Source organism: Megascapheus bottae, chromosome 9 (genome assembly GCF_031878675.1).
Source record: "Megascapheus bottae isolate mThoBot1 chromosome 9, mThoBot2.hap1, whole genome shotgun sequence".
NCBI classification, from domain to species: Eukaryota; Metazoa; Chordata; class Mammalia; order Rodentia; family Geomyidae; genus Megascapheus; species Megascapheus bottae.
Window position 1 is genome coordinate 51,167,394 of NC_143517.1, and position 60,948 is coordinate 51,228,341.

General features: G+C 38.7%; 1 long non-coding RNA gene across 1 annotated transcript; it reads right to left on the reverse strand.

Moving 5' to 3' along the window:
* Positions 1-35,998: 35,998 nt before the first annotated feature.
* On the reverse strand, positions 35,999-40,489 carry LOC150059163 (uncharacterized). Its single transcript, XR_016536601.1, has 3 exons — positions 40,253-40,489; positions 36,133-36,225; positions 35,999-36,037 (listed from the first exon to the last, which is right to left on the reverse strand). It is a non-coding gene; the product is annotated as an uncharacterized LOC150059163 (long non-coding RNA).
* Between the last annotated feature and the right edge of the window lie 20,459 nt (positions 40,490-60,948).

Sequence of the window (60,948 nt, forward strand, 5' to 3'; positions counted from 1 at the left end):
CTTTTGAATTAGACAGGTTCATTCCTCTTCTTGCTGAGCATTAGGTCTGATATCTGACTGTGGATGTGCCAGACTCCTACAGGAGCAAGAAGTCAGGTTGTTACAACTAAGCAGGAGGTGGGGGAGAGAAAAGAGCAGAGAGCAAGTTGACATACATGTAGATGAGTCAGCCTTTCGAGGTCCCACTCCTCTGGGATGCTCTCCTATAGCTGCTAGTTTTGTCTTATTTTTGCTGCTTGTTTTGTCGTTGAAAACATATTGTCATTTTATTGGTGAATGAACCTATGCCTACAACACATTTACTTGACAAGTTTACAGCCAGTGAAACATGAGACTGGTGACTACACAAGGAGGGATTAAAATGTACAGGTATGTTTAAGGCTGCACAGAAAAACCTCACCGCATGTCCTCCTTGTTCTGAAGGTAGATATTTAAGACAGAATGAAAGAGCAGTATTTCTTTTTTCTCCATTTATTCTGAAGTTCTATAGTTTATTGTTGCAACAAGAGCCTTCTGCACACTTAGCAAGAATTTCAAAAGATCTATGTCCCTAATCCATGTTATGTAAGACTCTTTCCAGCTTGTTTTCAAGCAGGATAAAGCTAATAAAATTGAGGACCAACACTGAGGTTTAATATCTGATAGAGTGGTTAAGAAAGTTTATATCCGACTTCTGATGCTTATAAGCTATGTGACCTTGGGTAAGTCCCTTCACATTTCTTGGCTGGAGGAGAGAACTGGAAGCGATATACTTTTACATGTTATTTATTTTAATGAGCTCCTCTTAGTGTATGATTCTTAGCTCACCAAGGGAGCAATTTAGGCCAGTATTATTTAATAGGAATATGACATGGGACACATGATTCTAAGAGGGTTGCTTTGGGTAGCTTCATATTTTTACAATTCATCAAGGTAATAGCAATTAAAATAGTAATTATATAAAATTACTATTTTGAGGGAAACTAACTCTAAAGTCTATATCCAAATGCAAAAAAATCAATATTAAAGAAGAACCAAGTTGTGGGGCTTACATACAATTATTTATCAGAATTTATTATACAATAGTAAGACAGTGGTCCTGGTGCATAGATAGAAAAACTAATGAGCACAAGCAGAGTTCAGAAATAATCCCACACACATACACTACTCAGTTTATGGCAGAAGGAACACTGGATAAAGATGATCTTTTTTTTTTTTTAATAAAGGTGACAAGTGGAAATATACTAGCTACCTCTTAGTGGAACCTTAGAAGAGATAAGACGACACTGGCAGGAGAAAGGCTCTGGAGGCACCCGAAGAATCAGGATGGGCTTTACAGTTTAGAACAGTTTGGAACTCTCCTTGAGACGGAGGACCACACAGCAAGAGCCACCGATAAGGCCATGGAGATGCTGCCTTGAAACCTGGGCATGGAAAGTTCAGCACAGTGGAACCTGGCCACTGGATAGCATTTGGGAGCGAGGTGCGGGGTGGGGGTGGGGGGGCTGACACCTAGTGGGTGAGGCCAGGGGTGAGGAGGATAAGGACTGGGCTGCACAGGCTGGAGGGTGATGGGATAGAGCTGAGAAGTCCTGCCATGGGCTCAGGACTTGGTGAGAAGCAGCAGCTGGGCTCTGGCTTGGTCTTGGGCGCCCAGAAGGTGTCTGGCTGAATGGGAAAGCCCCAGGAGGGCCTCCAGCGTCCAGGCCCAGCTCTGACCTCATTCTTCCCAGGGCCTCAGCAGATGGCCAGCTTCCCTCCATCGGGCCACAAGCCTGCGCCTCACCGGTCAAGTCTAAGGGCGCCAGGGCCACAAACGGCTGGCTTTGTCATCTGCTATGGCACACCCAGCAGATGCCAAAGGCAGACGCGCGAGGCTCCCTCTTCCTGGAGAGGGGAGGAGGGGTTGCTGGCAGTGTTGGTGTCCCTTTGCCAGTTCTCATTGGCTCTTTCTTTGGGGCTGGAAGGGCAAGACATTTCTCTTTGCTTTGCTCCCCCCGACCAGGGAGATGACACAGGGAATGCTTAGTAAGTGGAGTTCTCAGAGCACGTTTTTCTCTCCTCTGCAGAAGCTAGATCTAAACGACAGGACAGGATAAATTAGACAGGACTCCAGGCATTCACACACAGCAAGACCGAAGGAGGAGAATCCTAGGGGAGGAACACAAAGGCAAGGCCCCTGAAGTGCCTTTATCGAAACAAACTCCAGGGAATGCAGTTTCCCATCCCCCTTTGTTGTTGTTGTTTTCTTTTTGTCTTGGGGGAGGGGTAAGGGATAGGGGAAGGACGCAAAATGGCAGGACTAAGAGGAAGCAGCAGTCCTCACTGGATGTGGAAAATGAACTCTACAACTTGTGGGCGGAGGGGGGGGGGAGGGAAGAGTGGTGTGGGAGGAGGGAGAGTGAGGGAAGGGGTGATATTGTCCAGAAAGAAATGCACTCTTTACCTGACTTAGGTAACTGTAACCCCTCCGCACATCATCTTTCTAATAAAAAAAAATTGTAAAAAATTGGAAATAAAATAAATATTAATCCCAGATAAATAGTTGCTCAGAATGTGAAAGTTAAAAAGTAAATGTGAATATAAGATAATTTTCATGATCTTAAAATAGGTAAAGATTTAAAATCAGGTCCCAAAAAACACTATTTATAAAGAGAGAGACTACCAGTTTGGTTTAATTAGAGTACCTTGAAACATTTGTCTTTAAGTTTCTGGCTATACTTTATGATCCTGTGAAAACACAAACATGCCCTGCACTTGTAATTATCTAACGATGTGATCAGTAAGTCTGCACTCATGCTCCAATAACCAATATTAGTTAAATAACAAATGACTTGATTAGGCCAACATTATATTTTCAATAAATCATCTTACCTCTTCTAAAGACAATGACTTTTATGTAAGGTTGCTTGCTGTTCTTACGGCATGCAAAAAAGAATAGGATTATTTTTCTTTATTCACTGTTCCCTTGATATTTATTTGCCTTCTGATTTTCTCCAAATTCAAAATGCATTGTCATTGTAACAAGAAAGAAAAGGCTTTAGTGCAAAAAAAAAAAAATCTTGAACTCTTCCTGCATATAGTCAAGTGGACCTTTCAGAAGCTAGATTATTGAGATGCCCAGTGAAGATAAAGGCTTCAAAGTCTGTAGCACTTGCATCTAGGAAGTCATAGATTTTTTCTAAATGTAAAATAATTTTGAGAAATAATATTTTAACATAGTTTTACTAGTGCAAGTTTAATTTTTTTTTACAGTGTCAGCTAATCCTTTGATCTGTGGCAAGTCAAGAACCTGGATTTTAATATACTCTGAATTAAGTTCCTTTTGCGAATTGTATGTCTTCCACAAAGGCTTCCATGATTCTTCTGTGAGCTTCCACTGCACCAAATCTGTACCTTTCTTATGGCTATTTCATTGGTTGCCTTGCAATGTAATCTTTACTGCTCATGTACAATCCTTCTGCTAGAGCGATCAAGACACGTGGGCATGTGGTTCAATCCCACAACCTCCATGTGTCTATAAGCACACGCAGAGAGCATTGAGCAATTGTGGAAAGGTCAAGCAACTGGGAGGCTCTTTTTATCTGGGATGGCTTATTTGATTACTACACTAAGGAGCAATCCATGGTCCCTAAATTCCCTTTCCTCCCTTGTACATACCTGACCATCATTATTATGCTCAGTTATCGAAACAAATGATTTTTACCTTTCTACGAAAGCCCAAAGAAATGAGATGTTTATTTTGGTCATTAGATTAGTCAGAAAACCAAAATGTCAGAGACATGGTAGTACATATGGAATTCTAAAAAATAAGTTCAGAGGTGACTAGCTACGAAGTTGTGTCTTTTAGTAATGTGTGCCTCATGAGACATTATCTCCATAAGTTTGTAATGTATTCAGTTGAAAAAAGGGAAAGGGGAAATTAGGTTTGAGGAATGCTTGGTTAAGGAAAATTAGTTTTCTCTTCTGGAATGTAGAATTTGAATGCCTTGTGAATCTCCTAATGGAAAATGGTAGTAAGCAACATTTTCAAATTTCCTTTTGGAATTATAAAAGTAGATGTTTCAGTGACTCAGTTGACTAATGTTTTCTGGGCTACACATTGGAAGGACCATGTCCTTTGTATACCAGAATGATGTAAAACATATTTTGAGTGAATGAAAGAATGAAGGATGAGTGAACCATTAGTGAGCTAGGGTAAATGCACTCGCTTCTTTTTCTAGCCAGTCAAAGCCAAAGAGAAGAAATAGCAGAAGTCCAAATACCAATGCTTCAATCCTTACCCTCTTGACCAAATTCTTTACTCCAGGGGTGACTGATGGAATGTCTCTAGGGCAGAACATCTTGCTACTTTTTCTCAGAGCCCATATATCTCAAGCTTTCATTTCTAGCCTTCTAATAAGACTTTACTATCAATCAGTACCTGCCAGAACATCTGTGGCCCTGCAGCCAGTCATCTTTCAGGGAAAGATGCTTCCTTACAGAGTGCCTGATGGATGATCTTAGGAGAAGACAGTGGGCACAAACGGCCTCCAGATGAAGGTTCTAGAGATAGCACCTGGTATGTGCTGCCTTGGGGCTTTTAGAGCATTCTCTAGGCATGAGCTCACAAGAATGTCTCCTTTCTCATTGTCACGACCCATTTGTTTATAGCAAGCAGCTGTGCTTAGGAGCTCTGAAGGCAAGGCAGGAGGAAGATGCAGGAGGCAGGCAAGGAGCTGTGTGTCCCCTCCACAGCAGAGAACAAAGTGTTCAGTCAGTGAATCCTGTGGATTGCAATCTCCTGGCTGACTCTTGTGGGTTTCAGTTATAATTAACTTCCATATATTTTTTTATTGAGATTAGTGACTTGTCAGCAATTTCGGAACTTAGTACTAAACACGGAATGCAATAATGCTATTTATCATCTCTATGGGCACATTTTGGAGTGATGGATAAAAACAAGTCAAGAGCGCCCACACAGTTCTGAGCAACTTCCATTTATTTTTATGCTTTTAAGAAAGTATAGAGCAAGATTTTTTTTTTGTCTTCTGTTGCTCAGCAGAAACAGCAAAGAGGAATGCTTAATGGAAAGCAAGTATGCCTGTAAGGAATTCTTGTATGTGAGTTTTTAGATCAATGCTCAAATAAATCCCACGCTCCTAGAAACTGACCTTCCTCTTGCTGTATGTGGTAGCCTAGCTCACAGGGCAGAACTGTGTCTATTAACCTCCTTTCACTTTGCAATGATACACTGCGGTGGACAGAGCTCAATGATTGGATGCAGTATCCATAGTTTTGGTCTGGATCCTTTTAAATGTGCAGTCTTAGACAAGTCAATTTATCTCTTGGATTTGTGGTTTTCCTATCTGGAGAATCCAAGGAATGGAGAGGGGAAATGGTTAAGACATGTGCAGGTGTTGTACACCTGCGACCTTCAGGCCCTCTGCTATGCATGCTCCATATTTTATCGTGTTGAATCCTCTACAAACACATGAAGTGGGACAGGTGTTCCCATTTCAAACTTAGGAGCTGAGGACTTAGAGAGATTATGTCACTGGTCCTGAGGGCACAGAGCTAGTGAAGCAGTGAGACTTTGGTGTATGCTCAGGTGTTGCTGTCTCCTCGCCTGAGAGCCATGGGGCAAGAACGTGAAGGAAGAAAAAAAAGCTCGAAAGCTCATAGTACCTTCAAAATCTCCTTGTTAATGTGAGGCACTACCTGAGCAACGTTCAGAGTGGCTACTAGGACCTAGAGGAAGGTCTGAGAATAAAAATGCAGGGTTTTCCTTAACTGGTAGTACTGTCCATACTATCATCGCTTGTACTTGGCTGAATATAGGAAGAAAAATGAAACGTTGCTTAAAAACTCCATCTAGCCGCTCACACACCATTTCCCCTCACCTTCCCTGATTCTCACAGGGTTAAATCAGCTTGTTTTTATTGCAGTACATACAATTTTTTTAGTTTCTCAAATATGAAGTGGAAAATAGATCATTTCAATTTCTTTTTTCAAATTTAATTTTATTGTGAATGTGAGTTACATAATAAAATAATGAGTAAATTTCTTCTTTTAAAATTTTTTTATTGTAATTAGTAAAAGGGTTACATGATATTTGCCAGATAAAAGGTGCATTAATTCACATACATTGATACCCTTTCACATGTCTTGGTACCCATTTCCCTCCCCCCCACACCCCCCACCCATCTTGGTTTTCCCCCCTTGAGTAAATTTCTTGTAGAACAGTGTTACCCCCATCTAGCAAATCAAGCCCTTTTCTTCCTCAAAGGATTTGCATTTGCTGTTCTCTCTGCCTACGAGGATGCGACAATAAATAATGCTATCAAGTATTGAAACTTTTGTCTAATAAAAGACATTGTTAAGGATCAGCAGAGATAACCTCAACTTATAAAAAGAAATCAGGACTAGATTTAATATTTCCTCTAACAGATTGTTTCTTAGTGAGCACATAATAGTATTATTTTATCCAATGTAATCTTTGGTGAAGAAGTAAATGTTGGATACAGCCACAACAAAGGATAAACTGTAGGAGAAAAGAGAAAAAAAAGAGTAAAGAAATAACTTTACATAGTAAATTAAAAACAAAAGCAAGGATAAATCTCTTATTTCTTTATCCGAAGTTCATTTCGCTTATGCTAATCCTATACCGACATATGTATGCACATAGCTTTTGAGCTATTATACTCCTCTCCAAAGAGAATCCTAGATGCATACTAATTGTTACAAATGAAGGAAACCATGGAGCCTATGCTCCTTTGGGTATGGCTTACTGCACTTAATATTATATACACATTTATTTGTCTATTTGAATTAGGGAAAGGAAGGGGAAAAACAAGATGATGAGACAAAGGATAAAGGACGAAACAGTATAATAAGACAATATGTTGGAAATGAACTTTACAATTTGGGAGGGGGGAGAAGGAAAGTGGGAGAAAAACATGGAAAGGGATAACAATGTTCAAGAAGTAATGTACTCACTACCTTAATGTATCTGTATCACTACCAGAATGTATCTGTAACCCCTCTATATACCACCCCGATAATTAAAAAAAGAAGTAAATGTTGGTATGGAAATGTGCTCATATAAGGAGAAATTGTAAAGCAAGCCCAGCAAAGGGTGAAACAATAATTTCCAATGTTTTCTAAATTGAGATGGCCTTTTGGCCTGTGGTACCTACCACACTTGCCCATTTGAAAATTTTTATTGTAAAGATGATATACAGAGGGGTTTCATTTACTCACGTAAGGTAATGAGTACAGTGTTATCCCCTCCCTCATTTTCTTTCATCTCCTCTCCTCCACCCCCCACAAGCTGTAAAGTTCATTTCCACAGTGTCTGGTGAGTATCACTATTGCATTGATTCATCCTTTGTGCCAACATTTTTGAGAGTCCCCTTCCCCTCCCCACATCAGATACACTTATGTCCAAGACAAAGTGTACAGAAAACAAAACAGTGACAGTACAGAATTAAGCAACGTGGGGTAATGGGAGGGAGGAAGAAATAAAAAAGAAATAACAATGAACAGTAGCAAACTTGCCCATTTTTATATGCTGGTTGCCGGGCTTACTAGGACAATGCTGTCTTTCTTCCTGTTATCCATGGATAATGCCGTTCCAATGACTCCCTTATATTAATTGTTGTGCACTTTCTCGTTGGCAAGAGGATGGACAATTTACAGACTTAAAAAGTTCTTAATAGTGGTATGTGTTTGTGGAGTATAGTGTGTTAATTTGGCACAGGCGTACAACCTATAAACTAAGTCCAGTTAACATTGCTATCTCCATAACATCTTCTGAAAATGATTTTTTTGTAGATGGTGCTGGGGACTGAACTCAGGGCCTTGAGCTTTACAGGTTAAGCCATGCCACCAATTCTATTGGATTTGGTTTGTCTTTGGAATGGAGTCTCCTTCTTTTGCCTGGGCTAGCTTGGGATGGTGATTCTCCCACCTGTAGGTAGCTGTCATCACGGGTTGTCACGACAATGGTTTTGATAGACAAAAAGGTCTTACAATTTTTCCCTGGGTTGACTTGGAACTATGACCCTCTTAACTCTACCTCCCAAGTAGGTGGGATTATTTTTCCACCATACCTGGCCCTAAAAATAATCTTGCATGAAACATATAATAGTTGTTCTTATTTATGGAGGATGATTTAGCATTTCTACATATGCTCAGAATGTGTAATGATCTGATCAAGGTCATGTTTCCATTTTCCTATCAGGACTTGGTGTTTGATATCCAGGTTCCTGCAAGTGCCCTAAGAAATTCTGCACTATTTGGGTAACCTATTCACCTTCCAGGTGTGGGGTTTTAGTGCATTTTTTTGAAAAGAGAATTACAGTGTGATCAAAAATTCAGTTTCAGAGTCAAACCTTCAAGATTGGAACATCAGAGCAGATCTCTAAATCTGAAAGACAACCTCAGAAACTACTTGTTCAAGTAATTTTGACTTGCTGTGAAAACTAAAATGAAAGCTTTTGAACTTGCCAGCCCCTAATCCTAACTCCCCCATAGCACTCAGGGGCTATGATAATGGATCAATAGTTCTACATCTCTCCGGCTCACAAGGATGGCTGATGAAGCTGGGATTCTCACACAAACAGCTAATGTGATGGAAAGAGAATTATAAACAAGTGAATTATTAGAATTCAACAGAAAATCAATTTTGAAACACTGTTTTTCTTCTGTACCAAGTTTTCTTGTTTGCAAGGAGTCACCTATCACTGCAAACAAATTCAAAATAATCAAGTCCAATGTCAGAGTATTTGATAGAGAAGAAAAATTTGCCCTTTGAGCAGACATTTAAAAACCAATTATTAGAGGGGAAAAGTGATGATTATTTTTTCAAATAGAAACTTTAAAGTACTAAAGTTGCTAAGTTTGTTTCTAAGCTAGAGAACCCGTGTCTCGTTTGTTAAGTTTGATAAAAATGTCATTTTTTAATAAGGGCTGATTAGAGACATTTTCAGAGTACAGGAAATTCTCTGCAGATTATAGCCCAAAAAAGCCTAGAAATAGTAGTAGGGAGAATGAAGTAGTGATTCAGAATTGCTTGTTTGTTTATCAGAGGAAATGTGGTTACTTCCCAATAAATTGCTGGTGGTTTTAGAAATTTTCAGATGCTGTGAAATTGGAGCTGTATATTGCCATTATGGTTGCTGTTCTCGATTTTGTAACACAATGACAAACAACTTTTCTTTTTTTTTTTCTGTGTTTGTGTTACCTTTAACTGATGGTACAAAGGGATTTCAATTAACACGTCAGTTTGTGAGTTCATTGTGTCACGATCATTCTTCACTATCCTGCCGAAGCCTACCCATCCCCTCAATTTTTCTGGTTTCATAGGATATGAAGATATTATGACTTCATTCTCCCCCACCTATTTCTCCTTTCATTTGTCTACTTCCTCCCCGTCACATGTCATGGGAAACATGCCTTAAAGGTAGTAAATAAGCTAACTCTTAATTTAGAAGAGTAGTACCCATTGGATATATTTTTACATAAACTGTGTCATTTCTTAAGGGAAGTTGGTATATGCAGGGGCGAATTCAAATAGCATAGCTTCTTTGAACAACTAACTTAGAGTCTAACAAAACAACTACCAGGAAGCCGGTACTTTATGTATGCATACATAACATTTATGTTAGTTCTCATCTTTTTCTCTGCATGTATTTTATAATATTGCTAGAGATCTTACAGTCCTTTGTGAGGATTTTTTGAGTGAAGTCCAATATCTGAGCTAGACCTCCTTGGCCCATTTCTCTCTGTTGTATTAAAAATGTATATATATATATATATATAACTTCTTGGCCGCAATTGTTAAACATGATAGTTTTTCAAGAAATAATTTTAAGCTATGTCAGAAATGTTCATTTTTCTAAATTTCAATTCTCCTTAGAAGAGAGGTCAATCAAGGTAGACTTAGCTCTGGCTGAGCTACACGGATACTCAAGAATGTAAATGTTTGAAAACTTAACACGGGCTTGAATAGCAAGCACTCCTATAAAGTACTTGAAATGATGTTCATCAAAAAGAGTACAGGAGCAGCTTGAATTTACTCCCCCCTTTTAAAGGATATTTATAAGAAATTCAGAGGAGTAAAATCACAATTACATGTTTCCTCAACAAGAATACTTACTGGAAAATTCTCAAGAGAAGCAATATATTTAAGAATCTACAAAGAGTAAGAAACTATAGGCTTTTGTTTTTCTCCCAAACTTAGTAGCAAATATTCACCCTTCCTTAGGATTTTGGTGATGAAGATTATGAGGTTCAAGTGGAGAAAACTTTCATTAGAGAAAACTGAGATAGTACTGTCTAGAGTTTTCCCCAGGTTCCTAATAGTTTGAGTCCATAAAGCCTCTTATCAGGATTAATACTCACATTTATACTTGTCATATGTTTGACACTGTGTTAATAAATACACACTAAGTGTATTTTGTGCATTTAATCCTCTCAAAATCACATGAGGAAAATATTACTATGAAGACCCCTTAAAGCTAAGAAGACTGCTGCTTAGAGATAAATAATGATCACCCAGTGCAGTTCAGCTACCAAGATTATATGTTGGTATGCATGTGCTAGGATTTTCTGGGATTCCTATCAATTCAAAAGCTCAAAAGAATTATATTGTTAGTCAACGTGATGTTGACTAAATCACATATTCTTACATATGCTTAATGTTGACACTAAGCCAGCCTGACGTCCCAGAACGCTCTACTTCTTATCCATGCTGGAAGGACTCCTTCGGTTTTGAATGATATGACCAAAATTTTATTTATAGTATCACCTGTTTGCACTCATCATCACACCTGTATTATACCTGCCTACATTTAAGGGTATCTTAATGGTTCCCTGGAACTATGCACTTCCAAGTCTTAGATTATAACAGCCTAAGATCATCATCTTTAGTGAAAGTATGCGTTCCAGATAATTATGATCTAGTGGAGTCTTCATGTGTGTTTGTTTTTTCTTTCAGCATCTTAGGCATGATAAACCTCTTCGCCCATCTATCACAACCTCCTAACACTTTGCACACAGCGTTCTTAGCATTTGTGGCACTCTTTGCCTGGTTTCTTGCTTACCATCTGTTTTCCTGCCAGATTAGGAGTTCTCTGATAACAGAGATTGTGTTGTATATTCAGTGTACACTGCTCGACACATGGCAGTCAACGAATGCAATTTTACCAATGAATAGGAAATTTGATATCAAGAAACACTTTGTGAAGATGGGGGGAGAAATTGCAATTTGCTTTACTGTTCAACTTTTAAAAGCCAGTTGAATCATTTGATCGTAACTGTCTCTTACATTCACTGAAGACTTCCCCAAACATTTCAGCCTCTGCCCATCATGGAAGTGTTCTTAATCAGTTTCTAAAATTTCAGACATCTTTGCCAAGCTCTCCTACTCTGCAAGGTATTTTTGGCCATCTTGAATGTGTGGGATAGTCTTCAAATGGGCCTGTTGTTATAGTTTATGTCAGAGAACCCCTCACAATCCTGAGCGCTTCTGGTACAAATGGAATAGGAGATAGTGGAGCACTCTAGAGATATATTAGCATAAGAGATGAAGAACTGGGGATGTGGCTAGCTGAGGATGTGAAGAACTAGCTTAACAACCTTGAAGTCCTGTGTTCAATCACTGGTATGTAGAAAGACAATAAATAAATACATAAACAAGAACATAAATACATAAAAATAATGTTTGGGTTAGCCTCTGTGGAAAATGGTTCAATGATTCTTCAAAAAAATTATATTAATACAGAATGATAATCTAGCTCTTCATTCCTAGGTACAAATAAAAATAATTTAGGGCTGGGAATATGGATTAGTGGTAGAGTGCTTGCCTAGCATGCATGAAGTCCTGGGTTCGATTCCTCAGCACAACATAATCAGAAAAAGCCAGAAGTGTTGCTGTGGCTTGAAGGGTAGACTGCCAGCCTTGAGCAAAAGAAGCTCAAGGACAGTGCCTAGACACTGAGTTCAAGCCTCAGGACTGGAAAAAAATGATTTATACAGGCACTTAAACACATTCATAGGGATGGTCATAATAATATTTTTCAAAACAGCCAAAAGACAAAAATAGACCAAATATCCATGAATGAATGAGGAGGTAAACAAATTGAGACATGGCTGTACTATAAAATACTGCACCTTTCACCATAAAGAGGAGTATGCCAAAGCAAAAACCAACTCCAGAAACAATACACCAAGTAAAAGAAGTCTGACACTAAAGGTCACACACTGTACAGCCTTACTTATAGGAAGTAGATTGGTGGTTCCCAGGAAATAGGGAATATGGGAAATCAGAGTTCCTATTTAGAAACTCTGGATTTTTTTTGGGGGGGGGGATGAGGAAGTGTTTTAGAATTAGATAGAAGTTGTAGATGCACACATTGTGAATGAACCAAATATCAATGAACTGTTTGCTTTGAGATGGTTAATTTTGTTATATGACTTTTGTCCTAAATGAAAAGCAAGTTGAATGAATTTTTAAAAATAGAAGTACAAGATAGAAAAATAGGATGTGAACAGGACTCAGCTGGTACTGACTTCGAAGAGGTGAAGATGTAGAAGCAAGAAAGGAGGACAGGTAGACGGCTCCAGAAGAGGCAAGTAATCACAACTCCTCTCTTCCAGAGGCTTCAGAAAGGAACACAGTGTAGCCCTCACCCTGAGTTCAGCCAGATAACACTGAGTTGGGCCTCTAACTTACAGAACTGTATGAGAACACATTTGTAATTTTTAAGCTCATAAAAGGTAACAGAATGTCATACATTGGCCTCTTTATGGCTGGAAATAACTTCACAGGTCTTCCAGTGCTATTGTGACAAAAATTGGGCCAAGGTCAGCTACATGGCTCTCCTGAATCACACCACTTAGTGTCCCAGATTCAGCCGAAACAGTGTTTCCTTCTGGAAATGAGTAGATAGGAACACACAAAGAGTGACTTTATTGTTCTCATTTTAGGAGAGAAGAGGCAGATTCAGAACTAGATTTGACCAACCAGTCATTTGATCAAAATTTCATATTTAGTACTCCAGACTTTATTTTTAAAATTACTTTGATTGATCAGCTACAAGAATAATGAATATGTGCATAATAATAAAAAGTTTACTTTACAAGGAGAACAGTGTTTATAATAGAAACCATTAGTTCTTAAAATGTTCAATACGAATATTTTATGAATAATTTACATCTTGCTCCATTAATCATGTCTTGAATAATTCTATTTCAGGAGCCACTAAAATTTTGTTAAATGCTGTTAATAGACATTAAGGATAAACTATTACTTAGAATTTACTAAAACTAGTTGCAGTATTTTATATATAGATGGGGAAGTGAAAGCATGGAGATGTTAAGACTTGCACAATATCTAGAAGGTGCAGGAACTGGGATTTGAACTTAGACCATCTTAGTCTGGATCTTAAGGCTGAGTAGTCCATCAAGTTGCTTGTAGATAATCGGTGAGTTTATTTTTTATGAGGGATCAACTGAAACTCTATGGGATTAAGTAACACTAAACATACTCAAGTTCATGGCTAAACTGGAATTTGAGCCTTGTTGGGTTCTAACACCCTGACATATTTGGCTTAACTTTTCTATCTCAGAAAGGAAAGATTCCTCTGAAGAATCAAACCTATGACTGCTCTAATTCTGCTTGGATGTGCATGCATGTGTGTGCGTGTGTGTGTGTGTGTGTGTGTGTGTGTGTGCGAGAGAGAGAGAGAGAGAGAGAGAGAGAGAGAGAGAGAGAGAGAGACAGACAGACAGACAGACAGACAGACAGAGAGAGAGAAAGAGAGAGAGACAGAGACAGAGGCAGAGACAGAGGCAGAGACAGACAGAGAGGGGGAGACAAAGAGATAGAGACAGAGGGGAGAGAAGATTGGAGAGGAGAGGAGAGAGAAGCAGAGAAACAGACGCTCAGGCAAAGGAGAGGGAGATAAAAATAGAAAGGTGTACAGAGATTATGAGTAAATTATAACATTTTCCAGCTCATCGATTTCTTTTTCTTTGAATATTGTATCTTTAAGTTGTTGTACAAAGGAGTTGCCATTCAACAAAGCAGTTTATGAATACAGCGTGTCTTTATCAACATTCAACATTCTCACCCACTCCTTTCGACCTACCCTTTTTCTCACTCTTATTAATTTTAGGCTATGTACTCATTTTTTTGGCTACTTAACCGAACAGTTCATGTATACAATGCATCTTGACCTGTATTATCTCTTCAACATCATTATTGCCCTTCCCTTATTTTTCTTTATTCTATGGTATATGCAATGAATTCTTGCCTGCATTCTTCCCTCTTCCCCCTTTCATTTTTCCATTCCTTGGCTCCAGTTCCCCTCTTGCAAGTACCCATTTCTTGGTACTTATTTTGTTGGGCTTTGACTTAGTTTTTCTAAAGAATTATACTGAATTTGAGCTCTCATTCATTTGTAACTGCTTAGCACATCAATTTCTCAAATGCTTCTTCGTGTCAGAAAAACAGACTTTGTTGGACTAATTTACATCGTGCTTTATTATATGTTGTTTTCATGCCAACCACTGTGAGTGGATGAGATGGGATTTCAAGGTAGCTTTTACTGGACTTTGAACTCAGGGCTTCACGCTTTCCAGGAAGCTGCTATGCCATGCAACTGTCACATTTTTATGACATATTTTCTTGGTATCATAAAGATTAAAATGTCCTTTTTATTCTCACTTTTTTAAAAAAAACCCCAGCAGGGAAGGATTTGGCAGGCAGAAATTTGTTCAGCTGCCTTTTAACTAATGTGTTATGGTTTGCCTGGAAGGCTGGTAAACAAAAATGTTTTAGGCATTCCCCATAGTTAAGAGTAGAAGGCTTACTTCCCAGAGCTATGCTTTCTCCGTTTTTTCCATCATTACAATGTCTAATTCTGAAAATATTGACTCAAACTTGAGTTTCCCTTACTGCTAGCTCTTCTTGTTGCAGGTCAGAGATTTTGAAACGAATTATTCAACAACTCAGGTGTCCTCTGGTGTCAGTGAGCAGTGCGAAGAAAAGGCAGGCATGTGGATCTGCCACCCTGACCACCACCACTAAAGGCCAGACAAGACAACGTTGATTCTATACATAGTCTGGAAATATTGCTTGGAATTAAATATTCTGTTGAGAAAAAAAATTCCCACCAGAAAAAAATGCCCATCATAGTAGGTACAGGAGTATTTGTGGAACTGAAGGAATCTGGAGTTAAGAAGAGAATAGACTACAAACACCACTTAGCAAAATGAGGAAATAAGACATAGGCATCTGAAGTGACCAAATGGAAGATTCTGGAAACCCGCTGCTCATCCAGCTGGGAAAGAGAAACTCTGCTTTAGTCTGTGCCTTTTGTGGTAGGAAAGCAGAATCGTGTTGGTGAGAGTTTAAAAGAGAAAGTTGGAAAAGAAAAAAAAGATCAAGTGGATTAAATAGAATCAACCCAAAGTCTTCCTTCTGGGGGAAATAGCTCCCTAATAATTGAATTCACTGCAGATGCAGAGGTGAATTTGGCAGACTCAGAGGAAATCCAGACTGAGGTTTGCCTGGAGTAAGGAAACATGGAAAGAGCTACACTGCCATCCAGAGGCGAAGCTCTGGGAAACAAGGGTGCAGTGCAGCCGTTTTTACAGTTCAGTGTGGCACTTATTGCACTATTCAAATAACCCTAAACAGGTTTCTTGTAACAAACGGTGTCATTTTATATATTCTTTCTCTTTAAAATCAATGTAGAAACATGGTTAAAAAACAATCCAAATGATACAGCGTTTATATGCTCTAAAATTGGTTGCTTTCTACTTTTCCATCACTGTGGCTAAGTATTGTTTCTAGCCTCTTGTATATTTTATGTACTTACAATAAGCTGGGTGTCTCTGTACCTTGGTTTATTTTTCACGGAATAGGTCATTGAGGTGGCTGCTTTCTCTTTCTACTTGTATTTATTGGACTAATGCACCGAGCTTGGTTAATAGTTCTTGGTTTTAGATACATTTATGTTGTTTTCAGGATTTTGCCTCCACAAATAGTGGTGCAGTGATTACTTTTGTCTATAGAGCATTGGTGCATAAGGGGATACTGTAGAAACAATTTAGAAGTGACAAAGGTTAAAAGGTGTATGGAGGACCGGGAGTTTGGCCTAGTGGTTAAAGTGCTTGCCTAGCATGCATGAAGACCTGGGTTCGATTCCTCGGTACCACATACATAGAAAAAAGCCGTAAGTGGTGCTGAGGCTCAAGTGGTAGAGCTCTAGCCTTGAGAAAGTCCAAGTCCAGTGCTCAGGCCCTGAGCTCAAGCCCAGGACTGGCAAAAAAAAAAAGGTGTATGGATTTAAATTTGTGACGGGTTCAGTGAAGTTGAACTCTAAACAAATGAGATAAAGTGTTTTTCCTATGAACCATGTTCCAGGATGCCTGGTACCCTGTAACCTTTGACAATTTTAATCCTTTGCCCTATATTACTATGAAGACCCTCTCTTTATTTTCTGCATTTCCCAATGCCACGTTCCTGTGCAGCCAATGAAATGACTTTAAAAAGCAACAAGTTGTTAGGTTCATGCAACTACCCATCACCTAAGCGTTTATCAAGCCCTTTGCCCTGTTTGGAAGGATCTCTGAGGAAGCACTAGAAATCCTTTCTTGTTTTGAGGACCCCTAAAGTGAGTTGTTTGATGGTGGGAAATCACCAAGGAGGAAGAGAAGGAAGGAAAGCAGAAATAACCATAAGCTGTTAAACATCTAAAAGTGCCATCTAGGAGATGTGGGGAGAGATGCAGGAGTGTTTGTGGGGATTTTCACTTCTGACCTGCACCTCAAAAACTAAGAGCTCATTTATGCTTACTTCGTTTCCTTTACTGGGTGGAGCCTTTTAGTTTGATGCAATCTCATTTGTCCATACTTGCTCCTATTTTCTGAGCTATTGAGGTAGCTCTTGTCCTTGCCTTTAATTTCCAGGGTTTTTTCTTCATGCTGTCCTATAGTAATTTCAAAGTTTTTGGTCTTATATTAAGATCTTTGATCCATTTGAAATTTAGCACAGGGTAAGAGTCATGACTAGTTTCAGACTTCTGTATATGGATATTCAATTTGTCCAATATCCTTTTATTTTTTTCTTCTGGTGGTCGTGGGGCTTGTACTCTGGGCCGGGGAACTGTCCCTGAGCTCTTCAGCTCTAGGCCAACACCCTGCCCTTGGAGCCACAGCTCCACTTCCTGTTTTCCAGAGGTTAATTGGAGATAAGAGTGTCACAGTCTTTAGTGCCCAGGCGTGATCCTCAGATCTCAGCTTTCTGAGTAGCTAGGATTATAGGTGTGAGCCACTGCACCCAGCTCCAATATCCTTTTCTGAAGGGGCTGTCCTTTCTCTTCAGCATGGTTTTGGGACCTTAGTCAAAAATCAAATGGGCTCTAACTGTGTAGGCTTATTTCTGGATCTTCTACTCTCTTCCATGGATGTATGTTTCTGTTTTTGTGATAGCTCCATGTTGATTTTCTTCCTATTATTCTGTAATACAGTTTGAAGTCAGGTATTGTATATCTCTAGTATCTCATTTTTTGCTCAGGGCTGCTTTATTAGTATTATTATTATTTGGTCTTAGTGGATTAATGATTTTGATCAACTCTTCTGCTCTTTGCTTCTACACAGCTTATGGTGCTAGACCTCAGTTTGTTCATGAATTCCTTTGGATATTTCAGCTATATTGAAACAAGCCCTATGCCTCGCACAACCTGCAATCTCTCACTTGTGTCTCCCAATTGAACTTTGTCTCTTAGAGGGCAGAAAAGGACATTGGTGACACCTTCACATTATTGTCAATCTAGAAGGCCCTTGATGGCAATGCTGTTGTTTCAGTGGCAGGCATCAACATATGTTAGCTGAGCTGTCTTTCTCTGTTTTTGGCTCTTCTGTTTCTATGTGCCTTGCTTGTATGGAGTAGGTGCTTAAGAAGCACAGATTTTTTCAGCTTTGTCTAAGACATAGGGCAGATTATCCAATGCCATGTATATGGCTTAAGACATGTTCAGATTTCTGGAGGTTTGATTAAATATATATATATATATATATATATATATATCCACCAGTATTATTCTCACCAACACACACAAATTTCTGTCTGATCTCACTGCTTGCTGAGTTTTTGTCATCAGAGGTCATTTTCCTGAGAGCATGTGACTAATTCATAGCACAGTGGCACTCTTAGCTATCTCCTCATACTAGAAGAAAGCAATTTATGACCTAACATGAGGGTTAACACCAGCTGGTCATAGTTTAGTGAGTTTAATTACTGGAATTTCTATATAATATCACCCTAAGTGACATCTGGGTTGGAACCGAACATGAGATTCCTTTTGGGTTAGCAGAGTATAACAAGCCATGCCAAGATCTGCTCTGCCTAATCCTCGTGCTGATGCATATGGCTGCAGTGACATTTTGGGGTACTGATTTGTGCTTAGTGAAGATGGGTTTTTTCAATGAAATTACAAGATAAAATTGGCCTAAGTTGCTTTAACAAGAAATTGAAATATACAATTGGAATGTGAGAATGAAAAATTCTTATGTGTTCAAGAATTATTTCTCATTCCCTGGGTTAACTAAGATCTATTTTACCCCTAGACAAATACTGCACCAATATGGAAAGAAATTTCAATGGTATTTTTCATAAACATTGGGAATCAGGTGAGTTTCAAGTTCATGTTGTTTATTTGTGTTTTGACTTTTGGCAGGAATGGAAATTGAACTCAAGACTTTATGCATGCTAGGCAGGCACTCTCTACCACTTGAGCCACACCTCCAGCCCATAATTTCAGGATTATTTTAAGGAAGATGAATGCAGGCCCCCATTGAATTGAAGGAGATTCCATCCACTCTGGAAACTGATTCATCCTTTTCATTTCTAACAAGCATCTTCAGCATTATCTGGAAGCTCACTAGAAATGTAGAGTCTGGCTGAATGCCCTTGACTCAATCCTATAATTCTAGATACTCAGAAGGCTGAACTATGAGCATCTTAGTTCAAAGCCATCTTAGGCAGGAAAATCTATATGACTTTTGTTTCTAATTAGCCAGCCAAAAACCAAAAGTAGAGCTATTGCTCACATCGTAGAGTGCCAGCCTTGAGTGAAAAAGCTAAGGGGCAGTGCCCAGGTACTGAGTTCAAGCCCTAACACACACACACACACACACACACACACACACACACACACACACACACATGCACGCACTTGTGTGTGCATGTGTCTCTTCTCCACACAGAGGCTATTACTCTACCTACAAACATACTTACTCATAATCTTCAGTAAGAAACATTTATAGACATGAAAATGAAGAATCACTGACTCACAATGTTGTACTTCTGCTGAGAGGCTGTCTTTCAAAGTAACCAGATGACCAGGTTCCCAAGTGACCGACACGCAGGGCTGGATTTGAACAGTCTCCAGTCACACAGAGAGGAATGCACAGATACATGCCAGATTCCATGGTGCCAGAGTGAACACTGTGCCATTTGCTCTGACTGTTTTATGGTCCTGAAACTATGCACTAGATTCTTGTGAGGCTTCCAAAAGCACGAAAGATCCATGGAAAAATAAATAAGATAAAAGGTTTCTAAGGGTTTTGGCAACAGCGGAAGTTTCTTGTGGGGCTTGCGTGGAGCTGGGGGTGGAGGGGAAGGAATTTGGACACAGAGGAGGAATGAATTCCTTAGCACTTGTCCAGGCTTTGTCAGTTTGGTGGTGGGAAGAGGAATTCATATGTAATGAGTTTTAGGATTTGCCCTTAAGAATATCTGACTACTGAACAGACAGGAGCCTAAATCTTTGGAGCAAAAGACTTTAGACACTGCTTATTTTATACCTCAGGTTTTAGTGAGGTCTGAAATACCTCTGCTATCTCTAATAAGATTTATTACAATTAGCATCTTCATCCCATCCATCTTCTATTCATCTTCCTCCTCATTTAGTATTTTCATTTCTACTATAGACGGCTAAAATATTGGCCAGCGAAGGAAAACAGATTTCCCAATGAGCAGGTCTACACGATGAGAAAATGAGATTAAAGGGATGCCTAAACGAATTTCAGGTTCTTACTATCTTCATCTCCAGTCTTATTCTCAGTAGTTTCACTCCTGGTTTATGGACAGAAATTTCAAGCCAGTACATTTTATCATCTGTATCACTTAGTCGTCCTTTTTCTTTTCCTGTCAGTAGCATTGCAATGTCCTTTTTAATTTCCACGGGAAGGAATTTCACCTTTATTACATTCAAAGACAATTATGGTGTCTTTGTGAAAAATGATGTCACCCTCATACCAGCAATAAAGTAACAGTATTCTAACTCCAATAAGGTATGAACAATATCACTCATCCATCAGCTTTTCTGGCTGTGCTATAGAAACCACAGAAAAACCTTAAGGATTTTCATTTGTGAACTCAGCAGAAGCACAATCACAACCCTTTATAATTTCCTTTGGTCTAATGCTCAGGAAATGGGCCATCCACTAACAGGCGGGATTACTTGGCCAATGTTTAAATCAGACGGGATTGTTGCAGAATCTCATGCATGTGTGTATGGGTGCGAGGTAAAGCCACAACAGGAAATTTATTTTCAGTCACTGTGTGAACTGGATCCAGAGGATTAAAGCTGTTTCATGACCTGTTTTTGTAGTCCTATTTGGGAGTCTTTGTTCCACATTCTGGAAAATACCGAGTCTCTATTACAGCATTAGCCTAAAGACCTAGAACTATCAAGAAGAGATATGCGGTTTCTTGACTTTGTAGGGCCAACTGTATTCTTGTGACAAAGCTATTAAGACTTGGAATTGGATCCTGCCATCAGAAAGAACGACATCGCCCCATTTGTAAGGAAATGGAAAGACTTAGAAAAAACCATATTAAGTGAAGTAAGCCAGACTCAAAGGAACATAGGCTCAATGATTTCCCTCATTTGTCATAATCAGTAGAAACCTTGGGCTCTACTAGCAGAGATTTACAATAGAACAAAACCTAGATACATAAGGCCATATAGGATGAGGCTAAATGAAAGGACCTCCAGGATATAGAAACAAAAGCCATATAATGTGTGATTATTGTCCTTAATGTACTATGTTATCTCTCATCTCTTTTGTGTCCCTTGTTTATTTCATATTGTTACAGTATTTTACCTTGTTACCTGATATATTGTATATATGTTTATTTGTTTATTTGAAATAGGGTAAGGAAGGGGGGAAAACAAGATGAGGGGCGGGGGTGGGAGGAGGGAAATGGGGACAAAAATATGAGCAAGAGTATCAATGTTTGTGAAGTAATGCACCTTCTCTTTGGTGAATATAATGTAACCCTTCTATTAATCATAATAAAAATTATAAAAAAAGACTTGGAATTGATTAAAGAATATATTGGTTGGTATCAGCTTGTGGTTCATGGTTGAGCAGTTCATTGGATAGCCTTACTCTGTGTGCATCTATCTGAAGAGTCTAAGATCCTATTAAAAACCTTGGAAACATATAGAAGTTATAGAACATCAAGTTTTCTTTGAGTAGCTTCTATTTTGACTGGAAGAGATGTTTATGGAAAGGAAATAATTGAAGACTAATCAAAGCATACATATTTTGGTTATAGTTGACAGAGAGCCTGTGTTCTGGGCCCCTTGAATAATCCGTCTTTACAAGTTTGGAGTTTGAGCTCAGAAATCATAGGCCTTATATAGGGCCCTAGGACCACTAGGTTGGAGTGGGAAGATACCAGTGCAGGCTTTGTAATTGCCGGATGTTTCTCTCCAGAGTGAGGACTCAAGTGAGAGGCACCATGGAAATTGAGTGAACAGAGTGGCACAGAGAACTCACTGTAAGTCAGTGAATCAGAATAATCACCAAGAGGAGAGGAGTTGGCACATATCTAGAAAAGAAAGAACACACCCGTGAAAAGACTGTTGATAAGTGGCAAAGGCAATCATTTAAGTTAGCTAAATCCAGCTTTAGAATAACTTAATTCCTAGACAGTCAGGTAAGCAATGTGTGACATCCACACATTATTTTCTTTTCCCTATATAAAAAAAATCACAGATGACATTGTGACATAGTCTCATGAGTTACTGAGACATTTACATGGTTCTCTGTATTTTCTGCTATGTCTCACAATAATAGTAAGACTGGATCCATAGTTATGTGAAAAGGTATGTTCACAAACTTCAGTATATATATATTTTAAAGTTCTACAATTATTGATTAAGCAATTTCATGCTTTGGACTAGCAGGTAAACTAAGTCAGATAGAAATACAGCTTATATTCTTTGGGAGATAGTGGCTCATCCACCAGGTACTTGTCAGATAGCATGAAAGAGATTTTCATGATGAATGTTTAAAAGGTGCAGTGTGGGGCCGGGAGTTTGGCCTAGTGGTAGAGTGCTTGCCTAGCATGCACAAATACCTGGATTTGATTTCTCGGTACCACATACATAGAAAAATGCTGGAAGTGGTGCTGTGGCTCTAGTGGTAGAGCTCTAGCCTTGAGAAAACCCAAGGACAGTGCTCAGGCCCTGAGTTTAAAGCCCCAAGACTGGCAAAAAAAACTAAAATAAAGGTGCAGTGTGAATCTTGTAAGGCCCATCTTATTTAGACTTGGCCTTGATAGTTCACAAAGGAAGAGACACTCAAATTGAGAAATGCAGGACCCTTATCCAAGTGGAGATATGAGGATGGGAGCTTTGGGCAGAACACACAGCTTACACAAAGGCCTGGATGCTATAGGACACCACAGTCAAGGATGCATTGCTGTTTTCGGAGCTGCTGTCATAGCAATAGTGACAGTATAGAAGGAAGACCGGGAACATGGTAATATTGTTTATTTATTGAATAAATGAGTGAATGCCCATTTGGGGCTGTTTGTCCTTACTAGGTCAAAAAGTGAAAAAGGGGGGTAATTGAAACTCCATCTGGTAAATGGGATGTAGAAGCAAAGGGCAAATTTATAAATGTTTGTGATATGCCAGCTAGTCGTGAGAGGACAGTAAGAGCAGATGATTCTTAGTTAATAAACCAACAATCGGTTTGGAAGAGAAAACCAAAACATCCCGAGGGATAGCTGCTCCCCTGTGCCATGCCAGTGGGTTAACGGAGCCCTAATATTGCTTCTGAGAGCAAATACTGAAGAGTGGTTTTTTCGGAGACTAGGTTTGTCTTTGGGGTATAATTATTTGGCCCACTTAATATATGTCTCAAGCAGGTCGGCCCTTGAAAAATAGGACTGGCTCCTCTTTTTAGTGGAGCTTGAACAAAGGGAAACTTAAAATCAATTAAGAGGAGAGAGGGAATCTATTTCTGTCCTTTTGGAGACAAAAGATATAACACAATTGGTTAAAATTTGGGTGGAGAAAATCCTCCTGGGCGGTGGGGGACAATACTGCTGAGCTAAAGCAGTGCTGTGGATTCAAATGCAGACTTGTGCTGCCACCTCGTGTTAGGAAGGGTCCTTCCACCCAGAACGAGCAGCATCTGCTGGTTTCTGCTGTGTGCATTTTTGGCTCTTTGGTTCCCTCAAAATGCATTAAATGGCAATAATTATTACTGTTAGTAATAATAATATTATTAAATAAATAACTCTTAAATATGCGAATCCAGCTGAGGACATAGCAAAGTTGTGTTCTATTGGAATGAACTTTCCTATAGACAGTGTTCATTGAGCAGGTTTTCTCACCTACTGTTTTGGAAAAGAAAGAAAGGAAAAGCAAAAATTTCATCCTTTTGGCAAACTGACCAGGACTGATGATGGAAATGGAGTCAGCCCAGAATTGGTGAAACCAAAATTCAGCCTTTTAAAGCAGGATTGTCGTTGGTACCATTAACCTCATTCTGCTAAAAGAAGGTTCTAGTGCTTGTATAAAGTCAGTCTCTCTCCATCTCTCCCCTCTCTCTCTCTGTCTCTCTAGGTCTCTCTTCCTCTCTCTCTCCCACTCTGTCCCTCTCTCTCCCCATTCTATCCCTCTCTCTCCCTCTGCTGCTCGTATTTTATATAGCTTGAATGCAAGAAAAACTGAAGTGCTCTAGAACTGCAGCCAGGGAAGACTGTTTCTCTTTGTTTTCTTATCAGGATCATGCTTTATTTCCATCTCTATATTTGAATGAATTATTTTTTGACAGTTCAACAAACCACCTTAATGTTACAAAAATACAGAGGACGAAGGCTAAATAATGAATGCATTGCCCAGACCAAAACCAATATTCATCACAGAGAGCCTGAGCTGTCAATTTTGCTTTCTGGTTACTAAGGATTGAAAACTGCAGTCAGGCTGTGTTAATGTTATTCCAGCCTCAAGCAAGGAGGTTTGAAGTCTGGGCAGCTTATGTAGTCTCCTGGTAGATGAACAGGCAGCATTTGTCAGGCTTTGGCAAAGCTGCATACAGGTTACTGGCTCCCACTCCCACCTCTGAAGAGGTGAGCTGACCTCGCTGGGCTGACTTCAGCATAAAAGCACAGCGTATACACCACTCTCAGCACTTGTTCCTTTAAAACTTGGCCAGTGTGGAGCTGGCATACAAATAAACATCCCGAGACAGACCAACACGTAGCCACTACAGACCTCTTCAGATACCCAGCTACCCCCAGCTTTCTGATATTCTTTTTCTGCCTCTGGTTCTCTACCCTTCTTCATGGAGAAAGCCAGGACACTCCCCATTCCTTTCTACTAATTTCTTTATTGTTTTAAGCAGACAGAAGAACATAATCCATAGAATTCAATCTGGTGTACGCTGTGCTGTCAACGTCCTTGTGGCTGATGATGAGATTACATGTGAAAGTCTTAGGAATCAGGAAGTGAAGAAATACATTTCAGAGCCAGGGGTCTCTCTGGTCCTCTCAGAGGCGGGGCAGAGGAATATATGAAGGTACAATGACAGAATTTAGCCTGATGGTTCACTCTGCTCTCTGGGGCCTCGGCTGGACCTGACTGGGTGCTGCTGCTCAGAATTGAAGGGGTGACCACTCCATGAACAGTTTCAGCTCTTTCCCTAAATATCCCCCACCTGTGTTTCCTATCTCCCTCTCCACTGCCCGATCAGTTCACACGTACCATTTAAGCCCTTAGGACAAATGGGCCACCTAGGAGGGTGGTCAAAATTACTTAAAGTATTAAAGAATAGGTGGCAAAAGAAGTGATGAGATTAATAGTTGACTGCATTACAAAATCAGGCAAAAAAGCTAATATTTATCATATGCTTAATCAGACCCTTGTTTGTTCATTGAGTTCTCTCAGTAAAGTGGGACTGTTGTCAAGATGGAGAGAGAGAGAGAGAGAGAGAGAGAGAGAGAGAGAGAGAGAGAGAGAGAGAGACAGACAGACAGACAGACAGACAGACAGACAAAAGAGACAGACAGAGACAGAGACATAGAGAGAGGAGACAGGAGACAGGAGACAGGAGAGAGCATATTAAAGAGCTGACGGGAAGCTATGTCCTATTTTCAAGGTCTTTCTCATCTTTCTGCATTATCAGGTCTGTTTTCTGCTGTAGTAGATTTTGTTTATCAGTTTCCACTGTATGTACTTTCTGAATACTCACAAATTATACCTTTCCATGACAGTAGCTTACCAAAGAATCTAAGTAGCCACTATTTTCGCCTGCCTGCCTTCCTTCCTTCCTTCCTTCCTTCCTTCCTTCCTTCCTTCCTTCCTTCCTTCCTTTTCTTCTTCTTCTTCTTCTTCTTCTTCTTCTTCTTCTTCTTCTTCTTCTTCTTCTTCTTCTTCTTCTTCTCCTTCCTTCCTTCCTTCCTTCCTTCCTTCCTTCCTTCCTTCCTTCCTTCCTTCTTTTTCTTTCTTTCTATTACTTCTTCTTTTTTTGCTTTCTCCTTTATACTCAACTATCTCAGACCCCCCTTTTTCTAAGTATAAATTCCAGGAAGAAGAATTTGTGGACCCAGCTTGCCAATTTGTTTGCATTTGAGCTGGGCCAATTGGTCCTGGTTGCTGTCTGCCCTATGGATTATCTGCTTTTGTCCAGATCACTGGAGTGCTCTTGTCATTGTGAATGAGTGGCAGGTAGAATCCCTGATGACAAACGACAATTAGAGTGGGCCCTGTGGGGAGACACATCCTTTTGGAGGGAATATGGGAAAATGGGGATTATAAGCACATCCGAAGAACTGCTAGATGCCTTATATAGCCTTCCATGATCTCACAAGGGGGGAATCAGTTGCCTTTTAAAAACTAATTTTTTTTTTGGCCAGTCCTAGGCTTGAGCTCAGGGCCTGAGCACTGTCCTTGGACTTTCTCAGGGCTAGAGCTCTACCACTTGAGCCTCAGCACCACTTCTGGCTTTTTTCTATGTATGTGGTACCGAGGAATCGAACCCGGGTATTCGTGCATGCTAGGCAAGCACTCTACCCCTAGGCCAAACTCCCGGCCCTAAAAACTATTTTTTATTAGCATACATTAATTGTATAAGGAAGGTTCATTATGATAATAAATATAGAGGTTTACTTTGTACTTTGATCTGATTCTCTTTTTGATTGCCCCTGCAGTTTTGGTTTGTGTTATTTTAAGTACTGGGGTTTGAACTCAAGGTTCTTACTTCTGTAGTCAGGAGCTCTACCCTTGAACCACTCTACCAACTCTCCTTTTGTTTGTTATGTTTGAGGTAGGGTCTTTATGCCCTGGCCTCGACTTTGATCCCCCTTTGTGCTTCCCCGTGTTGCTGAGTAGACAGGTGTGTCCCACTGCATGCAGTCATTAGCTGAGATGGAGTCTTGCGTATTAATATTACTATTATTATTATTGGGGTGTGTGCAAGACCTGGGCTGAGTTGAACTGAAATATCCCTTCTCAAGTAGCTACAATTACAGACTTGTGCCACTGTGCCCAGCTGTTTTTTGTTTCTTGTTTATGAGACAGGAAGTTGCTATGTACCCAGACGGGTCTAGAACTTATTAGGCCAGACTTCCAGCCACACAAGTGCTGAACTCATGAACTTACTGCCACAGTGTCCTGGATCCTGAGATTACAGACTTGTATTACTAGTCCGAAATTGAAGTTCTGTCTTCCATGTCTCTCTGAACGAGAGGGAATGAGATGTAAATAATACTTGTAAAAATACACTGAGGTCCAACTTGGTCCAGGGTATTCAGAGACTGACAGTTCCTCAGACAACTATTATTTGGTTGCCATTTGATTGACATCAGTTTTCATTGCTAACCTGCCGGGTGACATTGAGAAGTACTACAAAGAGTTCTTGATTGCCTTTACCATGGAGAAGTCAAAAGGGTCAGGATCTGAGCGTGAGTTGCCTCCTCGCGATTCTTCTCGATATTGATAGGATTCTATCCCAGGAATGATGTTCTGTATGATTGAACAGCCTGGAAAGAATCGAGTATGTCTACCAGGCTCAAGGTCACGAAGCTATAAGCTGTATGATTATTTGAATAAGGGGTGGGCAATGAAAGATGAGGATGGACTGAAATGACAGGAATTTTAGTTTTTCTCATGTCCCTCTCACGTATTCTAACAACTTTGTTTCAAGTGCTTTATTTTCCATAATTGTTCAAAAGTGCCTCTTCTGTTCTCGCCAGTGGTGAACCCTGTATGCCTGCCATTCTTCTGCTCAAATGCCTCATGTATTACTGGATTTCAGTGATTTAGTTTATGTTCAGCGTCTGTAACGCAACTTGACTTGACTTTTCCTGAGTTTTCTTACATGTTTGGTTTAGGAGGATCACTCTACATATTGTATGTGTTTGAACAAAAAATGCTGATAATTTTGGCCCTACTGCTTGGGAAAGCGCCTGGAATGGACACTCAACGAAGGAACACAATAAATCTTCAGTTGAAAAGCACAACATTCATTGCTAAAAATAAGACTTTTTGGTTTTCTAAGTTCATTATCCTGTCCCATATTTGATGGGATTACAATCCCAGTTTCAGTTCCAGTTCCTTTACTGGAGGCTTACAGACAGGGAAAGAGTTCATGACTGTACGCTGTCTTCACCAGGTTATAGTTACTTTTCTACTAATGCTAGCATGCCTAAAAAAATTCACAGGGTGGCTTTTGGATGCATATGTCTTCATCTAGAGCAATGGAGAGCTCTAGTTCCATACTTTCCAACATTTTATAGTGGCTTAAATATGATTAAAATAAGAGCTTTGTAGGGGGTGTGGGGGGAGGGTAATGGGTACCAAGACATGTGAAAGGGTATCAATGTATGTGAATTAATGCACCTTCTATCTGGCAAATATCATGTAACCCTTTTACTAATTACAATAAAAAAATAAATAAAAAAAGAGCTTTGTAAACTGGAGGTCGTTATAGAGATGTAAAGTATTCATAATAACAATGAGAATGAAAAACCCACTGGGAGATTTGGGGGTATGTAGGATTTTTCTCTGTATTGTTCAAATTAAAATACATAAACTATATTTCTATTTTATTTGCCCTGCAGCAGCTTCTAACAGTGTCCTAGTTTTCCTGGTGGTAATTCTAAAATTTTATCCACATGCTCATCACTACCAGTATATAAAATTCTTCTAGTAACTGAATAGGTGTATATGTAATTATAGAAATAAATGAAGAGATGACCTGTCTTTCTCAGGTTTAGATAGCATGCTCTTTCTTTTGACTGCCAAATGTTAGACTCTGTTTTGGAGGTGATCTATTTGAATACACGTGCAGTCAAGCCTTTCAGAAGATTTTTTGTTTTTATCCAAAGTACTCCAGCTATGATGTCGCCATTTCCATGCTACAAAGTTCCACTCACCATAGCTGAACCATGAGAAATACATCTGTCAGTTGGGAGCTTTGAAAATGTTTTACACGCTGCCATCCTCTTGACTTATGGCATGGTGTATGTCCCCAAGTGGCGCCGTGTCCTCCTCCTCCCGGAAACACTGGCTGCATCTTCAGCATCACTTCATGGAATTGCAGCTTTCCTTACCAGAACAAGCAAGAGCCCACCTGCCTCATTAGACAATGGCTTTTCCAGAAGTGAGAGCTGATGATATACAGCTGCTCATGAGATCAATCCACAGCAATTAGAAAGAGCAAGTCCACTGCCACTCACAGAAGCGGCACAGCGTGGCAGCCCCCATGAGCAGCCTTCTGCTCTGTGAAGCTGTCTTCATGCTCTACTGGGATGCTTCACAGGGGATTGATTTTAGAGTATTAGAAGTGTCTGAGCTGTGTGTCTTTTTTGGCATTGCGTTTCTCTTATCCAGTGTTGCTCCTTGCACATATTGTATTGACTTGACCCTTATAAGGCAATGGCACACTCCCACACCATTACTTCTGATTACCTTCTCTGCCACATGTCTACCAACAAAGAGACAGGAAGTGCAGGGTGGGGCTTGTCCCTGGACTCACTGAGCTTGCTTTGTCATCATCTGCTCAAATACTTGAGCAGGTTCTATGACTCTCAAGGGAGCTGTCACTTTACCAGTAGCTGAGAGCTCTCTAAGGGCTAATATGCAACTAATTATATAAATGATAGAGACAGACAGAAACTTTATATTACTAGAAATTCATCTGCTGACTTCTTCTTAAAGGAACAGATAATGAATAAAACAGAGGGAGGTGATTTTTTTACCTGAGACTCCAATTCTTTTAACAAAGGTGGATAAAGTCACAGATCTAAGAAGGAAGTAAAGAAATAGAGGAAAAGGCTTTGGTGCCTTGTGATTCCCAGAATCCCACTCATCTCTGCAGGGGGTTGGTGTTGGTGTGACTGGATTCAGTGAGTCACTCCCACTCATTTGATTCATTTTTTCTCCCCACTGTGAAATGGAATGAAAATTACTGATGCCTTGGGTTCTGATATTGACTGAAAGATGAAAGATTCTGACAGGAGTCATAGCACTCTTAACAAAGTCTCAATGGAGCCAGAGTAGACTCTGAAGAGATAATTTGATTTACAGGGAGAGACAGAATTTGGCCTAGGAGCTCTAGAAAGACACAGGAGTGAAGAAGAAGAGGATGATGGGAAGTTACTTCATTACCATCATTTAATGGTTTTTGTTAAGGCTGGGGCACTAGTTCTTTGAGGAGTTTTTTTTTATTTTTTAAGTCTGGGCTGGTTCAATTATTACAAGTAGGGAAGTTCTTGGTCATTTGGGAGAAAAATGATAGAAATTCTTTCATGAGTAGGATACATCCTGCCAAAAATAAATTGTTCTACTGAGTTTGTACCTACTGAGCTTTTGAATGTTCTCCGACAAATTCAATAGATGAACAAAGTGTATTTGTCATTATGTAAGCCTAGGAACTAATGATGATTCTCTCAACTTTTTGACATAGTTTTAGCATGCTGAATTTTCTAAGAATGTGGTTACTATATGAATCCAGAGACTATTACATCTTTAGTTTATTCAGTATATAATCAAGATTTGTTCATTTTAGAAAATCGCATCACCAGTAGCACCACCGTTCCTGGTGTGTGACTTGACAATACTACAGGTTTGTGAGTCAGCTGAATTACAGCTGTGGGTTGTATTATATTTAGAGGTACTTATTTCATCAAATCTCCCAGTGTTATCAGTGCTCAGCTTTTATATTCTGATGTGCAAATGATTTTTTTGTTGTTAACACTTCTATTTTTATCTCTGCTTTATTTTATAATTAAGCCATTTAATTGTTTTTTGGAAAAATATTATGTGCTCAATAGGTTCTGGTATCTCTGCATTTCATTTCAGCATAATTAAGTATGTGTGGAAAGCTCTTTTTCCTATGATCAGTTGTGCTTAGCAATCCCTCTTCTTCATTTATGGTCCAACATTTTTTCCCTGTAATTTGGCTTCCATTCATCCTGATCCATTCAGCAAATTATGTATGCATACAGTAGTCCTTTTCTTATCTTTAATTTCTCTTTCTCTTGACTTAGTTACCTGTAGTCAACTACAATCCCAAAACATTAAATGGAAAATTTCAGAAATAAACAATGGACTTTTTTTGGCCAGTTGTGGGGCCTGAACTCAGAGCCTGGGCACTGTCTTTGGACACTTTTTGCTCAAGGCTAGCACTTTGCCACTTGAGCCACAGCGTCACTTCCAGCTTTTTCTTTGTATGTGGTACCAAGGAATCGAACCCAGGGCTTTGTGCGTGAGAGGTGAGCCCTTTGCCACTAGGCTATATTCCTGGTCAATGTGTATGTTTTGAATAACCATTGTGAGTAGCTTGATGAATTTTTTTTTGCCATTCTACTCTGTCCTCTCTGAGGTATGAACCATCCTTTTGTCTACAGTGTCTTTACTGTATATTCCATTCATATGGCCATGGTAGTAGAGTGACTACATTCATGAAACTTTGATACTACTGAGATTGTTCTATATTATTAATTACTATTGTCAATCTCTCACTCTACCTAATTTTCCAATGAATATTTATTATCCACATGCACATCTAGGAAGAACATTAGATAGAAGATATATAGATATAGATAGATACACTGGACAGTAGATGATAAATACAAATATGCAAGTACTTGAAGGTTAAGGCTCACATTGGAGGTCTTGGTGCATAGTCCTCATGGAAAAGTGAGAGTACTATATATTTGAACCATGCTTAGAGACTTGGTTCAAGTTTTCCCTGTGTAAAATGCAAGTAGATATCAATAGGAGAAAACACGTTGTATTGCCCAGATTTAAATGCTGGAATATCTGAGCTTCAGTCCTGATTCAACTGTTGTAGGAATGTTAATGGTTACCGGCTTAAAGAGACCCACTGGAAAGTTTGGGACAGTAAATCTCTAGGAGGAATCTAGTCAGTGTGTGGCTTGGGATTGAACTTGTGGTATCTTAAGCCAGAGTTTGCTTCATTGTCAGTATCATGTCTTGTGTACACATGAAGGCAATCAGACAAACGAGGTGATGAGGAGAGACACCCAAGAAATTATACCTGCCATCATGGATTTGCTTTCAAATGTACCTGAAAACAATCAACGTTCAATTCTTTCTATAACTTTGAAAAGGCTAGATAAATATCAGTTCCCACTTCCTGTTAGAAACAGGAAGAAGGGGAGTCATAGAAACAAATCAGTGCTAGACCTGCAGTGGGCCTTAACTAGCTTGATTAACTCTTCCCTCATGTTAAAGGTTACTAAAAATAGATATTACTTAATAAAAATAATAGTTAACACATAATAGACATTTAATATATTCCAGATAGGCTATTAAATCCTTCACACATATCACCTCACTTAACTATTAGAACTTTATTTTGTAGCCAGGTACTTGATAAGACCAAATGATGGGTTATTTGTAATAACATCCAGTTTGTCATTGCTAGTATGAAAACAGACAAATCCCTGTTTGTTGTTCTAAACAGTACTTAAAATTCTAATAGTGGCCCAAATTCCCCACTCCAAACTCCTGCCATGTTCCATCATGGAAAGACTGCAATAATAGTGGGTAAGTACCAAAGGCATACAAAATATTATTTTGATGTGAAGTATTCAAGAAAAATGGGATTTTTAGAGAATAAGAAAAATAGACTTTACTCCTAGAGCTAAGCAATGCCAGAGGAATCTATTTTCTATAATTTCACCAAAAGCTTTAGATTCCCAAATCTCAAGTAGAATCTACAGTGTTTTGTGCAGAACACTAAACTACAGACTACGTTTCCCCTCACTCAACTCTGTAATTCTCTCAGAATATTTTGTTGAGGGAGAGAAAATGGCTTCTGGTTTTAAAGGGGAAATCTTTAATCTCCAGCTGAAAGATCTTGCAATTCAGTAGCTGCAGGACTGTGCCAGCAATTGAACCTCATTGGACCTTAATTCGGCCATCTGTGAAATGGGGTGGATAAAATGGAACTACAGGACCACTTTAGGGCTAATGAGCTTCAACCAGTGCTTGGAAATGCCCAGTTACCAGTCAGTCTCCAGGGATGAAAGCTCTGAAAGCTAACCTAGAGGCTCAGAGTTGGCAGTTTTCAGATAGGGCTTGTGGGTGATCATTTCCTTCTACTTGGTCTGCTCTCTAATTGCAAAAAGATGACAGAGAGTCGAAAAGTGGTGGCAAGAGCCCAACGGTACTGCCATGGGGATAGAAATCTTGCTTATATGATTGTGGAATGCTCAGTTTCAACTCCCAAGGCTCTTATTCTTAAATTATAGCTACTGAAGCAAATCTTAAATTGGACCCTTTAAAGACAGCCACAGTTGTGGGGGCTGCATAGCATGGTTTTTAATATCAGCCATGACAATCACAGGACCAGCAGGTTTCCCTCCCCAGGTCCTTAAACAATGCTGTTTTTATTTAGATTCCAAATGTCACTTAAAATCCTCATTTGCTAGTGATGACATCTTCATTATATTCTTAATATTCTGGCCTTTATGAATTCATCAGTGTAAGCTGCAGTTCAATAGACCTTTTGGTCACTTGACATTGCATTTGAAGAGGCAGAAGAGTGCAAAGTATTTACATGGGCATTCATATAATGAATGTTTTGGAGGGCTGGTACACATGCATATCGGTAAAGACAAACAGTGGGGTCTAGGACACTGAGGTACTAGAAAGCCAAGTAGGTGCATTATATATATGCATGCGTGTATACATATGTATTGGTTACTTAATTGTAGATTAGCTAACATGATAGATTTCACACCTATGCCTTCTAATAACCTCCCATATTGTCTGTATTGTATGGCATTCTTCTTTTTCTGTAGGAAAAGTAGAATGCCAGATTTTTCTTTTTCCAGCAGATATAACTAGCAAGTTAACAAAAGGACTTGAGGATTCGAATACAATGCAGTTGTAAGCTTATTTTTTATTTATTGCATATTTATTGTATTGGTGTCTTCTTGAAAAGGCTGATGCTTGCTCTCCTCCGGTCTGAACACAATTCAAGGTGGAGGGGGAAGGAAGTTCAGACAGATTGACTACAAGGAGAGGACTGTAAAATCTCAGATGATGCAGGAGACAATGAAGGCCACAGAGGGAAAAGAAGACTGTGCCAGCCTTTGCTAGCTGTGGTGAGAGGCAAACAGGCTCTGGGTCCAAGCGTGATTGGCAGGAAATGGCCTTCAAGTCCACAGCTCTGGCAAGAAAAAAGAGGAAGGATTGAAATGAGAAAACCAATATCATATATGGTTGCTTTTTAAAAAGTTGTCTCTAAGTAGTGGTACAAAAAGATTCCAATGCATCATGCCAGTTTGTGAGTACAATGTATCTTGATCACTGTACCCTGTTCATCATTTTCCCCTAGCTCTCTCTCATCCTCATACATCCCTTCCACTTTCCTAGTTCCATTTTCACATTTACATAGTGCATATTTTGGCTTTATTCTTTCATCCTTCCTCTCTTCATTCATCTACTTCTCCTCCCCTTGACCTCACTGTCCTCTGACAACTTGAGCTTCAGTATCCTGACATTCATTTTGTTAGAAAATAAGTTAGTCATTCAAAGGGGTTACACCATTGGAATTCTTCCTTGCACATGCCATACTTTAGTTAATATGTTAATAGTTGATATGTGTGCATATGTATATATATCACAAAGTTTCATATGCTAGAAAGCTAGGGGGTTTTAACAAATACCTGATTCTCTCAATGTGTTAATAACAGCAGTCAGATCTAGGGTGCATAGATTAAAGCAAATCAAGGTTAAAGAATCTCTTTGTTTTGAAAAAAGGATCTCACCATCTCTAATCATTCCAGATCCCAGAAACAGATGTATACATGCACAGCCCTTGACACCTATTCACTCATTTAGTTTCATACCACATTTAAGCATTCTTTCCTTGCTACAATTATATAACTGTTATCTGTAGACTAGTACTCATTCATTGTCACTAAGGTCCTTATTGTTTGGATGTTCTTTATTAATTTAAAAATGTATATCCATGCTATTTGGCACAAACTTTTCACTGAAAGGTGAGTAGATTGCTCATAACACAAATGGTCAGAGCATATCTAGAAGCCTGTTTCTGGAATAGTTTCTTGGCAGAAGACATTTCTCTCCAAGCTCTGGGAATGCCAAGCTAGGTCCTAAGAAGGACGATGATGCGTTTCGTAGACAAATACTAGATAAAGATAAGTCTTGTGATGCCCTGGAAATAGTAACCATTTGAATGGTAAATGAGAGGGTGCAGATTCTTCATTACTGGCTTGGGATGGAGACGCAGACCAAAGGCAGAAACAAAGGAAGAGATCTGGACATGTTCTTGGGCAGCTGACAGATCCTGATGTTTAGAATCATTCTATGTCCATAAATGGCAGTTATTTGTGGAACAACACATGTTTGAAAAAAATTAATTTTCTCCATGAGGGTCTGTTTGTCCTGTGTATAGCCAAGCAGTCACAGTCAGCTTTGTTTCCGTTGGCTTCAGACCTTTATGGAAGAAGGTCAATGCTCTCCTGTGACCAAAGCACATTTTCACATTAGTGTGTAACACACAGCCAAGGACAGTAAAAATAGTACTGGCAAGAAAAATCCTTCAGGTTCACTGTCCACTTTCTTCCTTTCTTTATTCCTACCCTGTTGTTTCCTCTTTCTTTTCCACCGCTCTCTTCTCTTTTTGTGAAAATGGAGAGCAATCTAATATCCTTGGCCCTTTTTGTTAACTTTCTAACATTAGAGTCCAAGGATAAATAAGGTTAGGAGAGAAGAAAGCCCCAAAATGTTTAATTAAATTTGGCCAAGTAGGGCATCCTTACAAATCTATAGTTTCTTCTTTCTTGTTCCTTGTCTTCCTTGCCTTCCTCTTCCTCCTCCTCTTTCTTCCTCCCCCTCCTCCTTCCCTCCTCCTCCTCCCTTTTCTTCTTCCTTTTCTAATGTTTGTGAAAAGAATGGTCTCAGTCCCTTATGAACTTTTTGAGAAAGCTGAAAGTTGAAAACTTAGAGTTTTGATTTTTATTTCAGGTGCTATTTCCATGGAGGCTGTGGCATTCACTGCTTAGGGAAATTGGTAGCTACTATTAGATGTTTACAGCTGTGGAGAGACACAGATATTGTGTGGGAATACTATTTGTGGTCTGGTGATACACTAGCATTGATATCCTGTAGGGAAGCAAGCAAGAGTATGCCAACTTTCAAGCCACAAAACTCACCTGTAGAATAAGAATAGCATTTTTCTCTCTCCATTTGGGCTGCAATGACAAAATGCCAAACACTTATTGATTCAAAAGCAACAGAAATTTAATGCTCCTAGTTCTTGAGGATGAGAAGTCCAAACCCAAGGTACCTGCAGAGGCGTGTCTGGTGAGGGCCTGTTTCTTGCTTCCTAGGCAGGGGCTTCTCCCCATCCTCACATAGTGGAAAGGGCAGTCTCCAGTGTCTATTTCATCAGAAAAAATATTTACATTATTTAGGGGGTATTTTCAAACATAGTGGAAAAACATTTTCTGTAGTACAATAGCTTGTTATCAGTATACAATACGTAGTGATGATCATAAATTAATAACACATCTATAGGCACACTATGCACTAGAATCCAAGAAATGCTCATCTTATAATTGAAAATTTCTACACTTTGATCAGCGCTTCCCATTTCTACTGTCCTTCAGCTCTTTGAAAACAACACAATCTTCTTTTGTTATGCTTTTTTAAAACAAATGATTCCACATATAAGTAATATTACATGCTATTTTCCATTCAGTTGTCTCCTAGATATTTTCAATGTCAAGATTTCTTTCTCTTCTTATGATAGACTAACAGTCCATCATATACCATACTGAATTTTTTTCATTCATCTGTCTGTAGATACTTGATTTCATAAGTTAACTATTTATTTTCTATTATTTTTATACCATAGTCACATGTATGGGAGTCTGAATATCCACAGTAAGATTAGATAGCTTCAATCTGTAGACATTTCATTGTTAATGAAAATGAAATAGAAAGGGATTGCTGTTATGAACATAACATCATTAAAAGTTAACTTTTCTTCCCCTTAAAAATACAGGCGAACAGTAAAAAAAAAAAAGAAAGAAGGAAGGAAGAAAGAAAGAAAGAAAGAAAGAAAGAAAGAAAGAAAGAAAGAGGCCATACAGTATGACACTAAATGAAAGGACCTCCAGGCTATAGAAACAAAAGGCATATAATGAGTGATTGTTGTCATTAATGTACTATGTTATCTCTCATCTCTTTTGCTGTCCCTTGGCTATCTCATATTGTTACATATTTCACCTTGTTATCAAATATATTGTATATATGCATATTTGGTTATTTGAAATCAGATAGGGAAAGGAGGAAACAAGATGAGGGGTGGGGGTGGTGGGAGGGAAATGGGGAACCAAGACATGAGAAAGGGTATCAATGTATGTAAGTAATGCACCCGCTATCTGGTGAATATAATGTAACCCTTCTATTAATTACAATAAAAATATATATAAAAATAGATTAGCTGGGCATTGGAGTCAGTACAAACAAAATTGTGGCAGTTTACCACTAACAGCTTTAGTAACCCACTAAACCTATTAGGAGAAACTGCAATAAAGTGGAGACCATACAAGAAAAATCTTCTTCTGCAAGAATGTGTGAAAGTATACAATAAATAAATAGTTTAATGTTCTTGGAAACTTAAAAAAAAATACAGGCGAGGCCTAGTCAGAGGACTGTATTTGTGACAAAGTATGTATTAGCAACCACAACCACAACAACAGCAAACACAATAATAAGCTACATTGATTTAGAAAGGTAAAATAAAACATCTTTAGCTGAGATTTTTCCCAAATGTAAAATCCTGGCTTAAAATGCAGGGAAAGCAAGTTGCTTAGCAAAAATTCACAGAATATCTACTATTTATAGAATAATGAGCTGTGGAATGTTAGGTGCAATGAGCAGGACTTGTCTTGGAAAGTATTCTTTGCTTTGGGCTACTTTTTGATCTTCCTTCTCCCCTCGTCAGGAATAATATGCAGACTTACACTTCCAGGCAAGAGCCCAATTTTAGATCTCTATCACGCAGGTTTAGTTAGATGATAGACAGGATAACAGATGAGTTTGAGTTCGTTTGAAAAGTTACTTGAGTGGCAAGATGAAATAGTTATGATTCATGCCATAGACAGTGAGGTATTTAAACATTTTATGACTGGGGGTGGACAGGATGATTGGGGTTGTGCTGCAGGAGGATTAATCTAGTAGCTGTGTGTGGGATGGACTGGAGTGAGCGAAGGCACAGAGATCAATGGGATCATTTTCCCAGAAGGCTAGGCGAAGAGTAATGAGATTCTGAAGCACTGTGTGGGTAGAGGAATGAGGAATCAGACCTGAGAGTCAGCAGAAGCAATTGATGTGATGTGGGAGTTGATGGAGAGCTTTGAGCGTGAGATGCCATTCAAGGAAGTCTCGAATGTAGAAGGAACTGGTATAGAAAAGAGACAATGGATTTGGCTTTAGACACGTTGGGTCGATTGTCAGCAGGACAGCGCATGCAGATTGGATGGTCGGAATAGTGGATGGAGGTGCTTTGCCTCAGCCCACTAAGATCACTGTGCTGTATGGGAAAGGAGGAGGGGCCTGCTTCAGTGTCAAACTCTGATGTCAACAACAAGCAAGCAAGGAGGACATCCAGAGAGTCAGGGAAGACTTCAGAGTTCCAGCTGAAGAAACCTGCTGACCAAGGAGTGGGGTTTGTGTAGGAAGTGAAATAATAGAGGAGAGAATGGCACTGGGGACAGCCATGAAGGCCACAGGACGACTCAGCAAAGAGTTGCCACAGAGCCAAAATATAGATGCAGAAAACAAAGCCAATTTGTAGTAAATATTGCAATAAAAATTTCATTACCTGCAGGCTTATCAGTGTTCCAGAGGGAAGTAAATAATATTCTCCCAATGTGCTCTATAAAACTGCTTTCCCCATTTTCTCTACTCCAGAGACAATTTGGCTTTTCCCTTCATCTGATTAGACCTAAATCCCCTGTTGACTCACTTATGTCTTTGCTCCATCACGTATGTTTTCCAGCCGCCAAAAAGAATACAAAGAAATGTTCTCAAGAAAAATATTCCTTTTCCTTTATCCAACCCCCAGATAGTCTATAGAAGTTTTGTTTCCCCCTCGGTAACCCTGCTTTTTTTTTTTTTTTAAAGATTCTTTAGTTTAAAATATATTTGGAAAGGAAAATATTTCAGAGAACTATGTTTTCATAATTATATGCTCCCTTCATATTTTTCTTTCCCTAATATAGAACAATAATTGAGGGTGGCTGTGTCTGTAAGGAATTAGAAGATATCTTTGGCACTGCTTACTATTTTTTAAATTTTATCTTATTTTTGTGGTGATATACAGAACGGTTAGTTACATTCATCAGGTAGTGGATACATTACTTCTTGAATATTGTTAACCCTTCCCATGTTTTTCTCCCGCTTTCCTTCCCTCCACTCCTCCACTCATCCTGTTTTCCCCTTTCTTTCCTTTTTTCAAATAAACAAATAAACATGTATACAATATACCAAAGTCAGATACAGTAGCAACATGAGATAAACCTTAAGGGGAAAAGAAGAGAAAAGAAGTAACTTCACATAGTAGCTGCTTATTATGGGTTTTTTTTTTGTTGTTGCTTTTTTTTTTAACTCAGCAGTTCTGCTTCCTCTCCCAGACAGAAAACTAGCTTTGTTTTGTTATTGATCAATATGTGGAACAGCAGAAATTGATCATCCTTCTAGTCAATGAAGTCAGATCATGTTTTCTGTGATTGAAGTCCTCTTTCCAATAGTTCTTACTGAGACTCTAGTTTGATTTTTCAGTGATAAAACCAACAGCAAAATGTTAACTATCTGTCATCTATTTGCATATGTTCAGTGGCTCAGGATACATGCATACATTAACATACTGTCTGTATATACATGTACAGTCGTAGTACTGACAAGACTTATATAACATACCAGATATGCTTTCTTTAATTGATAGATAGGTGCATTGAAGACAATCCATTGACTGTTTTTTTAACCTTTGGATTATGAATCCTGTAACATAAACTATCTCAAAAGCAAAAGGACTATCTCAGAAAAACCATTACCCAGTACATAAAAGCAAATCATAGGCATTTTCCATTAACATGCAAATAATATTTTTTCCATATATTTTTATTGTAATTAATAGAAGGGTTACATTACATTTGCCAAATAGAAGGTGCATTACTTCACATATATTGATACCCTTTCTCATGTCTTGGTCCCCATTTCCCTCCCTCTCACCCCCACAAATAATATTTTTTCTTCTTTGAATAATGAGAAAATGTTAAAGGAATGGCCTTCTTCCAGATTGCAATGACCAGTAGAATCCTGAACAAATTATAAGCCAGATCTGGGCTGGTCAAGCAGTAGGAATAGGGTTGGCAGAGTCTGGGCATACATTTACCCACCAGTTTTGTCTGAGGTCTGGAAATGCAGGATCAGCACATGGCAATTCACTTCTATAGTCCTCGAGAGTTGTTCCAGCAAGGCTGACAACAGAATCATGGGAGGTAGGCAAGTATGAACAGAAGAGAGATCCTGTAGATGGAGGAAATAATGATGGAATGTCCTGGAGAGAAAGAGGAAAGACCAGACACAGGCTACAAGGATGAGTCTACAGAGTTGTTTTCTACTTTCTCAACCAACTTCACTCTTCTGAACCCATTCATGAAAGCAGTAAACCTTCCTCTACCATGGAGTCTCTAAGCCTAATTGTGATGCGGCCACATGACATAAACATTAACAATTCTTTTATTTTGGAGTCCCATTTTTTTGGAGTGTGAATATCCAGGAGCATGAATAAGTTACCCTTGAGCAGGTTGCATTTATACACATGTTGTTGAGTATCCAATGAATACATCACTCATTAAAATGGACACTACACAGTCCTATTCCTAAGCAAGGACTGAAGTGTTTGGTATACAGAACCATTGGAATGGGTGCAGAATACTGGACCATATAACAGAACTATCAAGACCAAGCTCTCTTGGCCTTCCTTAATCTGCTTTCTTCTTTTTCTCCATGTGTTCCAAATGGTTACATGAACCTTAAATCAGCAGCTATTAGGAACGATGGGCTTGTCCACAAAGTTACTGAAGCAGGACCAGGAAGGTAGGTGCTTAGGTGCTGATGGACTCTTGGTCCAAAGCCAGGCAAGGAGTTAGCAGGTATGGTGTGGGATGGATCTGCATTTCTAGTAAGATGTGCCTCTGAAGTAAAGATCAGAAGTAGGGAAGTAGAGGGAGATGGGGTTACATGCATATGGCCTGCTGAATCTGATAAAACCCAAGAGATGGGAGGGTAATAATATCCCTGTGAGTGACTTCAGGGTCGACTCTATGATGATTATTGTTCTTGTTCTGGGCTTAACGTATGATTTTATGGCCTTTGTCCACAGCAGTGCTGTTAGAGCAAAGTTAAAGACCCTTTGGCAGAAATAATCGTTTCCTGATTGAAGTCCCCACTTAAATGAATTTCCTCCCTTGGCACAGTATGAGACCTTTTCTATATAACACTAGGAGAGGTCTTCAGGCAACAGCTGTTCATGACATAATGCTTAATGACTTTGTACTCAACAATATGAATTCGAGAGAAGTATTTCTAGACTACACAGGCCAGAATGCAATCAGGAGCTAGAGTTCCCCGTCAATAGACAAATCCATAAATATTTATGCTCAGCAGAGATGCTTCGGAGGGATGATCACCTTTTTATTTCCCAAAACACTTGCTTATTTTTTTTCTCCAGCTCTAATTACATTAGAAAGTCTCATTGGTTTTCCTTTAGTAGTTTCTAAATATCTCTCTTCTAAGGCAGTCCTGGTCCAGCATGGGTCAGCCAAGGGCTTCCTTTAGCATCTATGGACAAAGGATGTGAAAATGCCATGGGGTTCAATCAGAGATGTTGTACATACCTCTTTTATCCATGACTCTACATGTGACTTTGTATCAGATGGGCCAGAAAAACCAGGCCAAGTCCTAAGGGAAACAACCTCACATGCAGGGCCAAAGATATCTGGGATAGCATGACCCCTCTTTGGTGCAAGCATACAAATCTAAGTGGGGAAATACATTGTAATGTTTTAATGTGTGCTTTTGATTCCCTGTCCTTCTATATCATATACTTACTTTTTTTGTAGCTGACTGACATCACAGAGCCAGAGAAAGTGGGACAGAAAATTCTACCTTGAAAATAAGGAAGATATACAGAACATTCTGGTTTGAAGAAGATAGCATCACCACTCCTCTTCCTCCTGCTTGACTGGCAGAAGAATGGAAGTTATATAGAACAGGAGTTGAGACACATATTCTCTGACTTTCTCCTTCTGGGTGGCCTTAAGAGCTGTAATAGATGGGATGCAGGATGGGCCAAATGAAGTGCTTTTAGTTTACCTGCGAGGGATGCTGTGAAGGAATGCAGTAGGAAGCTGAAGGGGCATGTGCTCTCACTGGGAGGGCTATCTCTGGAGTGGGAAGTGACTCGAGCGCTGAAGACTCTCCCTCCACCTTTTCACCTTGGGCTCGTAGGGAATTATGGGAGGGACCTTTAGGGTAGTCAAAGTACCAGCAATTGCTCAGGAGGTTCACAAAAAAGAATAACGGAACAGTGGTCCCAGTGAGAGGGCCCACTGTAGAATTTATTATTTGAGGCCAATAAGATTATTCATTAGCATGTAGCTCATGGACATGACTGTTGATATTGGCGGGGGGGATTCAGAGGGAAGCACAGGGATCTATGTGTGGTAGCATAGGCCCTACTCTCTGTGGCACCAGCAGTTATGTGGAACCTCTTCCTCATCTCCTCAACAGTCCCCTGCCACTGAGGGAAAGAAAAGGCTATGTGTAAGAGACAGGAGAGTTAGCGAAACAAGGGTGGAGAATGTGCCGTGGAAGGCCCTTTAAGCTTTTGGTATATGATGATATAGACATGTATGCTTCTCCATGGTTCTCATAGGTTTCCCACAGCCATCTCCCTGTGCAAATCATGACATAAATATCCAGAAGGTGTCTCACCCTTGACCAAGTTGGTTTAATTGATGGAATTGGTCCAAGTTTAATAGATAAAATTGACTTTTACCTTTTCTCTCGAATATCTAATAAAGTGAAGGCTGGTGAGGAAGATCCATTTTAACCTGGAAGAAGAAGAAACTAAATGCTTTTACACATCCAAGTATATATTTACTTTTGACCTCACACTTTATGTTTTAGTTTTCTACTTTATTACATAATTTGAAAGAACTTTTATATATCTCCTAAGAAGTTTACCTGGCTCAGAAAATTGTGACAAAGAACTAGAAGTCATGAACTTCAGAAAAGTAAGGAAGCAATCAAAGTCAAGTCTGGAAACAAAATTAAAAGCATACACTTGTATATACACATGTATGTCAGTGTCATCTGTGATTGGCGATTGTGTACGTCTAGGATTTGTGTTTACTGATAGAAAAACCTTACAGAGGGGCAACATTTCCTTTTTTTGTCAGATAAATGAATAAACATTAGGCTGCAGCCTGAGGATGCCTTGGTATAATCCTGACTTAACATTTAGAGTTTTCCCCCAATAGCTGAGCAGTAAAGAGACAATAGGAGCCTCTGACAGTGGGACTGCTCTGACTTCTATACCTTAGTGCAATCTTCTCCACATCACCTCATATTTTGAAGCCATCTTCTCTTGATTTATATTGTTACCATGGGAACAATCATATTCTCCATGTTTCCCTCTCTGGTTATAGCTGAGGAAGTTTTGAAAGGGAAACTTTAGCCCTGCCTAAGAGCTAACACAGGCTGAAAAACAAATTAGCAGAAAAGCCCATGTTTAAATGGATGTTGTAGGAGTTATCTAGGGAAAGGGAGAGCCTGAAATTACAAACACAGTTAGCGGTGGCTGAACCTGGCTGGCCAGCCCTCAAAAAAATCTAAGAGAAGTTCTATGCCAATCTCTTCCCCAGCACTTCTTGTGGGCCTCCCTGTGTTAGTGGAAGACAAATGGAGAACACAGTAAAACTTTATCTTGAGAATGAGAGATGCACTGGCCTGAGGAATGGCAAAGTCTTAGTCTTGGTCTTAGAATAGGATGGTGGAGGAAGAGATTCCAGGGAAGAGGCCCAAGGCTGCACAATTCCTGCAAGGAGGCCCTACTTCTTGTCCCTCTCATATTGCTATGATGATAGAAACAGAAGCCAGCTGATGAAAATTTTGATGCTTTGGTGTTCAGTCACTGAGGTTCTCAGTCTATGTATTGCTTGCTGATTCCATCTTTTCTTTTTCCACCTTTGTTCAGAGATTTTTAAATTTTAAGACAAGAAGTGGAAATAGCTGTTTTCCTGAAGTGAAAGTTCTAGTGGTCCAGATACTGTTACAGACAACCATTAACAAACAAACAAACAAAAAACAACACAAGAGAGATGGATATCTCTCTTGGAAAAAGGAAGTATCCTGAGGTCGTTCTTGTTCCACTTGTGTCTGGTGGTGTTGAACTCAACTGACTTGTGTGCAAGTGTCATATAGACTGGGCCAATGAGAACAGCCAGAATGATTGATTGAAGACTGATCACATTACCCAGATAAAGTCAGTAATTCAGTGAAGTTCGTGGTAGTATTCTGGAAAAGTTTACAAGTTTTCTTCTTGAACTTGTAACATCAAAGCCAAGGTTGATCTAGACTTCCAGAGATCACCTTGTAGAGCATGAGAATGAAGCCACTGAGCAGGGAGTACAGCTGGGAGACAAGGAGAAGCCAGGTCGGACGGTAGCTTTGGGGTTCCTGCCTTCAGTTGTCATCTGGAAACAGTGGTATCTGGATTTTTTTTGTGAGAGTGAATAGATGTCTTTTATGCTTGAGGAAGTTGGGTAGTTCCTCTTTATGTCTTTGAGAGATTTCTCACTACCACCTGTGTCTGTGATAGTAGAGAAACTGTTGGTTGCCTAGATGTCAATGCAACTATTTATTCATCCATTCAACACCTAAAACGTTACTGTGCATCACCACGAACGACTCACTTTCTGTAGCTAGATCACTAGTGGAATGGGGCAAGGCAGCTTGGAGATTCTCTCCCAGGTGTAGTTCCTTTGGCCTCCATGTGGATCACTGATTTGTGTTACTTGCCTGTCCTTGTATGTATCTCTGCAGATGGGAGAATGTGAAGTTCTAACACAGGGGTCCTCTGTTTTCTATGAGACCTTCTAACTCTATTCTTTCGGAACTTACGTACATTGGCTTCAAATTGTAGCAAGGATCTATCTTAACAGTATAAGGCAAATCTACTCCATCAAAAGTGGCTGTGAGAACTGGATGACTCACCTACTTTTTAATAGCCTGTAAATGCAAGGTCTGTAGATACTGGCTTATTCTGATGAAACTTTTTACCCTTTTGTTGATACACAGACAACATTAAGTAACCATTTCTAAATCATTGTGATTATAAATGAAAAGTAAGATAATATTATTGAAGACCATCTACTCCTCATTTCTTCCACAACCCATCTCAGGAAAAATTTGCTGCACAATATCCTAGCATACTAAATGTACCTTTCAAAGTGACATTTTGCTGAGAAGCAAGGAGTTGCTCAAATTGAAGGCAATTTTAGGTTTCTAAATTTCACCAGATAATGGATATATAAATCGACTACGTCAGTGAAAAGAAGAAAACAATATAAAAACGTACTTACTGTTGTCAAGCAGATGAGAAATATCTGTCCCTTGGAAGACTTAGAACAACTTCATTTTTTAATATAGGAGTAAAAAAATGTTGAAAGTCATTTCTAATGAAAATCAATCTTTTTGTTCTATTATGCATCGAAGGAAGAAGTTCCCTGATCATTAGAATGATTGACGTCTGAATTCTTTTGAATGAATATTACATTTCTATCCATTAAGAGACAGCACTGCAGCAAGGCAGAGATGGGAACCCAGTTTTCATCAGGAGTTCTAGCTCAGAGGCACCTCCTCTAAGCCTGTCTATTGTAGCAGGGGAAGGGGTGCTACATAATGTCAAGCAGAACACAGTAAGAAATGCCTTTGGGTCTAAATACATGTATCCTAAGTGAATAAATGGAGCCATTTTTCTAAAATGAAGGCGATTATGGCTTTAATTAGTTGACAGAAGACTTTGGTCCATATGCAGCATTCTGATAATCAGCCATCATGTCTGTCCTCTCAGTTGCTTCCCTCCACAAGTGCTTCCCATCACAGCAAGTGATTCTACCTCTTACCTACTGCTTAAACGCAAAGTCTGCTCAACATTCCTTGTTTCAGCTTGCTGTCATCTTTACTTTCCTTCCAGAGTTTATCCAATATTCCTGGAATCGATCCTTGTCTTGAATATTTGTTTTGCTGCATTTCCGCTCAAGGAATTATCCATAGAAAACGTCTATAGCTTTGTGTATTGCTTTATTGGTTCTTTTCACTTTTTAAAGTTTTATTACAGAGCAATCTAAACCTATTGCTTTTTAAAACAAAAGAGTATACACAACCCTGTTTGAAGAATAACAAAGGCAAAAGGAATTAGGGGCATGATTCATTGATGGGATGCTTTTCTAGTAAATGTAAGACCTTGTGTTCAAAACCTCGTCATGTGTGAGAAGTAATGCATCTTACTATCTGGCAAATGTAACTGTGACCCCTCTACACATTACCTTGATAATAAAAAATAAAATGAAAAGAAAAAGAATATACATAAGAAAACTAGAAAATAGTTGTAATCTTTTATGCAAGGAATTAGAAATGAGGATAAAAAAGCAAACAAAACTGCTTAAAACTCTATCACATTTTACTGAAAATAGAACACCTCTATGGTCCAGTCATATTTCTTTTGAGAATGTATTTGCAAGTCAGGATAAGATAAAGGCATCTAGACACTTATGTTCACTGCTGCTCGGTCCAGCAGAGTCAAATGATAGAAACAGGCAAGATTCTCTATAACTAGCAAATGGATCAAAAATATACAGGCACAATGGAATTTTCTTCCTGATGGACAAATAATAGTAGTTATTTGAAGGGAAATAGATGGACCTGAAAAATATTATGTTGATCTAAGTCAGGTTCAGAGATTAAAAGGTATATATTTTCTCTCATATGTGGGAGTTAGAACTAAAAAACGCTGGATGAATGGAACAAGAAAGTGTCATATACCTAATATATTATACACAAACATACATACATGCACACAAACAAATACACACACATAATGGAATTCTATGCTTCCATCAGAAAGAATGGCATTGCCCCATTCAAAAGGAAATGGAAAGTCTTGGAAAAGACTATATTAAGCAAAGTAAACCAGACCCAAAGAAACATAGACTGCATAATCTCCCTTATTTGTAACAATTAGAATGTGCCTATAAATCTACAAGTAAACTCAATGGACAGTAATAACCAAAAATGACATTTGAACATTTATTGTCACAGACAGATTTAAGGAATGAGGAAGTAGTGCCTGTTGATGGGATTAGCTGTAGGATACTGTAATCAAGATTTTCCCATCTTCCAGAGGATGTTAGGTTCTTTGTTTGCCTGAACAGTAATAATTAGATGATTTCAACAAACAGGCTTCTGATCTTCAATCTACAGTTTTATCTGTTTCAGTAAGTTTAAAGACCTAATTTCAGATGCCAATGTGATTCATAGTAAAAGTATAATTTAATAGTTAAGAAACAATGAGGTATTCTAAGCTTCTAATTTTTTATCAGAATACCATCTATACAATTATACTATAAATATATAAGACTATATTGAAACCTCTTAGTTCATACAATTAATATATGACAATGGGAACAAAGCATGGTCATAGAAAGTAAGTTATAGCAATGAAACAACTACAGATATGAAAACATTATAGCTTAAAAATTTTTTGTTATTGGGCCAGGAGTTTGGCTTAGAGGTAGAGCGCTTGCCTAGCATGCACGAAGACCCAGGTTCGATTCCTTGGTACTACATACATAGAAAAAAAAGCCAGAAGTGGTGCTGAGGCTCAAGTGGTAGAGCTCTAGCCTTGAGAAAGTCCAAGGACAGTGCTCAGGCCCTGAGCTCAAGCCCAGGACTGGCAAAAAAAATACAAAAAAAATTTTTTTAAATTATTATCTTCAAGTAGTCATAAAACAGATTTCAATTCAATTTATGAGTACAAAGCATCTTGATCAATGCCACCTTTTCCATTGTTTCCCCCTGTTATTTCCAACCTCACCTATTTTTATAAGTTATCTGGTTCCATTTTTTTCATGTGTAAAGCTAACTGGCATTTCTTAGACTAGTTGATGCTTGAAACTATTAATCATCATAGTTGATAGGAACTGGAATCTACACTTTTTTTTAGGGCTTTGCACTTTCAGTCAGTTTTTCACATATTGCTGGAATTTCACCATTTGAGACAAGTCTTCAGCTTTTCTGCTGGTTAATTAGACATGGAGGAATGGAGGCCATGTCTCAAGCTTCTTGAGTAGCTAGGATAACAGGCATAAGCCGTCAGCAACTAGCTTGAAATCTAAATTTTCTATCTTTGATTCAGGGTTTTTCCATATATTTTTTATTGTAATTAATAGAAGGGTTACATTATATTCACCAGATAGAAGGTGCATTACTTCACAAACATTGATACCTTTTCTCATGTCATGGTGATTCAGGGTTTTTTTTAACATTTTTAAATTAAGTTTTTACAATGTGAATATTTTCTGGAAAAAAGTTTTGGTTGCACAGTTGTTTTTATTTAGAGCTGACCATTAAACTTTATTGCATTTAAATGTACTAACTTGACATAGCAAGTTTTGCCCTAATCCCTTAAGATCAATAGAAGGCTGCATGGAAATCTGCAAAGGTATAAACTCTGCAGAGGTAGTGCTGCATTCTGAGCTTCCAGAAGGGTTGAACAATTTTTATAAAGTCTGATGGCTACATTTTTGAAGTTTTAATTGAAAAATGATTACATACACCTCTCTCTCTCTCTCTCTCTCTCTCTCGTTCTCTCTCTCTGTATCTATCTATCTATCTATCTATCTATCTATCTATCTATATATTTGGGTGGGGGGGGGACATGGGGCTTAAACTTGGCCTAGGCTCTGTCCCTGAGCTCTTCAGTTCAAGGCTACCACCCTACTCTTGAGCCAAGCCCCACTTTCCATTTTCTAGAGGTTAACTGGAGATAAGATTCTTAGGTCCTTTTGTGCCTGGTTGGCTTTGAACCTTGAGCCTCAGATCTCAGTCTTCTGAGTAGCTAGGATTACAGGCATGAGTCACTGTGCCTGGCTTACCTATGTTTTAATTTTGTCATTTTCCCATCACAAATTAATAATATACATTTAGAAAATACAGATATAATAAATGTATTTATAAAGGCTAGGTCTAATGATACTGAAAACTAAAATGTGTTTGTACTTTTTTTGGTGTGTGCACTTTTTAAGGGGTCAGTATTTCTTCCTTAGTATTGAACATTTATTTAATCAAGGTTATCAGATCAGCACAATAAGACCACCTGATTATTTATGGTTCTTATTTAAGTCTTTTATTTTTCTGATCTTTTTTTTTTACAATGATCTATTTTTTCCGACAAAGTACTTTGTTTTTAATTGTATTGCTATCATTTACCTTTGATTTTATTTTCCTCATTTATTCCCAGATGTTTTACTGATTCATTTCCAGTGCTATTTCGTCAGTTTCTACACTAAATGAATATTAAAATGAAGCCCAACTGAGAACATTCTAATAAACCAATAGCAATCTACCTCATACCAAAGGGAAAAAAAAATAACAGCTTAAATCCCCAAGAGTACTTTCCCAAGGATACAGGGACTTTCCTGACCAGGTTTTAGGATTAGCAATTCAAATCCTCATTTTCATGTATCCAAACTCCAGACTCCTTGTGCATGTAAAATTGCCATTAAATTTAATGGCATCTCTGGACATAAAATATACAGTGTCTGACATTTATGTGAAATATGAGAGAAGTGCCGTGTCTGGAGTTTTATTTCAGCTGCTGAGATAGCTTGATATCTTTTGAGTTCCCCATCATTTTGCTGTCTTTCAGTAGCAGGCATTGTGGCTCCACTTTGAAAAGTGTTCCTTTTGCCCTTTGTGAAGTAGTTGCAATTCTGCATGGTTGAATGCGCACTACTTTCCAGACTAGCACTTTTGTTCATATTGCTTTTGTTTCCTTCTCTGGTTCCTTTAATACTTCTTCCTCTACAAATAGCTATTGCTTCTCGCCTTTAAGTAGGCGCCCATTCTTTTAAAAGTTTCTTCTGAAATACTGTATATCCTATTCAATATTATTTTCGCCTCAACTATCTGAAATTCTTTCTCTATACAAATATTAATTCCCTACCACTTTTAAAGTTTTAACAAGTCTTTATCTTAGAGAATATATTTATCATATGCTTTCTAGGCTGTTTTTCTCCAAGACTCTTACAACTATCAAAGTCTGTAAATCTTCATATTTCTTTATAAAATGGCATCTAGTATTTTCATGTAACCTCTTCCTATATACTTTAAATCATCTCTGGAGTATTATAATACCATGGCAACTTAATTGCTATATATATATATATTATTCTGAACTAAGTAACAGTAACAACAAACTAGTCTTGTTATTGGTACTGTTCGGTACTGGTACTATTTTTGTTTTTGTTGTTTTTTTTTGGTTTTGATATTTAAAAATATCTACAGTTGGCTTAATCCCTGAATAAGAAACTCATGAATGCGGAGGATTACTTGTATTGTTGGCTAAGTCACTTGGATAATAAACCCTGGTGGAACAGTGAACAGGTATTGCTCTTCTGTGGTGTTGTGCCTCACAAGTTCCTTTGAGAGATTCTGCAGTATACTACTTCTGTCTGCTCTGCTTGTTTATGAATTGAGGGAAATGGCTTAGGCCAACTTAATTCTTCCTGTAGGACAGGTAGAAGGCTGCATAATCCTTGGTTAATTGGGCAGCTCTTTTTTTTCCCTTTGTGACAGGAGATGAGGGACTTCAGAGAACAATCTGAAAGAGGTAGATGTGAAGTGTGGAAGGACAAGTCAGTATAATCAGGACAAGAAGCAAGCACATTTGTATGAAATATACATGGCTTAAACTGTCATGATATTCTTGCACTGGAGGAGGTGAAATTTGTTTCTGAGTAAACAGGCTGACTCAAACAGGAAACACAGGGTACATACACTCCATGTTCCTTCTCATGGTCTTTGCATACCAAGGTTTCATTCTGAGTCATTGTGGAGCAGCAGAAAGAATACCAGTATTAGAGCCAGAGGATCTGGACTTTCCTCCAGATCTCAGAATTTGGACAAGTACTTTTTTATGGATGCAATTATTTTTAACGTATCTAGTCCATATTGTTTATAGCTGTAAAAGGAGAACAGTCATTCTTAACTACCCATCTAAGATAGTTGCTATCTTAGATAGTGCTTAGATGGTAATGGTGCTTTGAAAATTGACACTGCTGTGCCAGTGAGCTTGAGCATTATTTTAACAAGCATTGATGTCATAATTGTCATGGATATCTGTTTCAAGTGATGAAAGATATCATTATATTTACAATATTGACCATAATGTGGGAGAAAGGACAATTGCAAAGAATAAGGAATATCATTAAGACATGTCAAATGGAATGTGTCTTCACATTCTACAATAATTGAAATGGAAATGTACATGTATATTCAAAAGAGACACTTTGATAGGAATGGCTATCACAATTTTAGGTGTTTATAATATAGTATACACTTAGGTGTTTAATATATCTGATTAGTTCTCCTAGTTTATCATGGTTTTTATGGAATTGCCCACAGAAATGAGCTGGTAAATATTCCTCCATTTTTCTGTATTTTTATAACAAAGTCTAAAGTCTTGCCTAGTGTTTTGGAATCTCAAGGGTGCTCAAGCTATCATCTTTTCTTTCTCTTGGAAATTCTCATAAAATGTCACGATGGTATGTATTTTGCAATTTCAATCTCAATTTTAATCATGTTTGAATAAACGTTTGGGTGGGCTTTATGGTTTCCTACTGTCACACATTTTTATACTGGAAAATTCCAATAAACCTCTTATTGGTCATTTTAATCTTGAGCTTCACCTGTCCCACATCCCTTCTCCATATGAATACCAATGATTTTCCCAATATTCAAATGTAATCAAATAATTTTCATGTCATTCACTAGAGGAAAGATATGTCCCCCTTTCAGAAAGAGCAAAGGAGTTGTACAAAAGAGTTATCATTGAACAAAGCAGATTATAAATACAATGCATTTTAATCAATGGTCACCTTTTTCATCGTTCTCTCCCAGCCCTATCCCTTCCCACAATTTCTTAATTTTGTAGGATAAACATTGGGTATGAGGACTACAATTTCCTCCCATCCCCTCTGTTCCCACATCACCCTTTTGAATGCCTGTTTCTTGGTGTTTATTTTGTTGAAGTGTGATTTTTGCCTTAGGAATTAGACCATTTGAGTTATCCTTGGCATCTACTATATTTTGATTAATACACCGTGGAGTGTCTTTATATACTCATAACTTCATCTTATCTGTTTGTCTCCAGAAACTACAGGCCTTGTAACAAAACCAAAACGCCAGTGAGAAATCTTAGCCTCATTTATCAATTCCCTTAGGATATGGCCTCTCTTGTATCATGCCTGTTGGGTTGCTTCTTTTTTTTTTTTTTTTTTTTTCCGGTAGTTGGGCTTGAACTCTGGGTCTGGGCGGTGTCCCTTCAGCTCAAGGCAACCCTCCTACCCCCGGAGCCACAGCGCCACTTCCGGTTTTCTAGCTGTTAATTGGAGATATGAGTCTTCCAGTCTTCATGCCCCGGCTGGCTTTGAACCACAATCCTCAGATCTCATCCCCCTAAGTAGATAGGATTACAGGCATGAGCCACCACACCTGGCTATTCTCTGTCTTTCTGGCCTCTACTTGACATCCCAGTTTTTTTCTTAAATGTGTCTATAGGTTGATTTGTCTTCCTTGTAAATACTGGAATAACATAGGTACTCTCCTTGTAGTTACTCAAATACATGCCTTAGAGTTACTTGAATAAACCGCATGGGTTTATGCCTCTGTTCATTTTTCTAGAATTCCCTCTTTAACTACCTTCTCTTTACTTTTCCTCCTCAATGAAATTCCTTTCCTTTCCTTCCTTCCTTCCTTCCTTCCTTCCTTCCTTCCTTCCTTCCTTCCTTCCTTCCTTCCTTCCTTCCTTCCTTCTTCCATTCCTTCTTTTTTTTTTTTTTTTGGCCAGTCCTGGGCTTGAGCTCAGGGCCTGAGCACTGTCCTTGGACTTTCTCAAGGCTAGAGCTCTACCACTTGAGCCTCAGCACCACTTCCAGCTTTTTTCTATGTATGTGGTACCGAGGAATCGAACCCGGGTCTTCATGCATGCTAGGCAAGCACTTTAACCACTAGGCCAAACTCCCGGCCCCATTCCTTCTTTCTTATCTCTCTTCTTTTCTTTGTTCTGAAGTAACAAATATTTGAAGCAATTTCAGACTTAAAAATAGTATGAAAAGTCTTTAAAAAAGCTACAGGGGTGTTTTGAACTCAGCAAAGTTATTAGCAGGCTGAAATATACAAAATATAGCATCCTGATATACTACACAAATGTCTGTATTCCCCTCCCCCAGAGTCCTCTGGTGCTGTTCAATTTCATTGTATTTTGCCAGGAACACAAATAAAGCTTATCTCCAGTATTTCTTTCTTTTTTTTTTTTGCCAGTCCTGGGCTTGAGCTCAGGGCTTGAGCACTGTCCTTGGACTTTCTCAAGGCTAGAGCTCTACCACTTGAGCCTCAGCACCACTTCCGGCTTTTTTCTATATGTGGTACCGAGGAATTGAACCCGGGTCTTCATGCATGCTAGGCAAGCACTTTAACCTAGGCCAGTATTTCTTACAAAAGCTTCCACAACACCTTCTGGACATATGTGGTTAGGTGAAGTTCCCAAGAGGAAGGAAAATCTCTCTTTTTTTTTTTCTGTACTTACTGACTTGGAAGATCTATTGTTTTTCCCTTCCTTCAGGAAAGTGAGAAAACCAAAGGCAATTACATATGAAATTGGTCCCTCTGCCTTTTCTTGTCTTTAGAAGCTTAAACCATAATGGGTTCTAAGAGGTGCAGTTACTTATCTAGAGGAGTAAGGCAAATTGTCAAGACTATCTCAAAAGACTGATTTCTTTGAAGAGAAGGATCAAGTATTAGCTATTTTTTTTGGTAGCATCTGTTACATTGTCTGGCAAAGAGTTGGAATTTAATGATGGTTGTTGACCGATAGATGAATTAAATTAATTATGTGTGGCAGAAATGATCAAAGATGATCTTGAGGTTTGCAAACTTTCTTTAGAAGGGGCATGTTGACATTTAAAAAGGAGAAGTCCTCTGATGACAACCTTTGGTTGGGTGTGTTCTATTTTCCTAAATCTTCTGGAAGGAGACAGGTAATTATAAACTTTTGAAGCACTATAGGGGTGTTTTGAATTCTGCAAAGTTATTAGTATCCTGAAACAGCATTGTGTCTGTCAGATACTGACACTCTCTAAACTGTAAAGTTTAACTGGCTTAAGCTCTAAGTTCCTGAAGCTATTCTGTTCAGACCTTCTTATAATTAATCCCAAATTTTCAGCTCAAGGGATAAACTTAAAATTTTTTCATTATAGAGATCCATATTTTCATTCCCTTTCCATAACTTTCTCTGTGTACTGCATTCTTAGTGTCTCTACTTCTTTTCTTTAAAAAAAAACACATTTTATTATCTGGGCAATGTATAGAGGAGTTACAGTTCTATATGTCAGGTAGTGGGTACATTACTTCTTGAACATTGATACCCCTTTCACTCCCACTTTCCCTCCCCTGAACCTCTCCCAATCATCTTGTTTTTCCCCTTCCATTCCCTTTTTCAAGTAAGCAAATTAACTTATATACAATATACCAGGTACCAAAGTCAGATACAGTAACAACATGAGATAAACCATAGGGGAAAAAGAAGAGAAAAGAAATAACTTCACATAGTACATTAAGAACAATAATCACCAAGATAAACCTTTTATTTCCATATCCTGGAGTTCATTTCGTTTAGCCTCATCCTATATGGCCATATTTCTTTTCTTTTTGACAGTACTGAGGCATGAACTCAGTCTCACTTTCCTTAAGCAAGTATTCTACCACCTGAGCTACTCTGTAAGTCCCTTTTTTGCATTGTAATTTTTCGAGATAAGTTCTTTATTTCAGGGACAATCTGTGCTGTGTTTTGCAATTTGTGCTTCCTTGTCACTGAGATGACAGGTGTGTGTTATCACTCCCACTCATTCCTTGAGATGGAGTTTTGTGAACTTCTATGCCTGGGTTGAGTTTTAACTGTGATCCCTTAATCTCTGTCACTCATCTAGCTAGGATTACATATTTGAGTTACTGTGAGAGCTTCTAGTTCTCTTTTCATGAGGACACCAGTCAGTTTGGATTAAGGCTTCTAATCCAAACTGATAGTAGCCTTATTGAACTTATTGATCTCTTTTTAACATCTCTCTCCAAATGTAGTTGTATTAGATGTAGGCGATTTTACATATGGATTTTGTGCAAATACAATTCAGTGGGAAATGGTGGCATCCTCGTGAAGGAGAGAATGAGTACCCCATCCTTCTAAGGGAGAACTATCAAGACTTGGCCTACTTGGCCCTCATTCATTATTGCCACACAAAAGGAAAGTCCATAGTTGTCAGGTGTAACTCTCTAGTTCACTCATGGCATGCAAACTTATAAGTGAAATCTCCTAATTCCCAAACAAATGGTCCTTAGCTTAAGAACTGTGGTAGGCTGTGAAGTGTTAGTTAGATAGGCAAATGCCTGTTGATTTATAGTGAGGGCCTGTTTCATTAGTGTTCCAGTTCTTCCCAATCTCTCTACCTGCAGGTAATAGTTAGCTGTAAACCCTCATGAAGCCGTTAAGTTGGACTCACATAGTAACCCAGCCTCAGTGAGCCATAGGTTAGAGGTCATGCAGTTGGCATGTGTTATCTCCTGAGTCCCTGAAATAGAGTAAGTCAAGTGTTGGGAAACCAGCTGTTTTTTTTCAAGAGTCTTATGAACTGTAATTGGTTCCACTAAGATGGGAACATATATAGTTAAAGAATCAATAGCTGCAGTCACTTATTAAAGTAGGTTAATAGCTACTGGGGTTCCAAGGACTAATGCCATGTATCCAGTGATCCATACACGACTTTAATTATAATTGGTCTAGGTCCTTACAACACAGATTACTATCTAGATGAAGTATGTAATGACTCCCTAATGATAAAAAGGAATGTGTATCTACAGGGACAGCGAAAAAGAACCAAATGATTAAAAGACAAAAAATAGCTGACCAGGGAGAATGCATTTTCTAATAAATGTAAAGGCTGAGTATCTGTTTCATTTCGTCTGATTTAGTGGTCATGGCTGAATACCAGGGCTACAAGATTTCAAGTACCAGAAATTCAAACAAGTGGGTCAGTAGGGAACAATCTGGAAGATTTCATAAGAGATAGATGTTCAAGCAAGAATGTTGACATACAATGTGAGTGAGTAGGCAGTTTGAAATTAACTGAATGTCATATAATAGGACTTTTTACCCTCACATGGAGCTTAGGACTCTGAATTTGTGGAGAGAATAGGGAACCTTCTTCATCTGGGAGAAATGATGGTATAATGTAAAGCTCAGTCAGTCTTAGGTTATGAGCCTGCTATTTATTTTTAAAACAATTTTAATACTTATTATGAAGATGATGTTTGGAGGGGTTACAGTTTCATAAATCAGGTAATGAGTGCATTTACTTTTGGACACTATCACCCATTCCCTCTCTCTCTCTTAGTTTCCGCCTCCCATTCCTGTCCACAGGTAATATAGTTCATTTTCAACAAAGTGTCTAGTGAGTCCCACAGCTGCATGTGTCTACCCTTTGTCTCTCCATTTCCATGTGATATTTCTTTTGTTGTCATTATTGCATATTTGTTTTTTTTTTAAAACTGAAATGCAAGAGGAGAAGAGCTAGGAAGTTTATCTTGATGTCTAGACAGGATTAAGATAAGAAACGAAGAGGGGGATTCAATCTAAATTTGGAAGAAAAGGAGCCAAAAACATTTCCAGCAAAATCAGGTCAAAATCAGGTCTTCTGGTAGCTAAATCCATTGGATGTAAAGTGCCAAAAGGTAAATACCATTAGCAATGGAAATGAGTGGCTCTGGAGGAATATCTCTTTTCCATTTTGGAAAAAAGATATTCCTTTCTAAATATACTATTTCTTTCCCCATACTTCCCAGATTTCTAGGAAATTAGGTCCTTTAGTCATTAAAATGAGAGCAAAAAATGTGTATGTTCTCCCTAGTTAGAGGCCGAGAAAAGTGATTGCATAATTGCTCCCTTTCTCTAGTAGCAGAGTTGTGGTTTGCTGTTCAGATCTGCAAAGCAAGGCTTGGGCTTTCATCCCTGCAGATGCTGGGAGAGGAGTTGGCTGAAAGTTGTCAGTGAAGTTGTTCTTCACAAGTACCTTCCCCAAGGTCATCCCTCTCTCGCGTTAGGCCAATCGGATGACTGGTTTCAGGTCAGTAATAAAAAAATCAAATACTTTTGCTTTAAGGTAAGATGACTGTGAAAAACCACTCTAGCTCCAGAATTCCCTGTTATGTGGGACAAGGTTTTTCTCGTTATTGCATTGTAGTTCAATGGTTCTCTGCACAACTCATTTCTTTCTCTTCCAGGAGGATGTCAAATCTAACTTCACTCCTCAATAACCATTCTGCACATAAAATTTTTTTCCCAGGTAGCACGGACCTGAGAAACCTCCTTTATTCTGATCTTTATAGTGCTATCTAAATGTCCAGACCATGTATCCACAAGGAGAAAAAGATCATTAATATGGGTCAGTGACTGGGAAATTTTTAGATCTTCAGGAAACACTCCCGTGTGTGAGAAATAAATATGTGTTATATTAACCTACTGAGCTTTGGGGTAATTTTTCTACCACAGTATAGCCCAGCATTTCTCGGCTACCAAATCCATTCAATGTATTCTTCGTACCCTTGCATTTCCTGCACAACTCCACAAGCAGTACTTGAGCCCTTTATTAGTCCACTCTCAGGGAGACCTCAGTGGGTATTCCCTATCACAAGATGAGGCTGTAGAGGTCAAATAATAGAGCTTTCATATACCCAGTACTTTCCTAAGACTTAAAATATGTTTGGCTATAATTTTGTCTGAGAGCCACATAAGGGCACCATTTAATAAATGAGAGTACTTCAGGTCAATAGAGTGTAACAGGCCTCCTTTTTCTGTTTTACACAGTGTTATTCTCCCGAAATCTGTTGAGGTGGGAGGACAAGTGGAGGAGAGGGAAGAGGAGAGAGGATTAAAGAGATTGGCCTCCTCATGCCTCATGCTTGAGAAGCCTGGCAGTCAGAAAGGCTAGAGGTCCTTGAGTAGAAGGGGGTGGGATATTATGGCTTTACATATGAAAGAAATTAGGGAAGACTTAAAAGTTTCACTGGAGATTTACAGGGAGATGTAATTTATCATCCTTTGGTTCAATTAGGCACCCCTAATCCGCCTCATGCAGCCTGCTTTACTAGCCAAGTTTTTTTTTTTTTGTTTGTTTTTTTTTTTTTTTTTTTAAAGAAATTCCATCTTCTTCACCTGAGGAAGCATTACTTATCATGGACAGAAGTCTTGCATCTGTTTCTTTCTGTGCCTTTTTCTTAACCTGTGAATTTTGTGTGTGTGTGTGTGTGTGTGTGTGTGTGTGTGTGTGTGTGTGTGTGTGTGTATGTGTGGAATAAATACCACTGCAAAGTGAGCAGATGGGGTTGTCATAGCCCCTAAAGTAGCTTCTCTGATGCTACTGCAATCTCTCCACCAGAGATTTACAGGAGCCACTTAAACCCAAGCACATATTGCCACCAGGAATAATGAAGGATATGATGTGAATCTATGACATTGATTCTACTCATTGAGAAATAATAGCTCTGGGATTACTGGATCAAGGAGTGTTTGAAGCCTTCCTGGTGAGACACTGTGAAGATTTTTTATTAGGCAAATTGTTTCTGAGCTATGTGAAGCAAGTGATAACATCCCCAAAGAAATGGATACTTTTATGCTCAAATCTTTGCTTAGATAAGATCTGGGGAATTTGTGCTGCTTCTGGAAGAGGTATGAATATAACAAAGAAAGAAAAATAGCTTTGGCTACACACTTTTCATCGTTTTTCCCTTGGCTCTTTAGTCAATTTAGAAAAACTATAAATTCTCTAGTTGCTATGCATCAGGAGTTATTATTTCCTCTGTTATTAACTATATATGATAATTTCTGTTTCTAAAGATGGGAAAAGCCAGTGATGAGTAGAGTCTGTAAAAATCATTCTTTACTTAATAGTACTTAACATGGGTATTATATAAAGCTGGATCTTTCTGACCTATATTCAATTCTTCTCACAAATTACTCATTGGTCCCCCTGTTATAAACACAAAATTATAGAAATAATTTATTCTTTACAGATTTTATTTTTTATGTGTATAATGAATAGAATTCCAAGCTATTTGTATGAGACTGTACATAAGAGTTACTCAGATATGAGACCAACCACGCCAACACCATCTTTAGAATGTTAGGAGACAGACGAACATATGCAGAAAGAAGAAAAGAGAACAGGAGAGTTCCACCTAGCCAGACATGATTAATATCATAAAAATGAGTTTCAGTAATTGTTTTCTGTCATAATTTAGTTTTCATCTTCTTAAAAATTTTTTATTAAATAACTGTACAGGGAAGGTTTAATTCCAGAAGTCAGGTTATGAGTACAATGCATCTTGTCAAAGTTTTTAGCAATCTTGGCATATAACTGTCACTGTATTAAAGAGCTCTAGTGAATCCTCACATTTAATTTTCAAGATAACCTTAGAAGATAAACATTACTATTCTTATTAAACAGGGAAAGGAATTGAGAACTGAAGAACTTAATCATCTTGTCCAAAGTTATAGAGCTAATAACTTGGTTAGTATAAGTCTAAGTATGTACTCTTAACCAGAAGGAGATTATTTAGGGTAACTTTCCAAGGAGTTCACAAACAATTTACAAGTTCTTTTCTGGTACACAAGAAAGGGTCTGTGTGTGTGTGTGTGTGTGTGTGTGTGTGTGTGTGTGTACACGTGCACGCATGCATGTGTAGGCCTAAAGAACAAAGTAATTTCAGTAGAGTCTGAGGCGTTTGAATAAGGAATGAAAGGTACAGTTTTCAGGTTGAAACTATTCTTTGTTGCTTGTACATGAATCCAATCAGGTGAGACTGTTTTGATTGTACCCACCATATTTTATGTAAAAAAATCTATTCTTAAGTAGATACTCTATTTCATGACCTGAGATTTTGTTGAATGAGTAAATCTGTTATCTCTGTGACACCTTCATAGAACCTAGCATCTCCTCATTAAACTCTCTCATTAGGTCTCTCTCATGACTTTCAGGGAGCTAAGAGCAAAAATGAGTACCCAGCAAGGCTGAAGTTCAACCTCAGTGTGAGAAGGTAAGCATTCTACTAGCACCCCACTGCACAACAAAATCCTCTAGTTCTTAGACAGGTTAGGAGAAGGATATTGGTAAACTACACTATATTATTTTTTTTAATCCCTAAAGTTTGACATAGACCTCTGCTTTAATAGTCTAGGTGGGCTTCAGTTGTCATCTCATTGTGTATTAGTCAGATATGGCTATTGTGCAATTATGCTCATGGAAAGTGTTTCAAATTTCATTGGTTTCTGAAAACAAAATCTACCTGCAGCCTCCGTGTACTGGTTGAGGCTTAGCTGTTTGAGTCTGGGCTAAATGAGGCTTCTTACCTAGCTACAGAGTCACATCAAGGTCTGCCCTGTTTGTGTTCATTTGTCTTAACAAATATCCAAGGCCATATTTTTCTCATGGAGAAAGATATAAACTTAAATAGCATATATAAGCAGTTTAATTTATATTTATGTAGAACTCAGATTGTATTGGACAAGCCAAGCCATGCAAACAAGCCAAGGTAAAGCGAAGTAAAATATACCCTTTCCCCAGAGTGGCATGACAAATTTGTGGGGAATTTCAACTCATTAAATCTAACATTCATAGTGGGTTGGGGAGAAAGTATCAAA